Source organism: Tiliqua scincoides, chromosome 14, assembly GCF_035046505.1.
Source record: "Tiliqua scincoides isolate rTilSci1 chromosome 14, rTilSci1.hap2, whole genome shotgun sequence".
Taxonomy (NCBI): domain Eukaryota; kingdom Metazoa; phylum Chordata; class Lepidosauria; order Squamata; family Scincidae; genus Tiliqua; species Tiliqua scincoides.
This window is the reverse complement of record NC_089834.1, coordinates 7,433,556-7,505,122: the sequence shown is the minus strand read 5'-3', so window position 1 is coordinate 7,505,122 and position 71,567 is coordinate 7,433,556. Positions and strand designations below refer to the sequence as shown.

Genomic DNA, 71,567 nt, shown 5'->3' with positions numbered 1-71,567 from the left:
AAACAAGTCTTCCTAGGGACAATGCCTTTTTTCAGATTGCACAGCTAATTAACTTAGCCTTGCCAGGAGGTTGTTATCACCAGCTGGGAATTGGTGTAGAGCAGGGGTCTCCAAACCCTGGCCCGGGGGCCAGATGCGGCCTGCAGCGAGCCTCTACCCGGCCCGCGGCCAGCCTCTTGTACCCTGAAAGCCTCTGGGCCACTTGACTGAACATGACCAGAGCTGTGCTCTGATTGCATCTGGAGGGTGTTCTGAGGGCCGGAGAGGCTGAGAGAACGAGGCCACTCATTCATTTATTCTTTCATCTAAGTTCCATCTCTAATTTATATATTTAAATTTTTTTCCGGCCCTCAGCACTGCGCCAGATATTTCATGCGGCCCTCTGGCCAAAAAGTTTGGAGACCCCTGGTGTAGAGCTTACTTAGGATATATTTCCCCTTACCCTGAGTCCAGCCATCCCACAGAGCTTCCTAGATCAGCGCCAGCTATATAGCTGGCACAAATCAGAGAAGCCCTGTGTAGAGATGTCCGGCTGGGGAAGTGGGTTAGGATGTGGCATGAGTTGCTGCTGATCCCGTCCCCCTTATGGGCGTGATCCTTCCTGTTTCACCCTCCCCCACTCCAAAACAGCCCCTCCCCACCTCCAAAATGCCCTCCTGCCATGCTCCAGCACTGTTCAGTACAAACTTACCAGTGCTGGCTGGTGCAGGGTTTGGATACGGTGCGGGCCTTTGCACTGGCCAAGCTGACTCTCGAGTAGCTGCAAACACGCCTTCCGGCACATTTCCCACATTTCCCACACTCTGAGCCCGCACAGAGATAGTTGTGGTGGCTCAGCTCCAGGTTTGGATTGTGTCACTAGTTCCATGTTCAATGCTTAAGCGCTAATTTTGAATCCTAACTAATGTGGGCTGCTTTGTCAAAGGCTTGCAGATGAAAACAGGGTAGGGTGGAGATGCGAATTACAACTAAAACATGGACAAAATATTGGTTCTCTTCCCACTGCCCCCCCCCCACACACCTCCCTCTCCATGAATCTATAACAAATGACTCCAACAGGCTGAAACACAATGGAGAAAACCAACACGGGTGCAAATTATGTGCTATAAAAATGAGAGATGACTTTGGTTACCTAAATAACCATTTTTCCCCCAAATTCCAAAGCATCATTTGCTTCTTAAACTGCTTCCTGCTAGGTGCTCAGTAATTCCACTTTCTTGCATTACTGGGATCATTAATCTGGGTCCCCGATAACTCAACAGCGGCAGACGGATGAAAAACTGGCCAGATTTCCAAACCACGGACATCAAGAGCCATGTCTTCCAGCTTATTTAGGGAACTCTCTCCTGCCAACTGCTCGCTAGGATTACAACAAAGTCCCATAAGATCTGAGTTTCCTGATATTTTCAGCATGCGGTTATATCATGCATTTCCTTTCTCGTTTTGTAACAGGAACATAAAAACACGGCCGTAGGAAGATGGATTTCCAGCTGGACGCTGTGCTGCCATGCCCCTCTTAGCAAAGGGTGTAAATAAAATAGCATCGTTGAAAGAGGTTGACTGTATCAGATCAAGCAAGCATTCCATAGTTCCATTCCAGGAGTGAAAGGTTGGTTGGTTGGTTGGCAACCTTCAGTCTCGAAAGACTATGGTAGAAGCCTACAGCACCCGGTATTCCAAGGTGGTCTCCCATCCAAGTACTAACCAGGCCTGACCCTGCTTAGCTTCCGAGATCAGACAAGATCAGGAGATAGTGTTCAGTATAGGGAGATGGTTGGCAACCTTCAGTCTCGAAAGACTATGGTAGAAGCCTCCAGCACCCGGTATTCCCAGGCGGTCTCCCATCCAAGTACTTACCAGGCCTGACCCTGCTTAGCTTCCAAGATCAGACAAGATCGGGCATGTGCTGGGTAACAAGGACCATGGCAATATGCATGAAGTTTTTTGACTCACTGTGATGGCCTTTACCCAGTCAAGATGTTGAGCTTCACTCCCCCTGTAATCTGTGAAGAATAAGCATGGCTCTCCTTTTGAAACTATCTCAGTATTTCACAGACTGGGGGTTGGGACCATCACGACCTGATGGTTGGTGCATCCTGAAACTGACAAGCTGATTGACAGCTGATGAGGAAAATTTCTTGAACCCTAGGAAAATCGAAACTGAGCTGCACCTGCATGTGGCTAGAGATATTTTTAGAAAGCAGGAAAAGGAAGCGTATGGGGAGAGAGTAGAGTAGTAGCCTAGAGAGCAAAGATGTTGCAGGATGTTGCAAGTCGGGGTTTCTGCTGGATCTGAGTTCTTGATAAGGTGCAGATGACTGGTCTAGAGCATCTCATAGGAAGACTCCCTCTAGCTTCAACCCCAATTTCCTCTGCGCCTCCTAGAATTGAAAAAGAAGTGTGGAAAGAAGAGAACTGTGGGCTAGAGTGTGTCAAGTACTCTGTGGTCAAAGCACACACCACACTCCTGGAACCTCACCTTGGGAACCGTGAGGATTTCACAAGGAAGTTCTCAAGGGTGGACTTTCCAGCTGCTTTTAGTTGCAAGGAAAAACTCGGCTTCCATAGAACGCTGTCATCATGTATCTTCCTGTCTCTTCCCTACTGTACTTTTAATGGAAGACTTTTTGCCGGCGGGCGATAAAAATGCTCGGTGCCTGTCACGGATGTGAATGTTAACATCGTATTGGGTTACGCAGATTCGCCTACAAGGAATTGCCAAGAGACCTTAGCTTGGAACAGATTTTTTTTTTTCAAGTTTTTGCTCCAGGACGCTGGTTCTGGCAAGCGCCAATCTCCCTGTATCTACCCAGTTAACAATGCAAAGCACTCTGTTTGAACAAGACCAGTCTCCAGTTTCACTCCTCCCCGAGGGAAGATCTATTTTTCTCATCACACTCTGTTACTTTCTGACTGATGCAATCAAACCCTGGAACTCTGCCTTCTTCAGTGTCCCAGCAGCCCCTTGGGAACGAGGTTGCTTTTTGCACCAACAGTTGCACGAATGTGCCAGATCTTGCCTATCGGAAGCGAGCCTGGCAATGCCTGCGGGGTGCTTTGTGCCACTTTTCCGCAAAAATCAACAGGGCGGAAATCACAAAGCAGGGGCGGGAGGAAGCCCAGCAAAGAATGTGGGCTTGAACTCATTCCGAAAATGTATTGCCAATGAAGGTGGCAGGGACAGAAGACGGTCTCACTGGCTGTCGCTGCACTTTCCTGGGACTAAGGGCGCAATCCTCACCCACTTTCCAGCACTGGCACACGTCTGCCAGTGGGGCATGTGCCGCATCCTGCAATTGGGGGCAGTCATGGAGGCCTCTTCAAGGTAAGGGAATGTTTGTTCCCTTACCTTGGAGCTGGAAAGTGGGTTAGGATTGTGCCCTAAGTCCCACTAATACAACGGGATTTACTTCTGAGTAGACATGCCTAGGATTGTGCTGTGTGCATTGCATTTGCTGGAATGTGTGCCATTCCATCATTTCCATTGTTTCCAAATGGACAGAAAGCTGGTGTGGCATAGCGGCTATTGGCTAAGGGTCCAATCCTATCCAACTTTCCAGCACCGGTGAAGCTGCACTGCAACCCTGAAGTAAGGAAACAAATGTTCCCATACCTTGAGGAGGCCTCTGTGACTGCCACCCCAGTCCAGGAAGCAGTGCATACCCCATTGGCACAGCTGCACTGGCACTGGAAAATTGGATCGCATTTGGCCCCAAGAACCTGAACAGTGAATCAGCTGTTACCTGGTTAGAGTCTCCCCTTTGCCATCACCTCACTAGGTGGCAAATCTCTCCCTTTCAACCTCAGTCTTCCCCATCTGCAGAATGGGGAGAATAATACATAAGGATGGGAGAAAAAGCCAGAAAATCCAGAAAAGGCACTTTGCACATGCTCTGAAACCTCACGCTAATCCCTATTTACAACACATGCCTGGAGAGGCTCACAATTCAGAAAACTGACAGAATGCAGAGCAGCCATTTTCAACCACTGGTGTGCCGCGAATGGTCTGCAGGTGTGCCATGGGAGTTTGGGGGAGGGTCATTTATTAGTAGAGCCATTGGGGGATGTGAGCTCCCCACCAATAGCATGGTGAGCCTTACCAGTGGTCAAAAAACTGTTGGTGTGCCTTCAAGATTTTAGTGCCGACAGTGTGCTGCGAGGTGAAAAGGACTGAAAATCACTGCTATATAGAGGAAGGCAGGAGAAAACTGGGGAAGGATATGTGATTATTTCTTGTGCAGGTTGAATTGTAATTTTAATGGTACAGGGCAGAGGTGTCAAACATAAGGCCCAAGGGCAAGATATGGCCCCTGGAATCCGGCCCTCATGATAATTGTGCTCTCCCAGTATCGCCATCAGCTGCTGACCTGCAAAGTGAGGCTCTCCCAGTTCTTCAAATTACAATCATATTTGCATATTTCTGTTATTTGTGGCTAATGAGTTCCTAAGTGAATTTCTCACCAAGCGCTTATTTCTGGCCATCGCCTGCTTCAGGATATCACTTCCTGCTGAATGACATCTGGATCGCCGTTCTAAGGTGAAGGGGCAGCAAGGAAGAAAGAGTTTTTTGAGGGAACGGGAGATTTTTAGCCGCTGAGGTTGTGGAGGTGTAGGTCAGGAGCTGAATGGGATATAAGAGCAGAGAACAGATTGGGGCAAGTCCATGGAGACTGTTGCAGGTAAGCACTTTGGTCCTCAATATCCCCGGGGTGTCCATTCCAGGACTCCCCATGGATACCCATATCTGCAGATAATGGAATCCGTGAGGAGGGTGTCGAGGACTCCCAGATGTGCCTACTGGTTACATCCGGGAGGTACAGTTAGGCCCTCCTGACATGGATCAGGACCTGTGTTGTCCCAAATCTGTGGGTCCCAAACTCATGGATAAGGAGGGCCCACTGTACTATCCTAAGCAGAGGTCATGCCTTGGCTTAAATCCGTACACTGGCTTCTGGTCAGCTCCTGGATCCAACACACCACCACTCCTAGCTGACTCAATTATCTGTGTCCATTTGTAAGTGCAAAGAAGTTTGATTTACGGATTTCTATCCACCCTTCCCACCACAGATTGAGCTGCCCATCAAGACTTCCCTGATCCACTCTTCCTAAGTCAGGCTTGGCATTCGTCATTTTTCTCCCTTTGCCGCCTCCCCCCCAATGCAACGGAGCCCGCTCTGCCTGCCGTCATCCTGACATGTCTTGAGGGTTTCATGTCAAAGCCATCAGAGATGAGCTCATTTGCTTTTGTTCCCTCCAGAAGCCGAGTCCCATCTACGTCCCGGTAGGCTGAGCCGATGTTTTCTCAAGGTGTACATGAGATTAAAAGCTGTTCAGTCGGATGCCGAATACCACAACACCGCCAGAACCTTTTGTAGTGTACGTGTTTTCCATGGCAGGAATGAGTGACACAAATTGCATGGAAGGCGCTGAAGGGGGAGATTTCACTTGGCTCATCAGACCTCTGTGTTCGAGGATTAGGTGGAAGAATAGCTGACAATATTGACTCAGAGAGACACAATGGCGACACAATTAGCTCCCTGATGGTTGGTGGACAGAAAGACTCAGGGTTTTTGTACCTGTTTAAGTAATTGCATCAACGGCTTCTTTTTCTTTCTTTTTTTCAGTCACTGTCTCAGAATAAGCTTGGGCTTGACTTTGTTTTCTTCTCTCAGTGGTCTGAAATGCGCATTAAGAACATAAGGACATAATAAGAGCCCTACTCCATCAGGCCCCGGGCCCATCTAGTCTAGCTTCCTGTGTCTTATGGTAGATGAACACCATAAGATCGCTGCATCCTGTCGTTACTCACTTGCACTTGACATTCAGAGGCAGCCTACTTCGAAAACCAGGAGGTTGCACCATCATAGCTTATAACCTGTGATGGACTCCTCCCTCAATCGGTCCAATCCTCTTTTTGAGACACCTAAACCAGGTGCCATCACCACAGCCTGTGGCAAGGAGTTCCACAGATTAATGGCATGCTGATGCTGGAATTTCTCCTAGAAGTCCATTTGGGAGCAAGAGCCGGGACAAGCCCAAGGTCCATTTAGTCAGTAACTTGCTTCCCCCAGTTACTGACCAGAGACCACTTGGAAGCCCCCAGGCAGGAGATTCAACCCTCTCCAACCTGGAGGCCATTTATAGCTATTACGACCCGTAGCCATAGATAGGTTTATCCTCCATGAAACTGTCAAAATCATGTTTAAAGCTACCCATGATTGTGGCCATTGCCACTTCTTGTGGCAAGGAATTCCACAAGCTAATCATGCACTGTATGAAGACATCCTTCCTTTTGTCCATCCTAAATCTCCTACCAATCAGTTTCATTAGATGACTCTTGGTTCTAGTGTAGTGAGAGAAGGAGAAACCTACCTTCCTCTCTCCTCTTTCTCCATACCATGCATGATTTTTAAAAGTCTCAGGGCCAAATCCTATCCAATGTTCCTGGTGTAGCCATGCCAATGGGGTACGCACAACATCCTGTGGTGGGAGGTTACTCATGGAGACCACCACAAGGTAAGAGGACATTTGTTCCCTTGCCTCAGGGCTGCATTGCAGTTGTACCAGTGCTAGAAAGTTGGATAGGATTGGGCCAAATCCACAATTTGCTGTGGATTCTCATGGTACACTCTGCCCACTCTCAATGAAACTTTGGTGGTAAAGCTACCAATGCAATGACAGTTCAGTGCAGGGTGTTTGCCCCTGACCACCCTGGCCAACCACTTATCATTCCCCAGTTGTGTTCCATCCCATCCCCTCTCAGGCTGATAGCACTTATGTGGCAAGGAATTCCACAGGTTAGCTATGCTCCTATCACAACTTCCTCCGACTTCTGAAATGTTGCATTTGGGCATTCTACGGAACATAAGAAGAGCCCTGCTGGATCAGGCCAAAGACCCATCTCGTCCAGCTTCCTGTATCTCACAGAGGCCCACCAGATGCCTGAAGGAGCACACAACAAGAGACCTGCATCCTGGTGCCGTCCCTTGCATCTGGCATTCAGAGACAGCCTACTTCTAAAACCAAGAGGTGGTGTATAGCCACCATGGCTTGTAACCTGCGATAGACTTTTCCTCCATCAGTCTGTCCAATCCCCTTTGAAAGGCACCTAAGCCAGACCCAATCACCACATCCTGTGGCTTGGAGTTCCACAGTTCAATCACACGCTGGGTAAAGAAACGTTTCCTTTTGTCTGTTCTCACTCAATTTTAGTGGCTGTCCACTCTATCCACCCCATGCCTAATTTGAAAATACAGAAAGTTGCAAGATGGGAATGGAACAATTTCCAAAGAATCCTGGCCGACAGCGCAAGGCTGGAAACCAGCAGCGAGTCAAGAGGCGTTCTGGGTAATTTGAAGGTTGTTGCATCACTTCTGCTTCCAGACAGAAAGTGTGTTGAGAGCGTTCCAGGAACACAGCGAACAAAGAAAGTCTTTCTGCATGATCTAGACTTTTTCTCACCCCCCAATCCCAATTTTCACATCCAAAGAGGAATCAGGCCTAACCTTGACATCAAGCAGTCCGACATGCAATGCAAAGAGCCAGCTTTTGTGCCCCATTTCAGAGTTTCTCAAAGATCAAAGGGAGAATGTCTTTTGTATAAATAACATGGATAACTGCAAGTAGTATTGGCAACCTTCAATCTCGAAAGACTATGGTATCGCGCTCTGAAAGGTGGTTCTGGCACAGCGTCTAGTGTGGCTGAAAAGGCCAATCCGGGAGTGACAATCCCTTCCACACTGGGAGCAAGTGCAGTCTGTCCCTGGTCTGTCTCCCTGGCTATGGGCCTTCCTTCTTTGCCTCTGACTGTTGGCCAAGTGTCTCTTCAAACTGGGAAAGGCCATGCTGCACAGCCTGCCTCCAAGCGGGCCACTCAGAGGCCAGGGTTTCCCACTTGTTGAGGTCCACTCCTAAGGCCTTCAGATCCCTCTTGCAGATGTCCTTGTATCGCAGCTGTGGTCTACCTGTAGGGCGCTTTCCTTGCACGAGTTCTCCATAGAGGAGATCCTTTGGGATCCGGCCATCATCCATTCTCACGACATGACCGAGCCAACGCAGGCGTCTCTGTTTCAGCAGTGCATACATGCTAGGGATTCCAGCTCGTTCCAGGAATGTGTTGTTTGGGACTTTGTCCTGCCAGGTGATGCCGAGGATGCGTCGGAGGCAGCGCATGTGGAAAGCACTCAGTTTCCTCTCCTGTTGTGAGCGAAGAGTCCATGACTCGCTGCAGTACAGAAGTGTAGTCAGGACGCACTGAACTGCAAGTAGACTCTGGGGTGAAAGCGTCCCATTCGAAACACCGGCCCTGATCCAGGCACCATGCTGGGATCCAGTGACCAGGCCTTTTGCCACCCCCTTGTGTGTTTCTGAAGGGCATCGATAGGTGCCATCCAGCAGAGCATGAACCGCAAACCATCCATGATCATAAAATGGTTTAAGGGCAGGTTTAGGCCTACCTAAGCTTGGATACGTAATAGGACTTTGGTATCCACAGGGGATTTGTTCCCAAACCCCCATGTATACCGAAACCCGCAAATAAACTAATCCATGGGTCCTGGTGCACAAGACCATGTAATGGAAGATCAGAAGATCATCAGGTGGATGATGTGGTGTTGACAGCGATTCCCTGTTTTGACAGCTGGCTGACAGCTCTGGGAAGGGCAGGGCTGGCTCCACAGCTGTAATCAACCAAGGCCAATGGAGACCTGGATGGACACCTGAGCTTCATTTGGCCTTGATGGGACTTTGAATGGACTCATGGACTGAAGAGATGGCTCAGCTGAGCCTAACTTGGACTTAACAAGGTAGCTCACAGCTGAGCTGAGTTTGGACTTAACAAGGGGCTGCAGGATAAAAGGCAGCTTCAGAAGGAGCAAAGGGCTGACCAAGCAGGATGCTGACCCAGCCGGAAGCTGACCAAGAGGGCTACCTGACCCAGACCTACAGGAAGAGAGGACTGCCAGGACCCTGCTGGAGGAGACACGCTGCTGGAGAGGAGGAACTCTACTGCAGAAGACTGGACTGTGTTTTGGAGACAGGATTGGACTTGGACTGGAGGCTTCAGACGTTACCCCCGGAGTTAAGTGGAGTTTTGGGGAGGGAAAGCCTCTGGACAAGAGGACTTGCAGGGAGTGTCTGTGTTTGTAGCAATAAATTCTTGTTAATTGCTATAGATAAGAAGTTCTGTGTTTATTCCTTTGCACACCACAGCTGTTGTTCTTGGGAAAGGGGGGTTGTTAATTAGCCAAAAAGCGGGCATTAAAAGGGAGTTGGGATATTTAGACGGGACAAATTGCCGTGGTCGGCAGGAGTCGAGAAGTTGGCAGAACAGACCACCGGACGCAACCAGAGATGTTCTCTGGTCAACCTTTGCAGACCTCAGAACACTTCCGGACGGTGACCAGAAAGCATCTCCCATCATGTCTGGGAGCTCCATGGTTAGTTAAAATCACAAGTCCTGAATCTGCCTATAGGGAGGCAGAACCTGTATGTGATATTTTTTAGATTGTAGACAGAGGAGAGGTTTATAAAACTATGCATGGTGTCAAGTCAGTGGATAGACAGGTTTTTCTCTATCTTTTATATCATCATCAATATTTATATACAGGTGTCCCCCTATATCTGTCGATCCAGGGGCTGTTTCAATCGCTACCAAAGGAAAATGAATGCGTGCGAGGCTGCTATTTACATAGGGCTCCCCCATATCTGTGGTTTCCATATGGGGACACGCACAGAATCCCTGTTTGGGGGTGGTGGTGAACAACACCTGTATTGCATTTCAACAAAAAAAGTTCACAAAGCAGTTTACAGATTGTCAAATCCCTGTCCACAGGGATTGCGCATTGGTTGTGGGCTTCTTGGAGAACTGTGATTAGCCACTGTGGAAGCAGAACGTTGGGCTCTAATTGCCAGTAGCTCTCCAAGATCTGAGCTGATTGTTTATTTTGAAATGTACAACTTGAGCACTCCTTACAAGTGAAACTCAAGCACACCATAAACAACCCCTTCTGTACTTGTGTTTTGTCTACAGATTTCACAACTGCGATAAGATCTCCATTTTCCAAAGAATATTTTCCCTCTGTGTACTCGAGATATCTTTCCCCACTTATTCTGAGAATTAATCATAGTTCTGTCACTGCCTGATCTTGCCTTAACGAGGGAGGTTAATTTACACATCATCACAACATACCGTATCTCCCCAAACCCATCCTTCCTTTAGTAAGTTTCTAGGCTTTTTTTCGCTATTATTGTTTAGGTTTCCATTCGCCACCTCCCTTCTCAGGTTCTATTTTCTTCCTGCTTCCGAAATAATGTACCACCTGTGGGCAAAAAGTGTATCAACAGCCACATCCCTAATTGTTTTCAATCCTTCAGCCTCCCATACCTTGTATAGAACCTGACATGGCCACCAAAATATGCAGGGAACAGATAAACGTTCGCGTGACATTCCCAACCTCTTAATCTCAGGTAGCGATCTTTCCAAGCCCTGCTACTCCAGGTCCTTTTGGCTTGAGATGCTGGGAGTGGCACCTGGAACCTTCTGCATGCAAAATGTTGGTTCTGCCAGCCAGCCATGTTCCACCTTGTTATTAAAGTTCATCCTTTTGCAAAGGGATGGGGCTGCAGTGCATGGGAGAAAAGCACCTGCCCTGCACTCAAGAGGTCCCAGATCCAACCAGGGCGTGTCTTGGGTACAGCAGGTGTGGACACCTGCCCTGGGTGCCACTTGAAGGGGGAAGCATGCCAAAGAAGGGGGAGGACAGCCAGATCATGAGGCCACCACCTCATGTTTCAGTGACTTCTCAATTTGGCTGCCCCGTTCCTTCTGCTCAGCGGCACCCCCTTCAAGGGGGAGCCTCTACAGGAGAAGGAATGGAGGCGGCATCCAGGCCATGCTGCCAACACCTCCTCCAGGAGAACTGGACATCACTTCCGGGTTTTCTTGGACGAGGATTTAGCAGTGCCAGATTTGCGATCTGGCTGCCACCCCTGTTCCTTCGGTAGAGTTGTGTTTGTCTTGTCTTGAAGCATTTGATGGGCCGCTGTGAGATACAGGAAGCTGGACTAGATGGGGCTTTGGCCTGATCCATGGTGCTACGGCACACTGATGTGCCACAGGTGGTCCATAGGTGTGCCACAGGAGTTTGGGGAGGGTCATTTATCAGTAGGGCCAAATGGAGGATGTGAGCCCCCACACCAGCAGTGCAGTGTGCCTTGCCAGTTGTCCCAAAACCAATGGTGTGCCTTAGCCATTTTTGTGCCTTGTCAGTGTGCCATGATATGAAAAAGGTGAAAGATGGCTGCTCTAGTGAGTGAGTTTAGGATTGCGGCCTCATTGTAAGGCATGTACTATGGAAAGACAAGTGGGGTGAATTCTCAATTCTGGTGAGGACCAAGGATCTATGAAAAAGATGCCGGTCAGTCTCCAGCCAGAGATGTAGTGGTAGCAGTCACTGGTTGAGGTGGTTTTAAAAGGGAATTAGAGTAGTAGTAGTAGTAGTAGTAGTAGTAGTAGTAGTAGTAGAAAACCGATCAGCAGCTTTGGCTGTGCCAGCTAAATGGAACCACCAATGTTGGTAGTGGCTTCTACTGAGTCAGGCCATCCAGGTTCAGTACTATTGTCGCTGCAGACTGACAGCAGGGTTTCAGAGAGGAGGCATTGCTCACCCTACCTGGAGACGCAAGGGATTGAATCTGAGTCTCCCTGCACACGCAGCAGGTGGTCTATGGTCCATCTCAACAGCATCCATTGATTTAGATCAATCTGCAAGGAGAATGGACATAGCACTGTACCTATATAATCCATATATATATATATATATATATATATATATATATATATATATATATATATGGTCATCAGACAAGTGCCCTGGAGGAAAAATCCAGGAGGAAATTTTTCTGGAGGAAAAATCCATTAAATCCATTATGGGGTACAAGCCATGATGTGTATGCGCAACCTCCTGATTTTAGAAATGGGCTAGGTCAGAATGCCAGATGCAAGGGAGGGCACCAGGATGAGGTCTCTTGTTATCTGGTGTGCTCCCTGGGGCATTTGGTGGGCCGCTGTGAGATACAGGAAGCTGGACTAGATGGGCCTATGGCCTGATCCAGTGGGGCTGCTCTTATGTTCTTATGCCCTGTTGAGAGTTCCATTGCCAGGAGAAGCTAAGGAACAGGGCCTTCTCAGCTGTGGCACCACTTTTATGGAACCTATTGCCAGAACAGTTAAAACTGGCCCCTTCAGTAGAGAGCTTCCAGCAAACCTAAAAACATTTTTATTTTCGTTAGCTTATGGGGGTGGGTGGGTCATTCCTGGTTCTTTTTATCTGTCCTGTTGCTTTTCTTGTATATTTATATGTTTGCGGACTTAGTATTTTTAGTTTGTTGTGTGTTCTTTTTTTTACTTGCCACCACCTGCGGGCTTTGAAATTGTTATATCATTTGCTGTGCCTGCTTTAAAATTGTGTTTCAGTGTCTGAATTCCTTTGAATCTTGTATTTTATCTGTTTATCAAGTATTGTATAGACAAAAAAAAAACAAAAAGCAGCAAAATTTTTGGTTGAAAAGCAGCCAGTAAATAAATAAATAAATTTGAAATTCTAGTCATTTATTGACTATCCTTCACGCTTTTCAACAGGGCTGTGCTTCAAGGGAGTTCCCTTCTTGGCATGCCTTTTTCCAAGAAGCATTACCAGCGTTCATCTCTCATAAGTGGATGTTAGTCCTCATTAGCTGGGATAAACAGAATTATTTGAATCCTCACTGCCGTGCCTGACGGGGGATTCTCCTTTGCATTAAAGAAAAACAAAACTGTTCACACTACCCTTCTGTAGATAAACTCAGGTATCCCTGAAAAGTTTCTCAGTTGCAGAAACCAAGCATAGAATTTAACCACATGGGTCAAACCTGAATAGGAACACAGGAATACAGGAACACGGCTAGTATTATAATGCCTTTGTACAAATCTATGGTAAGGCCACACCTGGAGTATTGTGTCCAGTTCTGGTCGCTGCATCTCAAAAAAGACATAGTGGAAATGGAAAAGGTGCAAAAGAGAGCGACTAAGATGATTACTGGGCTGGGGCACCTTCCTTATGAGGAAAGGCTACGGCGTTTGGGCCTCTTCAGCCTAGAAAAGAGACGCCTGCGGGGGGACATGATTGAGACATACAAAATTATGCAGGGGATGGACAGAGTGGATAGGGAGATGCTCTTTACACTCTCACATAACACCAGAACCAGGGGACATCCACTCAAATTGAGTGTTGGGCGGGTTAGGACAGACAAAAGAAAATATTTCTTTACTCAGCGTGTGGTCGGTCTGTGGAACTCCTTGCCACAGGATGTGGTGCTGGCGTCAAGCCTAGACGCCTTTAAAAAGGGATTGGACAAGTTTCTGGAGGAAAAATCCATTACGGGGTACAAGCCATGATGTGTATGCGCAACCTCCTGATTTTAGAAATGGGTGATGTCAGAATGCCAGATGCAAGGGAGGGCACCAGGATGAGGTCTCTTGTTATCTGGTGTGCTCCCTGGGGCATTTGGTGGGCCGCTGTGAGATACAGGAAGCTGGACTAGATGGGCCTATGGCCTGATCCAGTGGGGCTGTTCTTATGTAGGATAGCTCATAGTTTTTCAGTGGGTTGTTATATTGAATGTCTCTGTTTAAGGCTACCCGGTTACTCGTCAGCCTGGGAAGGCAGCTCATCTGAGAGGAGGAAAACTCTGATCCCAAACCTCTACTGCCTTGTGGCTACATCCAGTTATGGAAAAGGCTTCAGGAGTCAACCTCCAGGCAAAAGCCGGAGTCCCTGCGGCAGTTCATGGCTGAACACAGTCATGCTCTGGCAACTCCTGCGACGCCGCTGGAACCAACCGTATTGGCTTCTGCCTTTCCATTGGACCATTTCAGCGATGTGGAGAGGGGGGATTTGCTGCATGGGAAACAGTCTGTCCTCCATACCTACTTTACCCAGGCTTCGCGCACTGGAGAAGACACTCTGTTCCAGAACACTATTCAGAGCACGATAATCTTCCAAGACTGAAGGATGCCAACAAGGTTTAAGGCTGCTGTGCATCCATTTCCAGAGCAAAACAAATGGTTGAAGTGTGATTGATCAGGTCAGCTGACAATCCTGAGTGTTGCTTTTGAGCTTCAGGATGAAATTCTGGGACAGTCAGGGTAGTTCAGCAGTGGAACAGATTGCCAAGGAAGGTGGTGGATTCTTCCTCACTGGAGATCTTCAAGCAGGGGCTCAGACAGACACCTTACCCTGCACATGCCTGATCTCGTCTGATCTCGCAAGCTAAGCAGGGTCAGGCCTGGTCAGTACTTGGATGGGAGACTGCCTGGGAATACCGGGTGCTGTAGGCTTATACCATAGTCTTTCGAGACTGAAGGTTGCCAACCAAGGAAGGCTTCCAGCTACAGGCAGGGGGTTGGACTAGATGACCTGGTGGGTCCCTTCCAACAATTATTCTGTGATCTTAATCAGAGTTCAAAGTCGAGTGTTATGCTGATCAGAAAGCGGGGAACATTTAATATTATTTCAAATTTCACCGCACAAAAATAATATTTAGAAAGCTTTTCCTAAAGACCTTCACGCAAGTTGATTGTGTATTTATATGGCTCCATCTAGCTGCATGGCAATTATTTAAAAGCAGTTCTCTGCCCTGAGAAACTTACAATCAAGATATTGACAGGAGGGAAAGGAGATGGAGGCAAAGACAAAACAGGGTTAGCTTATGCGATTCTTTCTGTTGTATGCACTTAGCCAAGGGTGCAATCCTTTCCCCACTTACATGGAAGTAATCCCCATGTATGAAGTATGACCATGTAAGAAGCATGATGTTTCTTCTGGATAAACATGTACAGACTTGCAGGGTATACCTTGGTAGAGAAGAGGACCAAAGCATAGGCTATGGCAATGGTTCTGAAATGTTTGGGCACACGGACCCACTTTTTAGAATGACAATCTGTCAGGATCCACTGGAAGCAATGCCATCAACTTGGCAGTGATATCATGGCTGAAATGACCTAAGCCAAACCTAAGCCACAATTAGCTAAAGGTCCCCTGACACAGTGTGCTTGTGCTGGTGTTTTGCTTAGCTCAGAATTCAAACATCCCAGCTCGGAAGTCAAAGCAGAAGGCAGACTTGGATCCTTTTCCACTTACACAGCACTCCCCCCTTTCCAGCCTCCCATCTATTTGGGGCAAGGCACCCTGCCTCTCCCCCACCGGAAATCTGCCCTGCCCAGCACCTCTGTACCCTGTATTTTCAGCTCTGTATTTTCAGAGCTAGGTGCTATGCACCCATCTGAAACTGGCTCAAGACCCACAGACTGGGTCTCAACCCACAGATTGGGCTATAGCATGGAAATGCCAATAGACCAAGTCTGCATTTTAAAACCAGAGATTTGTTACATTTCCATAAGGTTTTTCTTTGTGCATTGCTAACAATCTTTTGTTTGGGGGGTGGTGGTGGTGGAAGGATATGGATTAGTCCCCATTTCCCTTTTGCATCGCATTGTTTTTCCAGCCGAGATTAAATCCCACCAGAGAGTTAAAAATGCTAGTTCCTTCCCATTGAAATCAGAGGCATAGGGGAAGGCTTAGCTTTGCCTCAGTTGTTCCCTGGTGTGAAAGCTGGCACAGCTACTCTTGAGTAGGAAGCCAGAGTCCCTTCCAATGCCAGGTACACAATGCCTATCTGACAAATGTTCTCAAGGGAAACTTGAAGGGACAAACCCTGACTTGTATCCCTTCCTTGAGGCAAAGAGGCAAAGAAGGAAGGCCCATAGCCAGGGAGTCAGACCAGGGACAGACTGCACTTGCTCCCAGTGTGGAAGGGATTGTCACTCCTGAATCGGCCTTTTCAGCCACACTAGACGCTGTTCCAGAACCACCATTCAGAGCGCGATACCAGAGTCTTTCGAGACTGACGGTTGCCAACAACATGCCCGAGAGAATCCAGGAAGGATTGTTAAGTCCAGTGGTGCAGCCCCAGTTTGTATCAGTCCCCAGTATATCCAAGTACAAAGATCCCAACCAAGACAGCAGAATAGAAAATGGCATTCCACACTTCATCATTTAAGCTGACAGCATTAAAGAAAAAAGCCATCACAAATACAGTATGAAGAACTAGAGCCACTAAGAGATAGTGGTCTTTATTTTTTTCATGAGGTTGTCTCAAATATAAACAGGATCATTTGTGTGTTGAGTAAGGACCCAGCAAACATCAGGCTTGTCTATTCCAACGTGTGGTTTGATACACAAGCCGCCATAAGCTGGCATCGGGGAGGGGGGGGTCAAGCTGGCCTGACTGCATTTCTCTGGTTTTCCATCTTTTGCGCACACTGAGAAGAATCACAGTCATCCATCAGGCCAGATAAGGCAGCGTTTGGCTAGCTGATTTGGTTACCAACAGGCCATCCCTGGAGAACACGAGGCAGAATTCATCAGCAGAGGGGCAAATCTGTTTCGTTTCCACGTATCCGGCTCTCATCATCGGTTCCAGCCCCTCTGTGCAGATCGAGTTTTACATGGATACAAAGAAGTAGAAAAAAACACACAAAAACAACTTATCAGCAGTGACAACTAGAGCTGTGCCAGCATTCAACTTGCACAATCGTTTTCCATGGAGTTTTCTAAGAGTCTCCCTGCAGATTCAAAAACAATAGAAATAAATACTTGCAACAAACATACAGGCATCAAACTAATGGGTCTGGAATGATGGGGGTGTGGCTTAACTTCACAGCCAGGGTTGGTGCCAGGCCTGTGACAAAACCACTCTAGGTTCACCACGTCCCCCATGGTGTGCTGGGTCTCCGCCTCCACCAATGGCCAGTTGACAGCAACGGAGAGCATTTCGCGGCAGCTGTGTTGGCCGTTGCCATGTATTTATTAAAACACCATGAGCTACCCTATTGCTGCATCAGTCACACGTCAATGAGCCAAGAACACTGTTTTCTTTTTTTAAAAGACAGCAGCCAGTGAGGTGCCAGTGAAGCACTCCAGGCGACTGCCATCACTTAAGTTTTCCACTGGGTTTGATGCTGGGGAGTGCCTCGGGGCAGAGCTGTGGGCTTTCAGGGAGTCCTGGGCCCCTGATCCATGCCTGAGTTGGCCAACCCTCGGTAAAGCGGAACTCACGAACTCAGTTTCCGCAGTTTCAGTTATCCACAGTTTACTGTGGTCTGAAAATATTAAATGGAAAATTCCAGAAATAAACTACAGCGGGTCCTTGATATCCACTGATATCCATGGATCATCCATGGATTCTGAACCTGCAGATTCGGGCCCATCAGGACCCCCCAAACCCGACCGGAGCTGTACTCCAGTTAGGTCCGGAGGGTGATCCGGGATAACCTGTTCTAGGTTACAAAAAAAATGCTTCTTCCAGTTTCTCAGGGAAACCTGGATATTTCAATGTCCCTATAAGGCAGGGGTGCTCACACTTTTTTGGCTCGAGAGCTACTTTGAAACCCAGCAAGGCCCGGAGATCTACCAGAGTTTTTTTTTACAATAATCGCGCCATCATAACATATAACATTTATGTGTACAATGTATGTTGGTGTACCTTGAGCCCCACTGAGTATAACAGGACTTACTCCTGAGTAGACATGCCTAGGATTAGGCTGTGAGGCTGCAATCATAGCCACACTTACCTGGGAGTAAGCCCCATTTAGTACAATGGGCCTTACTCCTGGTGTTTCCTCCCAGAAGCACCTGAAGAGGGGGTTGGCACTCCGCGATCTACTCATTTTGCCTCGCGATCTACCAGTAGATCGCGATCCACCTATTGAGCACCCCTGCTATGAGGCATTGTGTCAGATGCCTTATGTCATTATGTCACGCATAATGCGCACTTAATGTCATAAGGCATTATGTCAGAATGCCAGATGCAAGGGAGGGCACCAGGATGAGGTCTCTTGTTGTCGGGTGTGCTCCCTGGGGCATTTGATGGGCCGCTGTGAGATACAGGAAGTTGGACTAGATGGGCCTATGGCCTGATCCAGTGGGGCTGTTCTTATGCTCTCATGTGAGGCCCAGGGAAGCCCAGGCCTCAGATCACTCGTTCTGGTTTGGAGAGTTTGGGGTGCCCAAACCCATGGATTTGAACATCCAAAATTGCACACTGTTCTGAGTAACATGGTGAAACCTTCCCACCCCGTTGCACTCATGATTCATCTCTTTGTCCTCCGTACCTGGCCCGCTTTACTCATGTCCAATTAGCCTCTAGTGTTCTCATGGTACACCTTATCACTATGTCATTGTGAAAATAACTTTATCATTAGGTATCTATGCCAATGAAAAATAATTTATATATAGGGTTTGCTACTATCTGCGGTTCCAGGCATCTGTGGTAGGTCTTGGAACATATCACCCGCAGATATGGGGGGAGGGGACTGCTGTAATAATATAGCAGCAATGCAGTCTTCTTACAAAAGAAGGAATCGGCCAACAGTGGGGCTAACACTTCCTCCCAGCTTTGCTTCTACATTTGTAAGTGACATTCATTTTATCTTCATTTAATTTTTTCCCCCCTTTTCACTGTACTGGGTGAGCTGGAGAAGGCATACCTTAAACAGGAAATCGCACACCTACGTTTGTGTTTGCCTTGCCCCAGAGTAGAAGCTTGCAAGTGATCTAACTAAATGGTAGGGAAAATGTTTAACAATTCACCCAAAGTGAATGCATGTGCGTGTGCATGTGTGTGAGTGAGAGAGATCAGTAAGCTTGATGGTGAACGGATAGCAAAGTCAGTTTCTTTAATCTGAGATCCCCTGCCCACTCTCTGACAATCCTGTAGTGACCTTCTCTGATCTTACATATTAGGAGGACCAAGAACTAATTTTTATATGTAAAAAGACCCTTCTGTCTTACAGGAAAGTAACAATTAAGTGGTACTTCTTATCAAACTGCTGGCACTAATTGCCTTATCAAAAAGAGACCTGGGAGGATCTCGTCTGATGCTTTGATTTTCTACTTATGACCCATCCAATTGTTTGGATATTTTTTGGTTTTGCTAAAAATCAGGCTTCCCATGAGCCAGCATCTCCCCCTTCAGGATAAAAAGGAAATAAGAGCAGCTCATGGCTAAGACAACATTTGCCACAACTAGGAAGATAGATCTCATTTCCGGATCCCAAAGGATCTCCTCTATGGAGAACTTGTGCAAGGAAAGCGCCCTACAGGTAGACCACAGCTGCGATAAAAGGACATCTGCAAGAGGGATCTGAAGGCCTTAGGAGTGGACCTCAACAGGTGGGAAACCCTGGCCTCTGAGCAGCCCGCTTGGAGGCAGGCTGTGCAGCATGGCCTTTCCCAGTTTGAAGAGGCACTTGGCCAACAGGCTGAGGCAAAGAGGCAAAGAAGGAAGGCCCATAGCCAGGGAGACAGGCCAGGGACAGACTGCACTTGCTCCCGGTGTGGAAGGGATTGTCACTCCCGGATCGGCCTTTTCAGCCACACTAGACACTGTTCCAGAACCACCATTCAGAGCGCGATACCAGAGTCTTTCGAGACTGAAGGTTGCCAGCTAGTGCCTCTTTGACAATGAATGCAACAAACCAAGGATGCTGACTTCACCCTAACCCACCTTGAGGCTCTGATCACAGTCTCAACTTTTCATACTTTTGCTCAACTCTTCCTTTCCCATCTCCTTTTATAAGCAAGAAAACAATTCTCTATAATCTTTTCTTTTTTTTTTTAAACTGTGCCATGTAGAAGTTCTAATTTTACAGAAGGCAGCCCTTCAACTTGCATCAAGTTTAGAGGTACTGAGTTGAATCTCAGATTTTCAGGTCTAGTAATAAGAAGCAGGTACATCTAAAGGTCAGCACAGCCATCAGTTCTCTTGCCTTTTAGCAATTCCAGAAATTGCTGTTCTGGCCATTGGAAATCTTACAGCATTAGAAAACATCCTGCCATGAGTTTCACCGCCAAAAAGCATGAATGCTCTATGAATCTGAAAGGCCTAGTTATCTCCAAGTTGAAATATAGCGAGAGCTGAACAAGAAAGGGCAAATCAACCTGTGGTTGTGGGTTCCGGATGCTCTCACTCTCTCCTTGCTCTAGACGGCTTCTGCCAAGTGCTCTTTCATTGGTTATCCAGGGACGGCACCTAACCTCAGCAGCCGGTAACTGTTGGGTCCAAGCCTGACCGCTTGGTGATGTGCAGCTTGGCAACTTCCTCAGCGCAAGTTGGGTGAACGCCAATGGTTTTCAGCATTTGCAAATAGGTAGCTCCGCATCTACAAAAGAAGGACACACAACCAACAACGGGAGAAGAACAGGAGGTCTGGTCTAGAGGGTAGAGCCTCCGTTAGCCTGAAGATAACATCAGAAGGTCGCCAGTTCGAGGACACTGGCAGCTCCCTGAACGACGAGACCTTGAAGCAGCTGACAAGCTGAGCCGAGTTATTCCATCTGCTCTGAGAGAAGAAGCCTCTTGGCTGCCCTCCATGTGAGAGATGGAGCTGCTGTCAGCCTGCGTGGGAGGCACTGGAGGCCAGAAGTGAGATCAGACCCGGAAGATCCATCTGAAATGTTGTTGGTTCTTGAAAGAGAGAACCTCTTGTCAAAATCCCCTTGAGGGATTTAGGAATGCCTGCCTATGTAAACCGCCTTGAATAAAGTCAGAGGAGTAATCCGATGACCAGAAAGGCGGTATATAAATACCTAGTCATTATTATTAGGAACATGGATAACAAATCCCCTTTTAAAAAAGAAAAAGAAAAGAGGGACTCCTTTTGCCACAATCAGCACTGGGAATGCAATCCTGCCTGGTTCCATGTTTACCATTTTCTCTGGAATTCTCATAGTGAGAAACCACCGAAGTGCTGTGGTTTAGACATTAACTTTCATTCTTTTTATTTTATTTATTTTCCCCATTTTTTTATACCACCCTTCCTCCAAGAAACTCAGGATGGTGTGCATGGCTCCTTGTCTCCTTTTTTTTTTTTTTTTTGGTCCCACAACAACCCTGTGAGGTAGGTGAGACAGAGAAAGAGTGACTGGCCCAAGGTCACCCAGGAAGCTTCACAGCTGAGCAGGGATTTGAACCTGGATCTTCCACACCTTAAATCCAACTCCAAAAACATAACCATCAAAATTCTGGCTTGGCGTCATTTCTCTTTAACGTACAATTATGGCATCTGCCTGTCCAGCGTGGATTAGCAAAACCCCATTAGGCCTTCTCGCAAGTACTTTAATCCACTGTTTTCTGATCACTCTGCCGTGGCCTGATTCTTCAATGAGCCCTGCTCTAGATTAAGTTGAAGTAGTGCATTTTACGGATCCAAGTCTGAAGTATAGAACTATCACCCACCAGCTGTTCCCAAACAGTGTCCCACCAGCACCAGTGGACGTTCAGAAGTTCTTTTATTCAGCTTCACAACTTCAGCTGTAATTTCTCAGGTCCCACTCTCTCCCCCATCCCCCCCGGGCAAGGCAGAATACCGATCAAGTTTCAAGTACTTCCATTACAGTGGGTATATTTTGGAAACAACATCAGAAAAGGCGACATTTTGAAAGAAAGCAAAACAGCCAGAAAATTCTACTGCTAGCAATTAATGGACTGCAAAACACATGTAAGAAATATGCGCCACACTTAACAACCAAGTGATTTCAGAGGCGCCCCCCCCAACCTCTGGTCCCCACCATCTTAATCCAGCCTGTTTTTCATTTGGCTCAATTCCGTACCACAAGACGTGCAACAATTGGGTAATGGCATGTGCAGTAAACTTCCCCGCCCTACTTTTTTAGGAGTTGAGCATGTCAGGAGCTTGCTCTGCCCCCGCTGAAAATGGGAAGGGATTAAGAACCGGCGTCCTTAATCTCCATGCTGTTTTAAATATCAGAATTGAAAGAAGGATCCCCTATCATCACATCGCGGCTCAACTTCACTTTTAAGGCCCTACACACCAACCACTAGAGGGCAGCAGTGGCCAAGAAAAAAAAAAACACAACACTGGACACAATTTAGGGAATTCAATCTGCACCAGGGTTGCAACACGTCTGCATAAGCCATTTTTGTCCAGTGTTGCATATTACACAACAGGGATCAAATGTGCAGAAATGGGTTCATCAATATGAATTCTCCATTCAGTGGTGGTTTAAATACGAAATAGCCTCTCAGAGGCACCTTCCACACCTCTTCAACGAGTGGCAAAACTTTTGTCAAATAGCCATGATACTAACCAATCTTATGCATGTCTACTCAGAAGTAAGTCCTATTGATTTCAATAGGATTTACTCCCAGGTAAGTGCGCCTTAGCATTCATTTAGTGCTTGACGGGGCTGCAAAGAGCTTCACAAATATATTATCCTGATGCAGTCCATACAACAACTCTGTAAGGTGGGTATTATTATGCCTATAGCATAGATGGGGAAGAAAGAGAGAGTGTCTTGCCAAAGGCCATTGAGTGAAACTCAAAGTGGGGAAGTCTTTATTCATAGCTCAGGCTCTTAAACCACTATACCACAGGAGAGCTCCATTTTAAAATTAAGCGGTGATTTTCAATGTTTTTCATCTTGTAGCACACTGACGAAAGACTACGGTCTTCTTTATGGTCTTCATCTCTTGTGATGTCACTTACAGTTTCTGGGAGATTTGTCCAAGATTCTGTGGCTCTGTTTCTAGGGCAACTGTCTGTAGTAATTAATTGTCCCTCTCCCAAAGTCGGCAAACGAAGAGGGACTCACAAAGTATAATACAGGCAGTTGCCCTAGAAACAGAGTTGCAGAACTTGGATAGGTTTTCAGTGATTTTCCACACTGTGCTACAAACTAGGGCCTCTGAGAGGAATTTTATCAGGGGGTACAAAGTTTCCCAAAGGGGTGGGGGAGAGAAACAGAATGGGGAAGGTGGCAATGGGGTGGGCAGAACAGGGACGAAACAGGGAGGGGGGAAGGTGGTGAGTCAGAATAGTCTTTGGAGTCCAGGTCTACTGGACTTCCCAAGTCCCATAAGAACGTAAGAACATAAGAACAGCCCCACTGGATCAGGCCATAGGCCCATCTAGTCCAGCTTCCTGGATCTCACAGCGGCCCACCAAATGCCCCAGGGAGCACACCAGATAACAAGAGGCCTGCATCCTGGTGCCCTCCCTTGCATCTGGCACTCTGACATAACCCATTTCTAAAATCAGGAGGTTGCGCATACACATCATGGCTTGTAAATCATGGATTTTTCCTCCAGAAACTTGTCCAATCCCCTTTTAAAGGCGTCCAGGCTAGACGCCATCACCACATCCTGTGGCAAGGAGTTCCACAGACCGACCACACGCTGAATAAAGAAATATTTTCTTTTGTCTGTTCCCAAGACAACCTGCCCGCTTGGCATCAGCAGCTAAACACATTAATACGGAAAACCAAACACTCCGAAGTCTCTCTAAAATCTTTTAAATATAGAAAAGCATTCCAGAAAATTAGCATAATCATATTTACGCTCACACTAGAAGGACACACTAGTGTCAGGACTAGTGTCCTATGTGTACCAAAATGGTATTCACCAGCAGCAGTAGCCCTGCAGCCATGTCCCCGAACTCCCATACACTCCTTCATGGCAAGCAGATCCACAAGCTGTCCTGTAGCAGACCAGTTTCCTCCCAGATCTGATACTGTGTTAAGGAGTGTCATGTATGCATTCCTCAGTTGGCGCATATGGCTTGTAGCAGCAGCCACTACCACACCCACAGGAGCACCCCGAACATCCCACATGGGCAGCGAATCCAGGTGAGATCAGAAAATGTAAGAACCCAGGAAATTTCTGGACCCCCTCTTTTGGGTCCTGGGTCCTCTTTTTGACCCTGAGCCCAGGTACAAATTCCCCCTTGATCCCCTTCTCGTGGGCCCTGCTCCAATATCCCACAGCACACCCGTTTGACAGCCCACATATTTGCTTAGCACTCTTTTCAAAGTGAGCAGCCATCGACACGTCTTGTAGCAGAGAGTTCCACAGATGTAAATGATGCACTGGGCAAAGCAGAGGTTCTCTTTTGCCTGAGCCCACATGGTCATTTTTGCTCCCAAGGGACGTTTCTCGCTTCCTTCATTCACAGAACTGAAGAGGGAGCTGCGACCGGACTGAAGTCCTTAACAGATCCTTACTGTTAAGTGAAAAATCAGTGCCGACTAGAAAAGAATGACAACCTGAGCTTTCCTCGGAAGCTTTGATCTTTGCTTCTGTATAAAAAGTGAGGCCTCCCTATGAAACATAATCAAAACAAGCTTTTTGTGCCCCCCCTGTCCCTTTTTTAAAAAGGACGGCTTCTGAATGCTTCAAAGATCATTTGTTATCGAGAGGGCAAAAAGCTTGGAGACTTCTCCCTTTAATGCACTTTGAAGAGTCAACAGCTGGATGGTGAATTTGATTTTGCAGAGGGGGGGGAGAACGGCGACTACAACTGTTTGCCAAGAAACATATTTCATAAACATAAATGCAAAAGGCTGGTATGTCTGTTGCTAAGCCAGTGCTTATTAATAAAGAATGGTCATATTTTTACTAAAAATATAGGAAACAAGAGATAAAAGAAAACGTTTTGAGGGTTGCCAAACCTAAGCCGCTATCTTTCATAATCTTGCAGCGACTTAAAAGAGCAGGCTTTGGGAGACTCATGCGGGATGGTGGTCGTGGAGGGGGTTGCAACATTCTTTACAACTTACTTGACTCCAAGGGCAAATCCTTGAATAACTTCCCCGGCATTTGGACCAATGAAATGGAGACCGAGAATCCGTTGCTCTTTCTCGCGCAAACATACCATCTGAAAGCAATACATTGGAAGGGGGAAAATAATTAGAGGAATACAATGAGAGGGAGGGCAATCGCCTGGATTAAATTAGGGTGATGCAGAACACATTCCACAAGGCACCCTGCCTGCAACGGGCCCTGGCACCCAGGGCTGTGGGTTTGCCAGGACTGTGAACACATTAGGTGTGTCCTGCGCATTGCAGCTTTCAGGCGTACAGGTATACGCAGCTTAACAAAGGGGATATGTTCTGCAAACCCCTTAGTTAGGCGCATCTACCCTGGCCTGGACGACCACTAATGGCAGCCCCAGGATGCCTTGAGGTTGCCCTGTTGCACCCCGGAATGTCTTACGGGATAGGAAGAAGGCGGCTAGCTGGCTAAAATGCACAAGGAAAGTGCACAAAGTGCCAATTTGCCAGTTGAGCCAGCAAGGAAGGAGGGAAGGAAGCTAGGCCAGTGAGTTTGGTGGGACTACTGTCGTACACTGGGTTCTGGGTATCCACAGTCCTGCTCTAGGACCCCCTGCAGATACTGAATTCCATGGATAATCAAATCAGGGGGAAGGGTGCAGGCAAACCATAAGTGCCTCCCAGTGGTGTCCAGGAGGACTTCTGAGGCCCTCTAGCCACGGGTTCGACATCCACGGATATTCAAATCACGAATACTGAGCCCACAGATAAAGAGGCCCCCCTGAGTATGTCGTTAGTCATTCACCAGAACATCGCTACACGGCGCATACCTGTATTTGAGTACCTGAGTACGAACGGGTTTCTGCAATTAAAGGGGCTATGAGCCAATGTTTAAACAGTGGTGTGTTTGTACATTCAACATTTTGAATTCCTTTAAAGCCCTAAATGGCTTAGGATCCGAGTACTTAAGGGATCACTTTCTCCTGCTTGAACATGCCCAGTCTTTAAGGTCATTGTTAGAAGGTCCGCCCAAGTTATCTCCCAGTCACCTTCTGAGAGAAGAGGAAGTAAGATGACTGGAAATGGAGATTTTACTGTTGTGACACACACACACACACACACACACACACAATATCTGTGGAACTTCTTCCCCAAAGAAACCCACAGAGCACCATCCTTATATTCATTGTGACAACAGGCTACAGTGTTTTTCATTTAACCAGGACTGCATGCACTGAGCAGGGAGTAGAAGAACGTTCCTTCCATCTCTAACATTCTCCTGTTACATAAGAACATAAGAACAGCCCCACTGGAGCAGGCCATAGGCCCATCTAGTCCAGCTTCCTGTATCTCACAGCGGCCCACCAAATGCCCCAGGGAGCACACCAGATAACAAGAAGACCTGCAAGGCATTCTGGGAATTGTAGTTAAGAACACAAGAACAGCCCCACTGGAGCAGGCCATAGGCCCATCTAGTCCAGCTTCCTGCATCTCACAGCGGCCCACCAAATGCCCCAGGGAGCACACCGGATAACAAGAGACCTCATCCTGGTGCCCTCCCTTGCATCTGGCCTTCTGACATAACCCATTTCTAAAATCAGGAGGTTGCGCATACACATCATGGCTTGTAACCCGTAATGGATTTTTCCTCCAATCTTGTACTGGAATTTAACCTGCTTCTATGTCTTTCGTTTAAATGTTTATAATTAAGTTTGTTTTTAAACTATCATTTTGCCAGGTGCTCGAATGGAACAGCGGCATAGATTTCTTAAAGATAAATTAATTACTAGCTTTGAAGGTGCAAAAGTTCTGGATGAATGAAGCCGCTGGCGAACTGGAAATGGACAGAGGTGGGAGGAAACGGTGATAGTGAAATAAAAACACATAAGGCTGCTTTCGGCACTCTCGTGTTTGTAAAAAAATAAAAAACACAAAACCATTTTATTTGGTTTTTATCTATTATTTAATGGAGGGATGAATGGTGGCTGCATCTGTTGACACGATACCACCTCTTTCACTTAACTAGTACACTTTTAAAGTGATTATAATTTATAATGCAAATTTTGAATAAAAACACATAACACTGCTTTCTACACTTCTCATTTTTGGGAAACACTGAAGTCCCGTCCCCCCACACACACACAGTTTTTTCCCCACCTCTAGAAATCAGTCTCTCAATCACCCTTCTCCCCTGCCCCAACACACACATTACCTGTGTTTCCCCCTCATTTCTAACAGAAAAGGTTAGCAACTGACGGCCCTTGGGCCAAATCCGGATCATATGAAGCCCAACTATTACTGAGTCAGACTATTTTTCAATCTAATCTACTGCAGAATTGTTCCCAAACTGCGAGCCACGGCTCCTCGAGGAGTCGTGCAAACCGGCTAGGGGAGCCATGGAATCCTCGCAAAAACCCTGCTGTCCTATACAGTGTATAAGATTATAGCCCTAAAGGGGAGTTGCAGCCAGTGGCTCAGTAGGACAGCCACCAGTTGAAAATATTTGGGAATCTTTGCATTATTGTCTTTTCTGACCAGCAGTGACAATTCAAAGTCTTAGGAAGGGAAAGGCCTTTCTCAGCCTGGCTGCGTAAGATACTTTTTCAGCTGGAAATCCCACTGCAGAGAAACTGTGCGCTCTACGCAAGAGCAATAATTTGTTTGAGAGTACGAGGTCTGCCCACCCCGCAACTCCCCACAACAGAGACAAATGAGTGTAAACCACATGTCCCAATGGGACTTTAAAGCACTGGAGTCCTGCAGGGGCAGGACCGAAGCTCTGGCCAATCACCCTGTACTCTTGCTCTGTCAAGGTTGGGATAGGCTGTCTAAAGGTTGGGATCCGTTAGCCAACCCAAAAGATAACAGCTTCGTTCCTCTTTGATCAAAAGTCAGCCATTAAAAACACTAGACTTACTTTTGTGTAACACTGAGGTGCACTTCTGTCTGCCACAGTGAACTCCAAGGGCTTATAAAAAGCGTGATATACCTGATGGAAAGAGACAACAAACAAGAACAGTGTCCTTCAATCTATGGGTGGGTCATGAAACCTCATTTGGGGGCTTGCAGCAACATTTCAAGGCCTATGTGGGAGAGGGCTTGGATTCAAGCCAATCAAGGTCCTGCCTTATCAAAACTGAGTTCTTGATCTAATCCTGCACAGCCTCTTCTTGATGTCTTGCCCCGCAACTCCTAAGGCGGGCCCTGTTCAGGCTGCTACTTCAGGGTTGTTGTGAAGACACAAGAGATAGGTGGAAACAGGGTGGGTGGGGTATGTGTGGGCTGGGAGAGGTCCCGGGAGAGGGGCAGGATCAGTGGTGGATCCCCAGTCTCATACTTTATTTGGGGGGGGGGAGCCCTGTGGCACAAAAAAGGATGAAGACCACTGATTTAGGTTAACAGTAAGAACATAAGAACATAAGAAGAGCCCCACTGGATCAGGCCATAGGCCCATCTAGTCCAGCTTCCTGGATCTCACAGCGGCCCACCAAATGCCCCAGGGAGCACACCAGACAACAAGAGACCTGCAAGGCTTTCTGGGAATTGTAGTTAAGAACATAAGAAGAGCCCCACTGGATCAGGCCATAGGCCCATCTAGTCCAGCTTCCTGTATCTCACAGCGGCCCACCAAATGCCCCAGGGAGCACACCAGACAACAAGAAGACCTGCAAGGCCTCCTGGGAATTGTAGTTTAAGAACATAAGAACCACCCCACTGGATCAGGCCATAGGCCCATCTAGTCCAGCTTCCTGTATCTCACAGCGGCCCGCCAAATGCCCCAGGGAGCACACCAGACAACAAGAGACCTGCAAGGCTTTCTGGGAATTGTAGTTAAGAACATAAGAAGAGCCCCACTGGATCAGGCCATAGGCCCATCTAGTCCAGCTTCCTGTATCTCACAGCGGCCCACCAAATGCCCCAGGGAGCACACCAGACAACAAGAGACCTGCAAGGCTTTCTGGGAATTGTAGTTAAGAACATAAGAAGAGCCCCACTGGATCAGGCCATAGGCCCATCTAGTCCAGCTTCCTGTATCTCACAGCGGCCCACCAAATGCCCCAGGGAGCACACCAGACAACAAGAAGACCTGCAAGGCCTCCTGGGAATTGTAGTTTAAGAACATAAGAACCACCCCACTGGATCAGGCCATAGGCCCATCTAGTCCAGCTTCCTGTATCTCACAGCGGCCCACCAAATGCCCCAGGGAGCACACCAGATAAAATCCTATACATGCTGCTTCTGGGGAGGGAAACAGGAACCGCCACCCAACTGGAGAGGAGCCTTACTGTATTTGTGTTTGCCCCGGGTTCTCCAGCAGCCCAATACCTACCATGCCTGGTTCCACTCGAATTTCTCTACACAAGAGGAAGCCACTTCAAGGACTGACCTTTTGCAGACAAGAACAGAGCCATCTGGCTCCTCCTGTCTGCTATGGTCATGCCCATTAGGATGGTAGCTCACCTCTACGTTATCTGGGCCAAAACGGCTTATGGCTTCTTCTTCCGACAAACCGACACAGCTATATTCCAAAGGAGTGAAAACCGTAGTGGGCACCTAAATAGAATTAGGGCAACGCTGTTAACACTTGAGTTGCGAAATCAAGGCAGTCTCCCATCCCAACCCCTCCAACAACTTGGTCTTCAGGATCACTGGTCATCAGTATTAACTTTTTTCTCAAAGAACCAAGGTTATTACATAGCAATCTAGCCAAGGCACCCTATGTGAGCTATAAGCACAGCTGTAGCAGTATAAAAGACACCCCAGAGAATGAGGCCTCCAAGTAAGGTTTGCACAGCATGTTATTAATGTGTGGAACTCATTGCCACAAGTTGGGGCCGTAGCCAATCCCTTGGATGACTTTAAAGGAGACTGGACAAATCCACAGATCTATCAATGGTCAGTTTCAGTGTCATACTTTTAAGCACTGGGACCCACTTTTAAAAACGACAATCTAACATGAACAACAACTGAGATGTAGAAAGAAATGTTATTCTAATTACTATTACTAATTAGAAATAATCTTATTACTAGATTATTATTAATAATCAGGTTCCTGTGCCCCTGAGGCAGCTAGAGACCTTACATATAGAATGTGCGCATAGAATTTGCTAGACTCTCCATAGAAATGAAGTTCAAGGATTGTTCCCCCAAACCTTTACAGTCATTCTTTATACCACAGGTTAGCATTCCAGCTAATGATTTTCTTCTGCAAACCAGGCAAGAATGCTTGAAAATTTAGTTTCAAAAATTTTATGTGGCCCACATGCCTGATCTTGTCTAATCTCGGAAGCTAAGTAGGGTCAGGCCTGGTTAGTACTTGGATGGGAGACCGCCTGGGAATACCGGGTGCTGTAGGCTTATACCATAGTCTTTCGATACTGAAGGTTGCCAACCATGTGGCCCACCAAAAATGGACTTGCGACCACTGGTAGGTTGGGAAACACTGGTCTATGTGCTTCCTCCAGATTTGGTGGCAGTACACCTCAGAGCACCAGGTGCAAGGGAAACTTTGGTGGGCCTCTTTGGGATGCTGAATGAGAAGGCCTTGGGCCTGACAAGATGGCCTTGGGCCTAAGGTCTCCCCATGTTGCGACCACCAAGCTATGGAAGGGGAAAGGGTGCAGCAGCACAAGCCATATGGACAAATCTGGATCCCCAACCCAGATTGTACACTGGGTTAGGGAACGAATTCTGACCCCATCATACTCCTGATGATGTTACTGGAAGCACAAATGGCTTCTGAACTGGGCACGCGGCCACCCAATCAACCGTTCTTAGAGCTGGGAATCAAACAACAGCCCTGCCCCCTACTCAGAAGGCAGCAGAAACAGCTTATGGCTGTTGGTTGACAACCTTCAGTCTCGAAAGACTATGGTATAAGCCTACAGCATCCGGTATTCCCAGGCGGTCTCCCATCCAAGTACTAACCAGGCCTGACCCTGCTTAGCTTCTGAGATCAGACAAGATCGGGAGACAGTGTTCAGTATAGGGAGATGGTTGGCAACCTTCAGTCTCGAAAGACTATGGTGTAAGCCTACAGCCCCTGGTATTCCCAGGCGGTCACCCATCCAAGTACTAACCAGGCCTGACCCTGCTTAGCTTCCGAGACCAGACAAGATCGAGAGAAAGTGTTCAGTATAGGGAGATGGTTGGCAACCTTCAGTCTCGAAAGACTATGATAGAAGCCTACAGCACCCGGTATTCCCAGGCGGTCTCCCATGCAAGTACTAACCAGGCCTGACCCTGTTTAGCTTCCAAGATCAGAAAAGATCAGGCATGTGCAAGGTAACAGTTGTTGGCAGAATAAAGAAACCAGGAAGGACTTTGTGTCATCTGAACCCCTGCTGCTCTGGTGCTGCGATGGTGAATCGAGACACACAAGCTAAAAAGCAGTGCTGTAGCTAAGGGAAAGAGAGAGAGAGAGAGAGAGAGCGAGAGCGAGCGAGAGCAATTGCCTCCGGTACCACACGTTGGGGGTTGTAAGGGAGGTGCCTTTTGGAGACCTTCTGAGGCCCAAGGAGGCCATGGGCAGCCTCCTTAAGCTTTGGAAGCCTGCCAGAGGCTTTAGAAAGGCACTTTTGTTTTTACTGAAAATTGGATGTGCCTTTCTAAGGCCTCCGGCAGGCCTTCCAATGCCTCAGACCACCCCCTGGACGTCCCTGGGGGGTGTTCTGGGCATCTACCCCCCAGGGGTGTTAACATCTGGCCCTCTGGGAGGGTGTTAAATTTTTTTGCCCCTGGATGCCAGATCCTTAGCTACACCACTGGCTAGGAGGTGTCATTGTTGAACATCCAACCCAAGGAGAACATGGTGCTGTTCTATCACAAAAATTTTCTTGTTTCATCGTATTTTTATTCCATATTTTATGCTAGCCCCCTTGGGCTCTCTCTAGCAGAAAGGCGTGATTTTAAAAAAAAAAACCAAATTAAAAAAAAAAGTAATAAAATTGGGCTCAGAATGAACCCAGCTAATTCCAGTCTTTGGAGAAGGCAGCCTAGTTTGCCAAGCTTGTTTCTGAGACCAACCCAGGTATGTTTGCACTTCATTAATCTTCCAAAGTGAAAAGAAGTTTGAAGCTAGCCAAGTATACATGCAATCAGGCCAGTCCACATTCCTCCACCCATCCACCTTGCTGAATTAGATGCAAGGTTTATATCCATCTATACACACGACGTCTGTCATGCAAAGTTGTTGGCGATCTGCAGTTTTTGCAGAGAGTTGTTTGAAAGGATTTTTGGAGGGGAGGGGGAAACACTACTCACATTGTCATAATCCATTAGTTCTGTAGATTGCCCGAACAAGCGCTGAGCCAGCAGTTTCCCTGCGGCTATTGCTGTAGGAGTGAGTTCTGGGCGACCCTAGGAAGAGAGAACGGGAGGTCTGAATTGACTTGAGAAAAATGACACCTCTTTGAGACAGAGAGTAATAAGAAGTGGTAACTTGGGAATCCCAGCCTGGCAGTTAAGCAGTAGGGTGAATAAGGACTTGTCTGGAAAAGAACAACACGTATAGTGAGCCCACATTATCCGCATGTTCGGTACCCGTGGATTTGACTCGACATGGGTGCTGACACCACATCTGGAATTTCTCAGAGAGCCTCTTAGAGGCATCCAGAAAGCATTTCCTCCCAACGGACATAGAAATCAGTATCTGCGGAGGGTCTGGGAATGGATCCCTGGCAGATACTGAGGGCCCACCATATATACCGGTTGAGCACCCCTAATCCAGAAATCCCAAATGCTCCAACAATGCTGAAACATTCTGAGCACTGACATGACACCACAATAGATCTTTCCCTGCCTTTGTAGAACACTCTAAATCCCCAGGCAGGCAGGAATCAAGGGATAAAAGGCTGTACTTTCAAAAAATCCAATGTACTGATAGGAAACAAAAGGTGGCTCCAGTAAGCCTGGTTAGAGGAGGAAGTTCCAGAAACTAAACTATGGCTTCCCGCCTCCGGATGAATTTGAAACTGGAAGCACCAGAGAGAGAACCAAGCAACTTTTTACTTTTCCTGTGTTGACCTGCACAGTCCTGAGCTCGGACTTCACCTGACTCTGGAAAAAGCTTGGAAAAAACTGCCGCCACCCCTACAGAGGCTTCAGCCCCTCGTGGTGTGACCAGTCTCCATAACCAGTACCTTCACAAAAAGTCCCAGAACTCCACCGGTCCCGCTGCTCCAGGTTCAACGCCACTAACTCACCAGCAACAATATATGTTGCATATAGTTATATCCATAAGAACATAAGAACCACCCCACTGGATCAGGCCATAGGCCCATCTAGTCCAGCTTCCTGTATCTCACAACGGCCCACCAAATGCCCCAGGGAGCACACCAGAACAAGAAGACCTGCAAGGCATTCTGGGAATTGTAGTTAAGAACATAAGAACCACCCCACTGGATCAGGCCATAGGCCCATCTAGTCCAGCTTCCTGTATCTCACAGCGGCCCACCAAATGCCCCAGGGAGCACACCAGATAACAACAGACCTCATTCTGGTGCCCTCCCTTGCATCTGGCATTCTGACATAGCCCATTTCTAAAATCAGGAGGTGGCACATGTACATCATGGCTTGTAACCCATAATGGATTTTTCCTCCAGAAACTTGTCCAATCCCCTTTTAAAGGCGTCCACGCCAGTCGCCATCACCACATCCTGTGGCAAGGAGTTCCACAGACCAACCACAGGCTGAGTAAAGAAATATTTTCTTTCGACTGTTCTAACTCTCCCAACACTCAGTTTTAGTAGACGTCCCCTGGTTCTGGTGTTAAGTGAGAGTGTAAAGAGCATCTCTCTATCCACTCTGTCCATCCCCTGCATAATTTTGTATGTCTCAATCATGTCCCCCCCTCAGGCACCTCCAAAATCTAAAAAACCCAAAACACTTCCAGTCCCAAGCATTTCAAATAAGGGATACCCAACCTGTACAGTGGGCCCTCAGTACCCACGGGAGATACATTCCTAGACGCCCTCAACGATTATCTGATTTCTGTGGATAATCAAATCCACGGGGAGGTCCTGTGACACCCTCTAGCCACGGGCTCAACCCCTGTGGATAGTAAAATCCATGGATGCCAAACCCATGGATAAGGAGGGTCCACTCTATTTAAATTATATTGATAGCCCACCCTTCCCCTCCAAGGTGCCACAGGATAGCCATACAAAAAGACTGCAAGGTAGGTTATGTGGACCAAGAATGAATGGCTTGAGTTTCATGGCTGACTGGAGACCCTGGTCTCTCCAGCCCCAGACCAACAGTACAGACCACAGGCTGTGCAAAAAAGCCTTGAACTAACTACAGATCAACAATGGGAGAATAAGCTGGTGGTCAGACCATTAATGAGGCTGATAAATCACTGGCTTTCCATACAGAAGGTCCTTGGATAAGCAGATTTGGGATCCGAAAAAGATTAAAGACCACCAGTTCAAACTCTCCCATTTGTAATTTTCCGGAACCAGCCTTCTAACTTTCAAGGGCTTTAGATATCATTTTGCCAAGCTGAAAGCGCCAATTTCCCCCCCCCCCCACCGCCCACATGTTTGCCTGAAAACGTGGCTGCCAATCATTTCTGTGGCAGGAAATATTTTGGCATTCCAGAACCAAACAAGAGATCGGAGAAAGAGATAACATTGCAAAAGCCTCTGGCACGCATTCCACGAAACCCCGACTAATTGCTAAAACATTCCCGCAGATCAAAGCACAATTTTTTTTTCAGAACACAATGAATTTAAGGCTCCCCCCCCCACCCTGTATCAACAGCTGACACAAACAATCACTTCGCACCAGTGTGAGAGACTCTATCCTATTTAATTGCCTTTGACAGTAGTGTAGCTATGGGGGGGTGGTGTGCAGGTGCTACAACACATTGTGTAAAGCGGCCCCTCCCGTTTGCTGCTGGAACCATCCCGGGCAGTGACGGCAATGAGCGGGCACTCAACAAACAAACCGTGTCTCTTGCGCGTTGCCATGGCTGCCTGGAATGCTTCCCACCGTGTGTGGAAGGTGCCACTTATACAGTGTGTCGAGGTGCCTGATGTATTTACCGGGACGTCCCCCCAACGCTACGTCAATGGCCGTTGATCAGAACTGTGTCAGATTCTCAGCTTTTGATACACGTAAACTTTGGGCGCGATCCCAACCAACCTCCCAGCACTGACATAGCTGTGCCAATGTGGCGTGCACTGAATTCTGCAATGGGGAGGCAGTCAAGGGGGCCTCCTCAAGGCAAGGGCATGTTTGTTACCTTACTTTGGGGCTGCACTGCAGCTAAGTCAGTGCTGGAAAGTTGGTTAGGATTGAGCCGTGTCTCTCTCCCATGAGAACTGTTAAGAGTTGGACTTAAGCAGGGAGTTGCATGTCATGTTTTTCTTAGAGGGTATGGGAACGAAGCGGTTTTATGGTCCCAGCGGCAGCCAAATTCGGTTCTGTTAAATCTTTGGTTATGTCAGAACTTGTGGAAATGGTGGTCCAATTGAGGGATGGCTGGGTAGACTGTAGGACAGCGATGTTCAACTGCTGTGCTATGGCACATCAATGTGATGCGGAAATTAGGAGCATAGTGGTTGAAAATTGCTGAAAAGCTCTTCTGGGTTCTGTGGCTCTGTTTCTAGCAACAGTCCGTTCTTCTTCCTCTGCTGGTGGAGGAAGAGGAGAAGAATTAATTACTACAGACAGTTGCTGTAGAAACAGAGCCACAGAACCCAGAAGAGTTCTCCCGGAAGCTAGAAGCGACATCAGACGAGGAGAAGACCATAGAGGTCAATGTGGTGTGCGAGAAGGTAAAACACTGAAAATCACTGCTCTAGGACATTATGTCAGAATTATGTGTCAGGCAAGGGAAAGAAGGCAGCTCAAAAAGTAGAGATGGTCTGTGATGACCTGGAATGGGAAAGCATAATCTTACCACTTTATCTGCAAGGTGGATGTTGTATTGAAACAGAATGCAAAAGATATTTATGGAATTAAGGGCGCAATCCTAACCCCTTATGTCAGTGCATTCCAGTACTGGCATAGCAGTGCCAATGGGACGTGTGCTGCATCCTGCAGTTGGGTGTCACTCATGGAGGCCTCCTCAAGTAAGGGAATGTTTGTTCCCTTACCTCAGAGCTGCATTGCCCTTATGTCAGTGCTGGAAAGCAATGACATAAGCGGTTAGGATTGTGCCCTAATTTGAATTTCTTACTCGTGACTGTTGTGGACATTAAAAACAGAGGGCGGGGAAAAAGGAGGCCTGGGAAAATCTGCATGGGTCACCAAAATGAATTCTGAAAATCAGTTCTGATTTTTAAAAAATGAAATTGTCTCCTCCTCTACCCTGCACGTGCCTGATCTCGGAAGCTAAGCAGAGTCAGGCCTGGTTAGTACTTGGATGGGAGACCGCCTGGGAATACCGGGTGCTGTAGGCTTCTACCATAGTCTTTCGAGACTGAAGGTTGCCAACCATCTCCCTATACTGAACACTATCTCCCAATCTTGTCTGATCTCGGAAGCTAAGCAGGGTCAGGCCTGGTTAGTACTTGGATGGGAGACCGCCTGGGAATACCGGGTGCTGTAGGCCTCTACCATAGTCTTTCAAGACTGAAGGTTGCCAACCAGTCCACCCCACAGGCAGTGCCACCAAAGAGCCATGTTTTCACTAAGCAGCAAAAACTAAACACAGTGGAAGAAGCCAAACAGGCCTCTCTAGGAAATTAAAGCACAGATGTCACAGCTGAGAAGACACTGCTTGTCATATTCCTGGATGGTGGTTGGGGGTAGGGGGACATGGAGAAGAAATTTTAGTGTTGAACTCAGCACATGGAGGGGTGCAGAGCAGAGCAGGAGGCCTTCTGGGTGTTTGTCAGCTTACAGAACCTAGGTTTTTAAGAGTTCTGCTTCTCCATTTCTTAAATACTATTTGGCACCCTCAAATCGGGTAAAGAGGCACCTTTGAAAGCAGGGACTTACTTACCCTTATATTGGGCAGGGACAGAGTAACTATCATTATTTCTCCCAGCACAGCAGCTGGTACAGATACCCCCCTCCCTATTAGAGATGGCAACTCCTTTTTGCGACAGGGTAGTACCCTTCTGTTCCTTTTCCAACACAACTGGAAGGTTGTGTGCAGAAGAGAGCAACTAAAATGATTAGTGGGTTGCTGCACTTTCCCTACGAGTAAAGCGTTTGGAGGCCTTCAGTCTAAATAGAAGCCACCTGAGTGGAGACATGATTGAGACATAAAATTATGCAGGGGATGGACAGAGGGATGTTCTTTTCCCTCTCATCCGCCCCAGGGGACATCCGCTAAAATTAAGCAGCTGGACAGTTACAACAGATGAAAGAGAATATTTCTTTACCTGGCACGTCGTTCATCTGTGAAACTCCTCGCCGCAGGATGCGGTGATGGCACCTGGCCTTGAAAAGGGGATTGCACAGATTTACGGAGGAAAGGTTCATCACAGGATACAAGCTATGATGAGAATATGCAGCCGCCTGTTTTTAAGAGGTGGCCTATCCCTAAATGCCAGGGAGCGGCAACAGGATGTAGGTATCTTGCTGTTACGTGCTCTCTGAAGCCTCTGGTGGGCCACTGTGAGATACAGTAAGCTAGACTAGATAGGCCTTTGACTGATCCAGCAAGGCTCTTCCTAAGTGATTCTGCAACCCCTTTTGCTGAAAAGTGGGATCAACATTATTTCAGGGTCCAGTTCATTGGGGGAGAAACTGTACTGCACACAAGGACAGAGAGAGAGAGAGAGAGACTGACTCCTCTCTCAATCACTAACTACAGGGCTGCCATAAGATGTCACCAAAGACAGGGATGTTAGAAAGAACTGAACAAAAGTTGTGAATTGGACATGTTCAGTGTGCCATTCGGATTATTATGGAATTTGCATTCTAGGATCTGAAGGGGTAGAATGGAGAAGAATCAGCGTCAAGGGGTCAACAGCTTGATTCTGGATTCGAATCACCAAAAAGCACTCTGAAGTTATGTGCCTGTAAAGCTGGCCTTCTACAGGTAGTAAAAATTCCGTTTCGAAAACCAATATTGGGCAGATAACCAGGTGTTACTGCCAGTGGCCATCACACAATGTGTTTCCCGATAAGCGTTGGTAGTCTCCAACACAGAAGTGTCATGTGCACGAAGGAAATTGCCTTTCTGGCTGGTCAGCTTCAGCCCCAGGGGTCTAGAGAGTGGGGAAAAAAATAAAAAAAAGAGTCCCAATATATGCTACAACCTGACAATCGACGGGTCCTGGTTATTAATCACGAACACAGTAAGGTTTCCTGCTATTGTTGAGGAGTTTATGCAGACGGCTACCTCTGTTATGTCTCCAATGGCATAGATGTGAGGAACCGAAGTGGCTTCGCCAGCATCCACTACGATTTTTCCCGTCGTGGCGTTTGTTTTCACCCCAGGAATTTCCAGCTTCAGAGTTCGGGTGTCAGGAGCCCGGCCTTGAAAAAAAAGAGACTTTGGTTTAGGAAGACAGCCCTTCAACTCTGTCAATGTCGTTTTAAACATCGCTTTATTAAAAAGCTTTGATTTCTCCCCTCCCCAATTATCACCATTTCTCCTACACTATCACTGGAAAACAGAAAAAAGGAGAGAGAGAAAAGGAAAATGCAGGACTGAATAGTTGAGTGACCCATGGCCCCACCACACTCGAGGCACTGAATCACCACAACTCCCCCGTTGACAGCCCCTTGTGCACATCTTTCTTCTTTTCTCCTCTTATGGCCTGCCACTGATCCCCCTCCCCATTTAACAGAGCTTGGGGAGCGGAAGCACCTAGAGGAAAGTAGAGTGGTGGCCTAGAGTGTCTCCAAGGAGAGCCATGAGAGCCCGACATTTGTCCAGAAGAAGGCCACTTAAGTCTAGCCAGCAGGCTGTGGCTATGCAAGATTTCTAACACCTTCCACTACCTCCTGCCTCACCAAGCCTCACCTTGGACAACAGGCCCAAGTGAGTGGGGTTCTGAAGCATTTCCACATCCTTAATCACAAATGAATATTGTGGTAGTAGGGTGTTTGTGTCCTGGACAATCGCGTCCTGGTCAAATGCGTGCCAGACATTGGCATCCCTGGACATTCACATCCATTTTTTTTTTAACAACCCGGCCATTTGCATTCAGCTGGGCAACAAACCCCATGCTATATAACCTATAAGCCTCTTATTCCAGCCCTAACCCTACCTTTGAGTTTTAAAAATGAAAGAGGACATTTAATATAAATGTACATATACTGGGACACAAATGTCCGGGACACAAAAAGCTTGGATGCAAACATCCCACATCGGGATGCATTTGATTGGGATACAGTTGTCCGAGACGCAATGGTCCTGTCACCGAAACTTGCGCATTGCAGAACCCAGCATTGCCGTGCGAGGAGAAAGAAAACATCTCACGTACAGGGAAATTTGGAGCAGAAATTTGAATGAGGAAGACTTTCTTCCTGTTATTTAAATTTGTATCCACTTTTGAAGATCACCTAGGAAAGGAAATAAAGGCAAGCATTCTCTTTGGTTGGAGGGGGGAGAGGAGGATGACTATACCACGTTTGATGTGAACTTGAGAGCCGCAAAATGTGTTTGCGTTCTAAAAACAAAAATGGGGGAAACACACGCACACTCTTATGGCCTTTGATGTTAATGTAAGCAATTATTAAACAAAAAGGAAAACCCAGCTTCTCAATGGAGATCTAATTATAAATAAACATATGATTCACCCTTTTTATACATCTGTGGAAAAAAAGCCAGGTCCCCCCCCCCACTGCCCTTTAAAACAATGTCACATCTGAATGCCTCCATAAGGACCTTCTGTGGATTAATTTCAGCTGGCGAAACTGACACTTCCTGTGGGAGCACTGACTGAAGCTGTCCGCACTCGGGCTATCTGTCTGTCTTCCCTTCGGCGGTCCCTATGGGATGCTGATCCGTTGTTCCTTTCTCTGCCCTCGGGTCCTCCGGCTCTGATGCTATCAGGCCCCAAAAATAATAAACCACCCAGACCTTATCTTGGCTCGGATGTGAAACAACTTCCTACTGTTGTATTTCTTGGTGCATTGAGAATTACAGACTGGAAGGCTGGCAAACGGGCAGCGAACGGGGGGCTTTTCTAGTTTCCCCACTTTCCGGTCCAGGCAGAGCCAACACACAAAGTTAGCACGCAACAGCAGACTTAATTTTTTTTTTTAAAGGAAGAAAATAGACACACAGCTCTCCCCTCCTCCCAGACAACCTGTCAATAGATATGCTTTAAAAGCTTGTAACTCCAAAAACAACAGCTGAGATTATCAAACCCTGCAGGGTAACACTTAACCTTTCAGTTTCAACCCCACTGAACATCTGCGGCGCTGGGTATTAAGCATGAAAGCACCCAGTGAGATGCACTTAGCCAACACATGTGAAATTTCATCCAGTCCCCCACGTGTGTGCCCCAAGTGGAATTCCGAAAGCAGGAACAAAATATTAAACTTAATGTTGAATTTTTATTGGCCATTTGCCATAATGGCTCTGATTCCCAAACTAAGAATCCATTCAAGACTCTCCATTAAGACCAAATGGGACTGAAATCTTTTGGTTCATGACCTTCTCCAGGCTGTCGAGAGGTTCGGATAGCTCCAAATCCAGGTTTGGAAAATCCCAATGCATTCCTACCTGTAAACTTGATACTTGCTTTCCTTACATGCTTAGAGCCTTAAAGTAGGATATGAGAAGATGAATATGAGGCATACTTAAAAGGTAGGGGTATCTCCTGTGGGAATTCCAGAAGAGCCACCAACGCATGCTGGGAGGCTTTGGATGTTCTAAAGAACCCCTGCCAACTGGGCAAAGTGGCACCCTCTTATATTTAGTAGGGGGCAGAGGTTGTCCCTCTTCACCCCAGCACGACATCTTTTCCAGTCAGTAGCATATCTAGAAGGGGGGTGGGATGCCCCAGCACCATCACAGGAGAGGGTGAACAAGCTGACCAGCCAAGATGGCAGCCACCACCTCTTAAGAAGCCACTCAGATTGGCCGCTTCTCCATGTCCTCCCTACAGGCCTCCCTTCTGATGGAGCAGTAGCAGAGAGGATGCCAGAAGCAGCGGCCTCATTAGGCCGAGTGGCTTCTTCTGTCCCCTTCCTCCCAGCACACCCCAGGAGGAGGAGGCGGGGCCTTGCAATCTCACTGCGGCCCCATTTCGGCTTCCCCTTGGGCAACCAGCCTCCCAAGGAGAAGCCAGAACAAGGCGACAGTGAGGTGCAAAGTCTGCTTTGCATCTTCACAAAGCCCCTGGGTGCAACCTGGAAGTAAATGGCAATGACGTGGTTCCACATCAGCGCTCCTGGGAAGGGGGTGACATCAAGAGCCACCTGCCCCGGGTGTCAGACAGAGCCGGTACACCACTGTTTCCAGCGACTCTTGCTGGTGTCTCTTCTGCATAAGAGTGCAAGGCCTTTGGGGACAAGGAACCATTTCTTGATCTTGATCTATGTAAACCATGTTGTGAATTACTCCTGTTGAGAAGCAGTATATAAGTATTCTTAATAAAGAAGTATTCTTAATAATAGTATTCTTAATTCTTAATAAGAAGTATTCTTAATAATAAAGAAGCACTATCAATGTGAAATCCAGAGAAGGAATGTGCAACCTTCCACGAGTGAAGGCTGGTGGAACATCCCCGCCCCAAGACCTGCTCAAACCCCTTTTCAACCTATTGCTGTAAAGGGGGAATCTGGAAAGCCTTGATAATCTCACTCAATTCTCTTTAGTTCCAGGCCAATATTGTAGGTCCTTTTTATCCGTGGATTTGGAACCTGGATTTGAGGACCCACACAGAACCTTGGAGGTTGCGTCAAGAAGGTCTTCTGAGTCGCAGGGAAACTGCAGCCTCCCCACATCTCAGAATGCCTGCAGAAGCCTTTGCAGGCATGTCCAGTTTCCTCCAAAACTTAAAGCGTCTGCCAGAAAACTCTGGCAGGCGTTCCGAGTCACGGGGAAGCCACATGCAGTCTCCCCAAAACTCAGAAGACCTGGATGCAACCTCCTGGGTCCTCTGTCCTGCGCTTGGGAGGTCCTCTGTGGGCCCTCAAATGCTGGTTTGGAACCCGCGATGGATCAAATCCATGGAACGGAAACCCTGCAGATGCGAAGGACCGACCTATAGGTGCCCAGCCATAAAAATTAACCATGTTTTTGGTAGAGATAAGGATGTGCTGACGCATGCATGCAAAACGATAAAGAGGGGGGCAGAAACCTGGCACTGCCGCAGGCCAGGAGTGGCAGAACTGGTCCTGCTCTGCACCCGATCAAACTGTAACACACACACACTCCCACAACAGCCGCCTCCCGAGATTCCTAAACTCACATTAGTTTCTTCCGCCTAGTTCAAAAGGTTAAGAACTTGACAGCCAGCCAGATCTCTGGAGACAATCCTCAAGCCTCTTCCTCTCCAGTAGGGGAACGCAGCAGGGTTATACCCAACTGAGTTGAGAGGCGATACTTCAACATATGGGATTTATCAAAACAAAGCTCCAGAGCAAGGAAAAAACAACAACACAACTTTATTTTCTCGGGTAATCCAAATTGATGCCGTTCCTGAGCTGGTAGGGGAAAACAACATTTGTGGGCGTTTAACCCTTTCTTAGTTTTCACATACCAACATACCTTGGGCTCATTGGCTATGTCGGGAAAGCCAGACAAAGCCAAGGGCTTGGTGCCTGAGAACACCTCCTAGATGCAACTAGAAGTTGCAGGCGTGAACCAGAAATCACTTCCGGTCACTTCTTTAAAGGCGTTCTAAGGTGCAGAAAGGCTAATGGAATAGGCAATAGAGCCAGCACAACCTCAAAATAAGGTGTTGTGGTGTTGCGATCCTGCCTCCCTGCCCCCTTTATCCAGGACTCCAGCATCCACAGATTTTAGTAGGAGGGTAATGATTCCAATCCCCCACGGATACCGAAGGCCCGCTATAGTTGGAGAACAGGTTGGAAAGCCCTGTCCCAGACCGGTTTGCGGGATCATTAGTCTGTGGAACTCCTTGCCAGAGGATGTGGTGATGGCATCTGGCCTGGATGCCTTTAAAAGGGGATTGGACACATTTCTGCAGGAAGAGTCCATAACAGGTAACAAGCCGTGATGGGTACGTGCAATTTTAGAAGCAGGCTACCTCAGAATGCCAGATGCAAGGGAGGGCACCAGGACGCTGGTCTCTTGTTGTGTGCTCCCTGGGACATCTGGTAGGTCACTGTGAGATACAGGAGGCTGGACTACATGGGCTTTTAGCCTGATCCAGCCAGGTTTTTCTTAGGTTCTTAGAAGGCCCCTCTGCCTTTTAACAGTCAGCTCAAAACTCTGCAGTGTCAGCAGAGTATCCATCTCTGTCGCTGGTTCTGGGAGGCAGGCCTTTGTCAAATATTTGCAAGCGGTTTTTGTGTCCCCATTGGGAGACCTCCTGGTAAGAGAGTAAGCCTCCAAGACTAGGAAAGAGAAGCTGGGATGTAATTTTTTTTAAAAAAGCCCAACAACCCAAACACAACAAAACCTACCACCAAGTTTCGAGCAAGATCCCCCCCTTGGGAAACATTAAATCCACAAAGCCAGTCAAAACGCTGAGGAATATGAGCAGCTGGGACTCTTCTTGTAAGAAATCAGTCCTTGAGTAAAAGAAAGTGTCCTCATCACTCGCTTTTCCCACTATCAAGTCAGCTATGTCAGAATTGGCTATGTCAGAATGCCAGATGCGAGGGAGGGCACCAGGATGCAGGTCTCTTGTTATCTGGTGTGCTCCCTGGGGCATTTGATGGGCCACTGTGAGATACAGGAAGCTGGACTAGATGGGCCTATGGCCTGATCCAGTGGGGCTGTTCTTATAGCTACATAAGAACAGCCCCACTGGATCAGGCCATAGGCCCATTAGCTTCTGCTTGGCCAAAAGACCTGCACTGATTCTCTCTCACACACACATTATATTCTCTGCATAACAGAGGGCGAGTCCTAACCAACTTTCCAGCACAGAGGTAAGGGCAATGCAACTCCAAAGTAAGGGAACAAACATTCCCTTACCTTGAGGAGGCCTCCGTGACTGCCCCCCAACTTCAGGATGCAGCACATGCCCCACTGGCACAGCTATGCCAGTGCTGGAAAGTTGGTTACGATTGCACCGACACTGTTGCAGCTGAAAGACGCAAAGGTTGACCTGGTCAGTGCATTTGTATGCAGAATGCATGTTTCCCATATAGCAGGGGTGGCCAAACTGCGGATACCTTGTGCGGCTCGTGGAATTATATTGGCTGGGCTCCTCCCTGAATCACACTTCATATAAGAGCTAAATAAGAAGTTTACATGCTTTAGAATTAGTTACTGGGAATATACTGAGAATCCACTGGATTAAAATGGTTGGTTGGCAACCATCAGTCTCGAAAGACTATGGTATAAGCCTACAGCATCCGGTATTCCCAGGCGGTCTCCCATCCAAGTACTAACCAGGCCTGACCCTGCTTAGCTTCCGAGATCAGACGAGATCGGGCATGTGCAGGGTAACATAAACTTAACGTTCAGGGTGAGCAAATAGATTTAAGACTTTTAATGCTTCTTAAATATTGTGGCTCTCAAACATCTCTCTTGCAGTCCTCAAACACTGGAAGTTTGTTGTACGTGGCTCTTACGTTAAGCAAGTTTGACCAGCCCTGATATCGAGTCTCCAGAATCTCTTGATTTTTGCCAGATACTAGACCTCATGGTGATGAAAATCATTTTTGGAAAATGAGCAGAGCCATTATCTGCAAGCAGTCACTCAAATATCACAGTTAAAACAAACGCTTCCATCATTCTTGACCTCACAGTTGTTAATATACACTGTATGAAGGATATACGCAAAGGCAGGGGTGCTCACACTTTTTTGGCTCGAGAGCTACTTTGAAACCCAGCAAGGCCCGGAGATCTACCAGAGTTTTTTTACAATCATAACATTCATCATAACATATAACATTTATGTGTACAATGTATGTTGGTGTACCTTGCATAACCGCATGAGCCAATATTGCACAACACAACATAATTAACTATAAACATTTTTTGTAATTACTTGAGTTTACTTTGATGACTTGCACTGAAGTGAATCAGCCAAGGATGCATAGTCCGGACAGTAGCTGCTGACAGCCAGCCTCAAGCACACTTCCAAATGTTCATCAGTCATGGTGGACCGGTACTTGGACTTAATGATCTTCATGTAGGAAAAGGCTGACTCACATAAATAAGTGGAGCCCTTCCTGCCTCAGGTGCTCTTATATCCCTGAGGGCCCTATTGCCTTCAAGTGGCTGCAGCTGTGCCACACACTCTGCTGGATGCCCAGGCCTTACCCTTAAAGGGGCCACTGCTGACACCACATCTACCTCCTTACCAGATCTTCCTCGATTCCAATACAAGTGAGGGGGGGGCCCATCTCTATACAGACCAGTGCAAAAACAGGGGAAAGGTGCGGGGGAGGGAAGATCTCTATATAGACATCACAGCAAGACCAGTGCAAAACCCCTTGCACACAGAACCAACAGATGGAAGTTGGGGGGGGGGGCAGATCTCCATACATACCAGTGCAAAAGCAGGGGAAAGGTGTGGGGGAGGGAAGATCTCTGTATAGACATCACAGCAAGACCAGTGCAAAACCCCTTGCACACAGAACCAACAGATGGAAGTTGGGGGGGGGCAGATCTCCATACATACCAGTGCAAAAACAGGGGAAAGGTAAGTCAGCCCCAGTAGAGTCAACGGGGCTCACTCCCAGGGATGCGTGGACGGGAGAGAAGCCTGCCAGCGGCTCCTCTCCAGGTCTACTCACCAGTCAGCCCCAGTAGAGTCAACGGGGCTCACTCCCAGGGATGCGTCACTCCCAGGGAGCTCACTCCCAGGACGGGGCTCACTCCCAGGGATGCGTGGACGGGAGAGAAGCCTGCGATCGACTCATTTCGCCTCGCGCTCGACCGGTAGATCGCGATCGACGTATTGGGCACCCCTGCGCAAAGGCATAACGCACTGCCCTGGTGCCCAGGGCGGTGACATCACACATCAAGATGTCACGTGACATCATGACATACTTCTGGGTTTTCCCCAGAGGAGGGAGCACTAGCTGTGGTGGTTTCCCACCCCTGTTCCTTCTCCTGGGGAAGCTCTCTTTTGAAGGAGAAGAAATTGGGTACCAAGCTGCCAGCACCTCCTCTGTAACTAAAGCAAAGACTAAGAGCAGTCATGTGCCCTCCCCCTTGGCATAGCACCTGGGGCAAGTGCCCCTCAAGCTCCACCCTTGTCATGCCCCTGGATATACCCAAACAGGTTACAACACACACATTGAGACTGCTGTGCAATGTGGCCAGTGATGTGAGAGATGGGACATGCACATGACCTGAAAGCGACTTCTGGGCTGTCTGCCATTTTAGGCTAAAACTTTGGCAGGCCTGTGACCCACCAGAAATCAGGTTGTGACCCACAGTTTAGGAGGTGCTGTACTAGTGACATTTCTCATGGAGCTTCCACAACCCCCACACATGCTTTTTAAAGCCAGTTAGGTTCCCCCAGTTTTCAAAACCCTTTTCTCTTCACTCGCAGAAAGACAGGAAATGGCATCCTCCAAATTCTCTCTGTGCAATTTGAACTCTTGGCATTGCCCAGAAATGGTGCGCATTGAAATACCAAGGTCTGCGCCATTCAGGCGGATTCAGGCGGTAATGAGTTAACTCCGTAGGAGCTGAATCCTAAGGAGCTCGCCAAGCTGTCCTTTCTCAGTCAGCCTTTGTGATTGGCAAGCCTGCAGACAGGAAATCCTCAACACAACCAAGTTTCCCAGTCTATTATAGCAGACACCTGGTGTGGGTGTGTTGGTGCAGAATGAAAACAAGGAATCCTACACTGGCTGCACATCAATTAGCCGGCTTCGACTGTTAACTGGCTTAATCCTTAATCCTAGAGGGTGGAGTGCCACAGCAAGCACCACAGAGAAAAGGCTTCAGAATGGGCTGCCCAGACAGGGAGGGGGAAAAGGAGCTTTGTTTCCCTAAAACAACTTGAATGAACTTCCAGAGGGCTACCAGGCTAGTTTATGGCAGTAAAAACCACAGAGATTCTTGCAGCAGACTTTTTCCCCCCCAAGCATAAGCCTCCATTCATCAGAAGTGTCTGATGAAGTGGACGACACTCTCTGCAAGCCGATAAGCTGGGCTGGTTTTTGCAGCTGCGACAAAACACATTTTATAATGGGCAATTCATGGGGAATATCTTCTGGGATCTCAAAAACCGCACCAGAGCTTGGTGCGGTGGTTGCGGTGTTGGGCTTAGACCTGGAAGATCCTGGTTCAAATCCCCACTCAGCCCTGAAGCTTCCTGGGTGATCTCAGGCCAGTCATTTTCTCTCAACCTCACCTACCACACAGAGTTGCTGTGAAGACACGAGGAGGGAAGAAATCAAGTCTACCTCCCCTGAGTTCCTTGGAGGAAAGGCGATATAAAAAAACGTGAATAAATTTATCATGGCACAAACGTTCTGCAGACTGAAGGCCTGGCAATGTCACAGCACAAGGGTTCCTGCCATGAGAAATATGGTTGTCTCTTGTTTTTAAGTGCCACGCGAATTTTTTTTCTTTGCTTTGTTTAGATTAGGTAATGCAGCAAACCCTCTGGCATTTCTTAATTAGGAGGCTGACTGCAAGGCTTTACGAACAGCACGGTCATCTCACTTGCGTCAACGCATTTATTTATTTCACATTTTTACACCACCCTTCCTCCAAGGAGCTCAGGGCCGTGTGCACAGTTCCTCCCATCATTTTTCTCTCACAACAACAACCCTGTAAGGTAAGGGAGGTTAAGATACAGTGATTGGCCCAAGGTCACCCAGGAAGGTTCAGGGCTGAGTAGGGATTTGAACCTGGATCTTTCAGATCTAAACCCAGCTCTTGAACCTCCACACCATCCTGGCAGGTAGTGAGACAGGAAGCGAACCAAATGCATAGATGAGTTCTTTCTCTCTCACCTGGTGGCTCTCCAGATCTATACCTCATCATCTGGGAATGCTAATTTTTGTAACAAGCACCTTCCATTATCAACTTCCGTTCCACATCTTCCATTCCTAGCACTGAAGCCAAGTATACCCCCCCCCCAAATCATTCACTATACAGCTCCTTAGATCAAGGGTAGGAATCATTCCAGAAGTTTGCGGCTAATCAGATATCTAGAAAATGAACGACGTTCAACAACACACCATAAATCAAACTGTTTTTCATTTGGTGATATTGATCAGAGGTGTCAATTGATGCTATTGACAAGCAGATGAAAAGATTCCTTTCTGTCTAGTTTTCATTTTCTCATTGGAATTTTTACACCACCTCTGGCGGGAGTATTTGAGGTTATGTGAGGGAGCATGAAAAAAAATGCAATTTCCTATCTCCCACGCAGGTATTGCGAAGTGGTATCGCTGAGGCGGAAGCAACTGTACCGAGCAACAAACTTTAGGGGGGCAATAATCTGAGCTTGACACTAGTTGCCAAAAATGTGATAAACCTTGGTATGTATGAATAATGTTATATATCATTGGAAAGGTAATTTAATGCTGATTGCATTGAAACCAACCATGCTGGAATATTGATAGTCTATCAAAAGTTGGCCAATTAAACAGAAAACTTTTTATTTATTCACTTAATAAATTAAGTTTGATTTAGTCATGGAGAGAGGACTACAAAATCTTCATTGCCCCAGGTAGCAGACGCCTAGCTATACCACTGCCTTACTTTTCACGTTTTTAAAAGTCTGGGTGCGACGTCACATCCGGGGAATCATTTTGCACTCGGTACCAGGCTACACTTTCATTAGCTACACCACTGGGTATAACCCAAGGTAGATTGTCATATGATTTGCAGATTATGCTGTTTATACTATCTAAGATTAGTCTAACACACACACACACACACACACACACACACACACACACAGTGGCATCATTAGGAGAGTGCAGGGGATGTGAACTACTCTGGGTGACACTCTTGAGGGTGTGTGTGTGTGTGTGTGTGTGTGTGTGAGTGAGAGAGAGAGAGAGAGAGAGAGAAACACCAGTACTGGCCAAAATTTTGGAAACCTTTTGGAAAATTTGTATTTATGAATACCACCATCATGTTATATATCATTGGAAAGGTACTTTCATGCAGAATATAATGAAAGAAACCTCTGTATCTTATCTGTATCTTATCAAACATTATGACCAGTTAACCAGAAAAAGAACACAACTGCCTTATGTCACAAAAAGTGGATTTCCTTCACTCAAAACTGAACAATGAGACTGACTGTTCCAAGAGCCAATGATATGTTAACACAGCGGGAACCAATCAGGTGTTAGGTCTCATTTCCATGTATCAGAGTTAATACTAGAACACCTATTCAGTTGTGTGAGTGTCATCAAATTGGCCACTGGGTTTTTGTGGGTTACCGATTTGCTGGGTAACCTCTACTGTTCTATATTTAAATAAAGTGAAGGGGGAGAGGGTGTTGATACCAACCCTAGTGACGCCACTACATTTAGGCTGTGCATAGGATATTGTCATTTATTCTGTATGGTCTGGTATAGAAGGTGGTCCATCACAGGGGTGACACTTGCACCAGGTGATGCAAACACACCCACCACCTTCTTGGAAACTGTGCCAAAACTACACAAGTCCCTTTTCTTAACAGAGCCACCAAACATCAGCCCTAGAGATAAGAGAATGCCTCTTGCTCTGTTACTTTACTGTTTCTCTCGTGTGCTTCAGCCCTCATGCCCTTCCAACTATTTCTCCAGAAACTATGAGAATCTCATGATTCATTCAAACAACCAGTCCCACTTCTTCCTCAAAAGGTGCCACGTGTGCTCTGATGAATCAAGAGCCTTCCCTCCTGATGCACACACACTTCTATCCAGAGGTATGGAATAAAAACACATAACATCGCTTTCTGCACTTTTCCTGTGAAAAAAACAACATTTAAGAACACCTCTATCTATACCACTTTACCTTCACAAGAAAAAGCCCTGCTGGATCAGGCCCAAGGCCCATTGTCTAGAGTCCTGTCTCCCACAATGGGCCGATGGTTGCTTCTGGGAAATCCATTAGCACAGGGGTGCCCAAACCCCGGCCCTGAGGCCACTTGCGGCCCTCGAAGACTCCCAATGCGGCCCTCAGGGAGCCCCCAGTCTCCAATGAGCCTCTGGCCCTCCGGAGATTTGTTGGAGCCCACACTGGCCCGACGCAACTGCTCTCAGGGTGAGGGCAACTGTTAGACCTTTTGCATGAGCTGTGGAATGAGGACTCCCTCCTTTTATAGGCCTTGAGCTATTGCAAGACCTTCATTCATTCATATAAGTTCATCTTTAATATATTCATTTATGTAAATCTATGTAAATTTATTCAAATTTCAAATGTAAATTAATTCTTTTTTTCCCCAGCCCCCGACACAGTGTCAGAGGGATGACGTGGCCCTCCTGCCAAAAACTTTGGACACCTCTGCAACAGCAGGAGAGAAAGGCATACCCCCCTCTCCCACTGTAACTTCCCTGCAACTGGAATTCAGAGGCAGACAGTCCCCAGATCTGAAAACAGCACAAAGCCATCATGACTAGTAGCCATCGATAGATCTGTCTTCTATTATTTTGTCTGTTCTCCATTAAAGCTACTGGTCATCACCACATCTTGGGGCAATGAGTTCCTCAGACCAGCCATGTGCTTCATGCACAAGAGCCACCTTTTGTCCATCTCAAGTCTCTTGCCAAGCTGTTTCATCAGATGGTTTCGTCTCTCATTACTTAACCCTTCATGATTAACTGTTGAACATATAAACACATTTAATTGAAAAGCATAACGTTTGGGAGGGGATGAGACAGGAAGGATAACCGAGTCTCATGCCCATCAAGACAGCCCAGCTAAACCCCTGAACCCTCTGCCCCTATATGGTAGCAGTGGTGTTGCAAGTGGTACAAGTGATCCCATCCACAAGCGTGTGCATCCCCCAGTAGTGTCAGACACTGACGGGCAGCAACTCTCCAGGATTCCAGGCAGGAGTCTTTCCCTAGTCTTACTTGCTGCCAGGTATCAAACCCAGGACCTTCTACATGCAAAGCATTTGCTCTGCTGCAGGGCTGCATCTCAGTTTGGCCTAACTGCACACAAACCACCTCCCGACAGGTGACATCAAGTGACGCAACAGGCCTGTACAAACTAATCCAAGTTTAAGAAGAAAGCTAAGTTCAAGAAAAAAAAAAAAGTTTAAGAGTTATCTCCTAGCCTATTTTTTTACCTACTGCCCACATCACTGTGTCAAATTCATCCATTCCTTCTTTGCCGGAATCCGTGGATTTCCACGTCACTCGCAGCTTGCCGTTGTCTTTCTTCTTCACTTTTGTCGGGCTGCATTTCTTGAGAAACCGCGTCCCGTGAGCTTCCATGTAATCTGTCACCAGGGTGGCCATTTGCTAAAAAGATAAGCACAAAAATAATATTTTAAAAAAAGGTTTATAGAAAGGTTTTTAAAAATTTTTAAATAGGTTTATGGGATCATAAACATACACACGTTCAGATTTCAATCAAATATCACAAATACTTCTGCTAAGAAGCAAAGAATCCCCTTTAAAAGGGGATTGGACAAGTTTCTGGAGGAAAAATCCATTATGGGTTACTAGCCATGATGTGTATGTGCAGCCTCCTGATTTTAGAAATGGGCTATGTCAGAATGCCAGAGGCAAGGGAGGGCACCAGGATGAGGTCTCTTGTTGTCTGGTGTGCTCCCTGGGGCATTTGGTGGGCCGCTGTGAGATCCAGGAAGCTGGACTAGATGGGCCTATGGCCTGATCCAGTGGGGCTGTTCTTATGTAGAGTTGGAAGGGGTCAAATAGGTCGTTAGTCCAACCCCCTGCCTTAGGCAGGAAATCCTCTCAGAGTAGGACCACGTGACTAAACTCATATTTCATTTTTATCCCACCCTTCCTTTGAGATGCTCATGCTGTTTTAAATAGATTCCTCCTCCCCTTTTATTCACACAGCACCCCTGCAAGGTAGGCGAGACTGAAAAATGGCAACTGCCTCAAGGTGGCTGAAACTAGTCCCCAGGGATTCTTCTGTATAAAGAGAGCCAGACTCAGGAGCTGGACCGAGCCTGGAAGATCCAAATCCAAATCCCTGTCAGCAAGGAAGCTTCCTGGGTGACCTTGGGCCAGTCACTCGCCCTCTCAGCCTCACCTACCTCACAGGGTTGTCGTGAGGGCAAAAGGAGGGGAGGAATCATGTACACCACCCTGAGCTCCTCAAAGGGCGGTACAAAAAAATAATGGAAAAATCAATAAATAAAACAAGCAAGTCGTGATTTTCCAATGCAGGTATCACCATACTTCACAGTAGGAGGTTCTTGGTTCAGGTGCCCCAGTGACCACGTGGCACTGCCTTTACCCTGGCGGAAGTGGCGATGGCTGGGACGCCCAGCCCTTCAGAAAAGGCACAGTTTGGGAAGAAGGGTACAGAGCAAAGCCTCAAGTGTTGGGCAAGCAGCTCTCTGCTTAACAGAGCTTGGAAAAAAGAAGGTTACAGTAGCTGTGAGTATCTAAAGCTCGTTGTATGTCAAGAATCAATGGCATACTAGAGCATCCGGCACCCAGGGCCCATAAATTTTTAACACCCCCATACCATCCCTGGGCCTCCGAAAGGCACCCCTTGACACCCTTAAGGCATGATGTGACAGTGAATCTCCCCATCAGCTACATTGCTACTGAGAACCCCTAAATGCCAGCAAAAAGGATGGCCTCCTAAACACCTCCTGAACTCCTCCCCAAACATGAAGGGTCTTCTGTCCCTCCCCAATATACTTGTCACCTGTCTTGCCATGTAGGTGATGCAGCAAGGAATCCCAAAGGGTTCCTTTGCAACAGGAGACGGGAGACAGGAGGCCCCACCCATTGCCTGAGCAGATGCCACATCGCTGTCAAGTGGCAAACAGTCCCACTGACAGGTTTATTCAAAAGATGCCACAGTGGTTGATGGTTACAAGTCAAACTGTCGTACGTGAAAAAGCAAAGGATTGAGCTGACTAGTCATCTGAAAGGAGAGATCACAGGATACGCCCACGTCGGAACAACTTAAAACACTGGGGTTTTTTTGGCTCATATAGCACAATCCATGTTCATGCGGGTAGTACGGAAGTCAGCCGAACACATGGCACTGTGTTCATCTGGGACTCAGTTGGCATCCTTCAGTCTCAGAAGACTATGGTGTCACGCTCTGAATGGTGGTTCTGGAACAGAGTGTCCTCTCCAGTGCGCGAAGCCTGGGTAAAGTAGGTATGGAGGATAGGCTGTTACCCATTGCAGCAAATCCCCCCTCTCCACGTCGCTGAAATGGTCCAATGGAAAATGGGCCGTAGGTAAATGGGACTCCCAGGTAAATGGGACTAGGTGTGCGGCTGTAGCTGCTAAGCAACACCAGCTCTATGTGTGCCAAATCAGAGAGCACTAGGGAGCACCCCTTGAGCAAAGAACCAGTGAGAAAACAGCAGGAAGTACCTGGTCAAATCCGCGAAGAGGAATGCTCCTGATCATGACAGTTGTGTCCAAGCCAAGGCCGGTGAGGAAGCCAGCGCACTCAAGGGAAACATCTGGTCAACTTATGGTTAAAGGTAAACGGCTTCACTTTATGTTGTAGAAACAAGCTAATGATAACCACAAGAATGAAATGCAGACCAGAAATGTGCAAAACTGTTTTCCTGAGGAATTCTTAAAAATGCGCATGCACAGGAAGCCATAGGTTCATGTCATTTTCTACGTAAACAGCTCCGAAAACAAACCTAGATTGATGAGTGGAATAGCCATCGTTGTCCAGAGACTCTCCCACTTCTGTTAATCCAAAAAGGCATGTTTCTAGTCCTGTGGAAGGTAATCCTGAAAATATGAAGAGCTCTCACTTGTCAGGGTGGGTGGGCGCCAAGCAGGCTTTTCTGTGGTCAGAGGACAGTGATTACCCTGAAACTCCTTGGTCCTCCTCATAGCTAGAAGAAGGTTGAGAAATCAAGAAGCAAAACCATCCTCTGCAGACAGAATTTGACTTTTTGTGGCACAAGAGAATTTTATCTATACTGCGAGGATGCCGTGTTGCACAGGCTTGACATACTAGCTCTTGGTTCAATGATGAAGGGTCCAATCCTATCCAGTTTTCCAGTGCTGGTGCAGTTGTGCCAATGGGGTGTGTGCTGCATCCTGTGGTGGATGGGCAATCACTGGGCCCTTCTCAAGATATGGGAACACCTGTTCCCTTACTACAGGGCTGCACTGTGGCTGCATCGGAGCTGGAAAACTGGATAGAATTGGGCCCTTAATCAAGACCAAGAGCTAGGATAGATCTTCAGCTTCTCTTAGCCAAACAACTCAAAAGCTGACAAATTTTGAGAATCATGAACTCTGGAGACCACATCGCTGAGAGCTAAACACAAGAATCATGCAGTTCAGGTCCGCCTGGCCTATACCACTTTAAAAGTGGTACAGTCCCTACAGTTTAAACATGGGGGTTTTGTGTAGTACAGTGGGTCCTCCTTTTCCATGGGTTCAGCACCACAGAATTGACTTAGAGCAGGTGTCAGACTTGAGCTGGAGGACCTCACTTGATCTCCTTTCGGTCATGTCTGGGAGGTGCTCCAGCTTTCCTTCCACATCTGGGGGTACGTTGGTACGTTCTAGTCACATGTGGGAGGTTTTCAGAGGTGCGGGAAGACAGCATGTGGCCTCCATGCACCTCAGAAGGTCTTCCAGAGGCTTCTAAGAGACACTTTTGGTTTTGGGTGAAAACTAGAAGTGCTTTTCCAATGCTTCTGTTCAGAGACATGGGGAGACCAGGCACAGTCGCTGTGCAATTCAGAAGGACTCCTGGAGGCTTTTGGGGGGGACTTCCAGTTATATCAAAAACTGGAAGAGTCTCTCAGAAGCCTTCAAGAGGCTTTCCGAGGTCAGCAGAGGCTGTGTGGGGCCTTCCCGTGTATCAGAACACCTCTGGACATGACAGGAAGACACTTCTGGTTGCGTTCAGAGGTCCTCTGATCCCCCCCCCCCCAGATTTAAGTATCTGTGGATTTTGGTACTTGCAGAGATCTAGAATCGAGTCCCCCACGGATACCAAGGACTGACCGTAGTAGGTTTCCCTTCCCAATATCAGAGAAAAATTCCATGCCCCAAAGAGGGCTAAGCTGAACCCTGCAGCCTGAGACACTGCTCACGTAGTTGGACATTGTAACCACCGACTTGAGCGAAAGTGGCTGGAAGGCAGTGCTTCAAATCTTGAGCCTTCACATGGAAAAAAAAGAGAAGCAGGTTAATAAATCATTCTGTTTCCAAAGGATACAACTAGCTCCAACCACCAACCTGTTCAGGAGGAGGGTGGGGGAAAGAAAAGGACACTGGAATGAGACTGTGGATATTGTCACAGCCAAAACAAAAAAACCTATTTTCTGAAACTTGGGAGTATGATTACAGGTAAACTTCAAGCTTATAGAGACATCTCACACTCTCTTGACAGCACCCTTTCACGTTGGGGTACAGATGGAGGAAAAAAAGCAAGGGTTCTTTAAAAAAAAAAAGACACAGGAGTTTAAAGACTGACTGACAGGAGTTTAAAGACTGACACTTTCCTGGGAGTAAGCCGCATTGACTCTAAATAGGACTTACTTCTGAGTAGATATGCATAGGATTGGGCTGAGAGAAGCCTATCTGAAAAAGCAGAACTTGGATCACACACCCCTCCACCAAAATAAAAACCTCCAATCATGCAGCATTTCTCAAGCTGTGGGTCAGGACTCACTAGGTGGGTCCCCATTCATTTCAATATTTATTTTATTTTTAATATACAAGAATTGATGCTACCGTGGTATTTGGTACTGCATTTGGGGAAATGTTACAGAGCTGTACTTTTAACAAGTTACTGTGTATATGCTTTTAACAATGACAGTCAATGAAATAAGTGTGGATAGGATTGCAGCCTTTGGGGTGTTTGGATAACTTAGATTAGCAGTTTGGAGGGTTAGCTTTGGGAGATTAGCTTTGGAGGGTTAGCAGAGCTCTCCTTTATTTTAAATACATTTTAAAATTCATACTTATTGTAAATTTTTAATTTACTTGATCAATTTGATTTTTGTTGTACAGGGTGGCGGTAAAAATTTTCCTGCTCGATGATGCCACTTTTGGCCATGACATCACTTCCACGCTTAATTACAATTTCCGATGAGTCCATTTCCATTTCTAAGAGATTTCCATTCTAAAAAGATTTCTGAGAGATTTCCATTCTAAAAAGTGGGTCCCGGTACCAAAGGTTTGAAAATCACTGCCTTTATGCAAAGCACTCTTTTAGGGCCATGTCAAACGCTCACCCATTTTTGTGTGCTTGATAAAGAAAGAAACCATTATGATGTCATTTTGTTTTCAGCATCCTATATAGCAGTGTTTCTCAAATTGTAGGTTGGGACCCACTAGGTGGGTTGTGAGCCAATTTCAGGTGAGTCCCCATTCATTTCAATATTTTATTTTTAATATATTAGACTTGATGCCGCCATGGTGTGTGACTACATTTAGGGAAATATTACAGTGCTAGCTACTGTTTATATTCTTTGAACAATAATAGTAAATGGGACTTACTCCTGGGTAAGTGTGGGTAGGATTGCAGCCTAGGATTCCTAAAAATTTTCCTGCTTGATGATGTCACTTCTGGTCATGACATCACTTCCGGTGGGTCCTGACAGACTGTCATTCTAAAAAAGTGGGTCCCGATGCTAAATGTGTGAGAACCACTGCTAAATAGGATGCAACTATAAAACTTATAGCTCAATCCTAGGCACACCTACTCAGTAGTAAGTCCCATTGTGTTCCGCAATTAATTGGCTCTGCCTTTTCTGTTGATTAAATAACAGATTGCAATCAATCCAACCATTTGGATTGGGGAAGGGGTTTCCACCTTTCACAAAGGGCTGCCCAGCCCCCATTTCACCCCCAAAGGAATTAGTTTACTTTTTTATAAATGACAGAGGGGAAGCAGGACAGTGGAAAGAGCTTTTTATGAAAACTCAGCTAATTTCTGAAAGGAAGCACCCAGCTAGCCTGACAGCAGCAAACAGAGAAATTCAAGCAGGGGTGATGGGGAGGGGGAACTCTTTAGTAGGGCTAATTTGTGGACTGAATCTTCTCATTTTAAGTCAGAGGGAGAAAGAGAGATGGAAAGAATGCACAAATATTGTACATTAAGACGACAGCTCCTCACCAGGGCAAACCAAGATGTGGGTGGCCCAGCAAAGAGGCAATCGTTGGCCCTTTCAGAAAAAGGATCAAGACAATGTTAGAGAGGATCATGGCAATGTCAGCACTAATCCCTCAAGGTACTAATAATATAATTCCAGCTCAAAACATGGGCTCTTCAAACAGTGTGGCAGGAGCCCCCCCTCCGCAAAAGCAATCAGTGCTCCGCTTCGCCGTGAGGGGTGGGGTGACAGGAATGCGCCTGGGGTTATTGTCTGAAGCCACAGCTCATGGATCTTGTCAAAACAGGGGAGGCTTGCAACTGTCCAGCCCTCGTAAGTACAACTCGGTTCTCACAATATGGGGAGTTCAAGGGGATCAGACGAAGATTTGGCTGCATAAGATGAAGACAGCCTGACAGGCAGAGCACTGGCTTCCTCCACCATTCTGGAGACCACAGGGTCATGCATTTGGTTCCCTTCCACACAACTAAGAGACAGTTTAGAATATAAGGAAAGCCACGCTGGATCAGGCCAAAGGCCCATCGAGTCCAGCTTCTTGTATCTCGCAGTGGCCCACCAGTTGCCTCAGGGAGCACACAAAACCACAAGATCCTGTTGTGTATTCTGTTGCCACTTGCTTGCATCTGACATTCAGAATCAGCCTACTTCTAAAGCCAGGAGATTGCACATACCTCTCATGGCTTGCAACCTGCGATGGATGTTTCCATCAAAATATCCAATTCCCTTTACAAGGCATCTAGGACTTCAGGTGCTATCACCACATCCTGTGGCAAGGAGTTCCACAGACTAATTACATGCTGGGTAAAGAACTGTTTCTTTTTATTGTTCTAACTCTCCTGGCATTCAATTTTAGTGGGCGTAACCTTGTTCTGGTGCTGTATAAGAGAGAAAATAACATCTCTTTGTTCACTCTATCCATCACCTGCATAATTTTGTAGGTCTCAAAATGTTCCCCCTCAGGTGCCTTTTTTTCTAGACCAGATCCGATACTGGCCATGGAAACTTCAAGAGGGAGCAGGCTGAACCGAGACAGTTCCACAGTCACAGAAGATGAAAATCTGCAGGAATTTCTGGAAGTGGTCTCTGTGCCAGTTCCTAGCAATATAGGGGCTGTGGTTCTGCGGCATACAATGCCGTTGTACAAATCTATGGTAAGGCCACACCTGGAGTATTGTGTCCAGTTCTGGTCGCCGCAACCCAAAAAAGACATAGTGGAAATGGAAAAGGTGCAAAAGAGAGCGACTAAGATGATTACGGGGCTGGGGCACCTTCCTTATGAGGAAATGCTACAGCGTTTGGGCCTCTTCAGCCTAGAAAAGAGACGCCTGAGGGGGGACATGATTGAGACATACAAAATTATGCAGGGGATGGACAGAGTGGATAGGGAGATGCTCTTTACACTCTCACATAACACCAGAACCAGGGGACATCCACTCAGATTGAGTGTTGGGAGGGTTAGCACAGACAAAAGAAAATATTTCTTTACTCAGCGTGTGGTTGGTCTGTGGAACTCTTTGCCACAGGATGTGGTGATGGCAACTGGCCTGGATGCCTTTAAAAGGGGATTGGACAAGTTTCTGGAGGAAAAATCCATTACAGGGTACAAGCCATGATGTGTATGCGCAACCGCCTGATTTTAGAAATGGGTTATGTCAGAATGCCAGATGCAAGGGAGGGCACCAGGATGAGGTCTCTTGTTATCTGGTGTGCTGCCTGGGGCATTTGGTGGGCCGCTGTGAGATCCAGGAAGCTGGACTAGATGGGCCTATGGCCTGATCCAGTGGGGCTGTTCTTATGTTCTTAACTACAATTCCCAGAATGCCTTGCAGGTCTTCTTGTTATCTGGTGTGCTCCTTAGGGCATTTGGTGGGCCGCTGTGAGATACAGGAAGCTGGACTAGATGGGCCTATGGCCTGATCCAGTGGGGCTGTTCTTATGTTCTTATCCTCCCCACCCAAAAACTTAGTTTTCTATGTGCAAAATCATGGAGGTGTGTACATGAAGTCTGTGCAGAGAAAAGCAATGGGAGAAGGCAGGTCTCTTCGGGTTCATCATCAGATTCTTGAGACCATCATAGGCAGAAACATTCACCAATGAGAAAATTTGGGTCAGCCTGAGTTCTCTCATATTTAGGAAGGGGAGAGAAGCTAGGGCCAGATTTAAGTCAATTGTACCAATTGCTCCCAGTGATGCCCCCACTTCTAAGAGGGTCCCATTTGGGGGTAAACTACTCTTAGATCCATTAACTCACAGTCATTTTTAAAGAGCACGTTGGGATTGCTCTCTATTCTACCATAGAGAAGTAAAGGCTCTAATAAATGTTTTTTATATCTTGAAGATTCTACAGACCCTGGCAGTAGAAATGTTTCTGATTTGGCCCCACAACTCCGAAGGCCGGTCTTGAGACCAATTATCCCCAATTCCCCCCAGCAAAGCATCTTTTCCCATGGTTGTCTGAAGGTCCCTCACTCATGGGCAATGTTTTAAAAGTGAAAGTCTTTGTAGCATATGGCAGTGGTGTCGCTGGCGGGGGGGTGCAGTCCGCACAGGCTGACGCACACGGGGGGGGGGTGTGACACCACTATTGGCCAAAAATTTTTAAATCTTCGTATTTTCAAATAATGCCAACATGTTAGGTACCATTTCATGTAGAATGCAATGAAACAAACCACGTCGAAAAATATGTATTCTAACAAAAGTTATAGCCAAAAAACCAGTGGGGGTGGGGCGATAGTGCATCACCGCGCCTACTTCCTGGGGTGTTGCCCAACCCACTGTATGGGAGGAGGTCCATCTTGGGGGTGACACACTGGCCTCCCGCACAGGGTTTTGCAAACCCTAGTGACGCCATTGGCATAGGGAAGCATTATTTTGGTGATTATTTCGGGTCTGGGGTATCTGAGGGACCGCCTCCTTCCCTACAATCCTGCCCGTGCTCTTAGATCATCTGGGGGGGGCCCTTTTGACTGTGCCGCCACCAAGAGAGGTGAGAGGGGCGGTGGCCAGAAAGAGGGACTTCTCGGTGGTGGCCCCCGAACTGTGGAATACCCTCCCCTTAGAACTGAGAACTGCTCCCTCGTTGCTAACGTTTCGGCGTGGACTGAAGACCTTTTTATTTCAAAAAGCTTTTAATTGTTGACAGGCTGGCTGGCATTTTTGCTTTTATATGAAAACCCACGGGGTTTGTTTGTTTGTTTTTAGACTTTTTAAAATTGTTGTTAATGATTGTTTTTAATGTTATATTTTTTAAAATGTTGTAAGCCGCCTTGTGTGCCCATTGAGCAAAAAGGCGGGGTATAAATTAATAAAATAATAATAATAATAATAATAATAATAATAATAATAATAATAATAATAATGTAAACCAGTTAGTGACCTTGTTTGGTGAAAACTGAAATAAATAGGGTAGAGCTTGGTTATTTGAGGGGGGGGGCTTTCTTTTTTTGGTTTGAGTCTTCTACCACTAAAACCTGTAAGTTTTAACTGTTGAATACACATAACCAGCAAGCACTTGCTCAGGAAGGTGCCAGGCTATTCTGCACCCTAGGCAAGACTAACTAATTGCACCCTCCATTTTTTAAAATAAGACATTATAATTATATAGCACTACTGTGACATTTCTCTTAAAAAAAATTGTCAGTTGCATTTTTTTTTTTTTTACAAAGCTTGGGGAAAAAACTAATCTGTATAAAACAGCGCCTCTCGAAAGGTCAGGACTGTGCCTCTTTGAGGTCTGTGCCCTAGGCAGCTGCCCAGTTGGCTTCATGAAAGCACCACCCCTTCGCTACCCAACGTAGTTTGCCGACAGATGCAAAATAGAGGCAACCATCTTGGCAGAGCAGGAAACGGGCAGAGGGAGAACCCATACCAAAACATTAAAAAAGCATTAAAAGGAATCATGGGAAGGTTTACACGGGAAATCCACTTGACAGAAACAAATGCCTCGAGAAGGTGTGCGTCCACTCCCGCCCCTGTCTGCCGCAAGCCGGGCTGATAAAGTACAGAAATGCTACTGTAGCCCCTCAAGCTTATTTTGACTACAGCTTAGGAATGCAACATATAAACACAAGACTCCCACATTACACTGTTACAACTTGCATTAACAGCGAATGGACAAAAGCCACATTTGCACAGAAAATATCTCACCGGGACAAATCTCGTGTTTAGCTTTTGGCCTTTCTTTTGTTTAAACACACACACACACCACACAATTTCCTCACATAAATCATGGGTGTAGAAATTCAAGAGGTGACTGATATATTGCAAACAACTGCAGATTTAACTTCCCTTTAAACTGTACCAAAGACACCCTCAACCTCCCCGTTTATCTTTAGAATGATAGATGGAACAGATACTCATGTTTAATGTTCCACAAAAGGCCAAACATGGGATGGCGCCCCTTTTAGCCTTGGCGTGTCACTTTTGATTGACACACAAGATGGTCCCGTCTTTGGTCTCTTCACCCCCACCTCCTCTCTCAGCCCACTGCCTGAATCGGGGGGGGGGGCAGAATTTGCACCCAGGACTGGCCTAAGCTCATTCCAAAAGTGGGTGCATTGTGGTAATTCTGGAAGGAGGTAGGGGTTAAATTCACCTGCGATTGTGGGTCTCCACCCCGCAGTTGCTGGCTGCCAGTCTCCCCCCACCCCATCACTTGGAACAATCCCACATGATCACATAGTGGAATCCCAAAGGACGTTCTGGGACATCCCAGGTTCAATCCCTGGCAGCATCTCTGAATAGGGCTGGGAAAGACCTCGCTTTGAAGCCCTGGGGAGTCACTGGCAGCCTGTGCAGGCAAAACCGAACCAAATTGACCAATGCCCGACTCAGTCGTCAGAAGCTTCATATTTTCACAAAGACTTGTCAAACACACAATAATTCTCAAGCGTCTCCACGTTTAGATCAGTGGCTGACCAGGCACCAAGTCCAGGCAGTTTTCATCTGAACTTCAGCAGCTTTAAGCCATTTCTAACGAGGCCAGCAGCACAATCCAATGCAAAGTTTACTCGGAAGAAAGTGCCATTGCACTCAGTGGAGACTGCTCTTAGGAACTGCTCCATTGCACTCAGGACTTAGGACTGCTCCATTGCACTCAGTGGAGACTGCATAGGATTGTGGCCTAAGCCGTCTTTTCAACATCAAAAGCAGCTGGGCTGTACTTTTTCCTTCCAAGCTGGGCATAAGACTCAAGGATTATCCAATGAGAGGCAGAGCACTCTGTAATTCTAAGGTCTTGCTGCCCTCTCATGGTTTAATCTAGAAACTGAGGAACAGAAATCATAGATACTTAGGAAGCTAACATAAGAAAAGCCCTGCTGGATCAGGCCAAAGGCCCATCTAGTCCAGCTTCCTGCATCTCACAGTGGCCCACCAGATACCTCACAGAGCACCCAAGAAAACAAGATTCCTGCATCCTGTATCTGGCCTTCAGAGATAGCCTACTTCTAGAACCAGGAGCTTGCATTTACCCATCACAGCTTGTAACCTACGATGGACCTTTCCTCCATCAATCTGTCCAATCCCCTTTTAAAGGCATCTAGGCCTTCAGGTGCCATCACCACATCCTGTGGCAAAGAGTTCCAAAGTTTAATAACATGCTGGGTAAAGAAATATTTTTTCTAAGCTGCCTTCTACTAAGTCATTCGCCCATTCGGTTCAGTCTCAACAACCCAGACAGATAGCAGCTCTGCAGGGTCTTCGCCAGCCCTACCTGGAGACAAGGATAAAAACCGGGACCTTCTGCAAGAAAAGCAACTGCAATTCAGATGCAGTTCCTCCACGTCTCTAGTATGGAAAAATATTTGTGTAGCTTTAGAAATCATTATTATTAATTCAGATCCATCAATGCACAGAGAAAACGACTGAGTTCCATACCCAAAAAAAGCTTCTTGCCCCAAGGAGTTCCCAATATCGAAGTCCTCTATGGAGAACTCATGCAAGGAAAGCGCCCTACAGGTAGACCACAGCTGCGATACAAGGACATCTGCAAGAGGGATCTGAAGGCCTTAGGAGTGGACATCAACAAGTGGGAAACCCTGGCCTCTGAGCGGCCTGCTTGGAGGCAGGCTGTGCAACATGGCCTTTCCTAATTTGAAGAGACACTTGGCCAACAGTCTGAGGCAAGGAGGCAAAGGAGGAAGGACTATAGTCAGGGAGACAGACCAGGGACAGACTGCACTTGCTTCCGGTGTGGAAGGGATTGTCACTCCCGGATTGGCCTTTTCAGCCACGCTAGACGCTGTGCCAGAACCACCTTTCAGAGTGCAATACCATAGTCTTTCGAGACTGAAGGTTGCCAATACCATTCTTATATACACCTACATGTTATTTTGATGGTGCTACATAAAGAAAAGTCTTAGCATAATGACAACCAAATAAGAATTTATTTTTTTTTTAAAGGAAGCTGCAATCCTGGCATTAAATTTCACTAAACACAATGGGAGTAACTTCTGAGTAGACATGCAAAGGATTGTGCTGTGAAAATAGCAACCACCCCAAGAGGGGATGATAAACACACAAAAGAAAATGGATAGGGGGAAGAAAAAAAAAGATAGAAGAACATACGTTTTCCCGGGAGACCTTCTCATCCAGAAGATATCATCACTTGTGATTCCATACTCCAAAGCCCCCGAAATCTTTTTATACAGGAAGAAAAGCGTAATGATTACAAATTAATCATCAAATAGTTTTTTACCTTAAAATCATCATGTGTGAAGGATTTAATTGGACTCCACAACCATGAACTTACATTTGCAGGGTATTTAGGCCTCCCACCAGTGGCAAGGACTATATTTTCAGCCGTGAGTAATATCTAGGAATTTAAAAAAATGCAAAGAAATCAGGAACCAAGATGCAAAGAAAGTGCTTTAGACAAGCCTGCCTCTTTAACATAAGTTCATCTCCAGCAGGAGCGTTTTGTTGCAATTGCAGACCAATGGAAGACAATCATTTAGAACCTTGGAGAGCACCAAGATTGTGGGAAGTGCCTTCACATTGATGCTGGGCTGGCTTCCTAAGGCAGTCCCATCTTGGAAGCTCTGGGAGGAGAATTCACTCTAGGAAGCTGCTTTAGCACCACCCTGAAAGCTCTTTCGTATCACTGTCACACAGGGATGGTTTAAGCCCTCAGTACACTTGAGGCAAGGCAAGCGTCACAGCAGAGCGTCCCAGGAGCACCCCACCATTTAGCTCCCCTAAGGCAGCTGCCTCACCCGGCCTCATGTGTGGGCCAGCCATGATGTTCCACAAGTTACCAGAGGTATATAATGGGCCTTCCTTATCACAGATTCAGCACCCACAGATTTGACCAACTGCAGTTGCCTCTCTGAGCCTCAGAATACCACCTAGATGTGACTACTGGTTCTGCGGCCCACTCCACGGGCCTCAGAAAACCTCCTAGATGTGACCCGAAGTTGCGAATGTGAACCTGAAGTTGTTTCCAACAGCATCCGGGAGGTGTTCCGAGGCCCAGTAAGGCCACGGGCTGCGGGCTGGAACAAATTTGAGAGCGCTGGGTACAACCCTCAGGTAAGTGAGTGCAATGCCAGATTCGAGCACCTGCAGATTTTGGTATCACCGGGGGGGGGGGGAGCGAAGAGACTGGAACCAACCTCCATGGATACTGACAGATGATGGTATTTTGGACAAAATTAACCAGGCAAATCTTCTGCCTCTAAAATTCCCCATGGGAGGGGATTGCCTCGCTTTGCGCCATGCCAAAGCCAGCTGTAGGGTGGTATCTTTTAAGGCAGACATTGGTTTTGCCAAATACCAAGCTTCATCACCACCACCAAGGGTTAGCAGCCAAACGGCATCCACATTCTGGAACCAGATTTCTGTTCCAAGACCCAGCTAAGCAACTGACCTCTTTGCCTCCTTTGGCCACTCCCCGAACGGTGTGCGCATCCACAAAACTGCCCTTCAGATTGAAGTATTTCACTTTTCTGTTGGCAAGTGGAAAACAACATAATCACACACCCCTACTGAATACCCCACAAAACCACCCTTGTGCCTCATTACTCCAGAGGTCAGTCCCACTGAGTTCAATGCAATAAAAGTAAATACAGATGTCCCCCTGAAGCTTCCTGCTTCCGGAACATTCCGAATGCGTCCCCCTAGCACGCAGGCTGCCTGTCTGCTTGTTGTGTTCCTGTCCTAGCCTCTTGTAAAAGCAAGAAACATGCCTGCTTGCAAATGAAAAAAGGAAGATAATGGGTGCCAAGGGGCCACAGAGAACCATGGATAACCGAATCTGCAGATACCAAGTCGGAAGACACAGAGAGGTTCCTGTATGCCCAGGATTGTAGACTTTAGTACACCACTGCGATGAACTGCAAAAAAAAAATCACCCATGCTATAGCCCTAAAAAAGGACTGCTGTTAGTGCGATGGGATGCCCATGCGGGGATTAAAATTGGAGAAAAGCCTACCTTTGCCTAGGTGAGAAAGAAGATGAAAAAGAATTGCATTTACTTGTCCTGCAGCTGCACTCGGTGTCCCCAGTTCAAGGATTTCACGTGGTTTTGAACCGCTTTCGCCAACACGGACCTGGGAAAAAAGAAGAGCCCCAAGTCTCAAAACCATTCTTACCCAGCTCACAGAAGACCAATGAGGCCTTTGGTCCTGTGGACTGGCAGTGGCTCTCCGGAGTGCTCAAGGAACCTGTTGTTGCAGTTATACATGGGGGGTCGTGGAACGGATTCCCCGTGGATACCCAGGACCGACTGAATACGTTCAGTGTTAACAGAGAGCACAATGCAGAACAGAGCTACATCTTACCAGTCATGGTACACAGGATGGGATATATTCCAGCCGTAACGCTGGGCATCCTTGAGGGAACTCCCCAGAAGGGCTGCTTGGTGCATCAGTTTCTTAGGAATGCAGCCAACATTCACACAGGTGCCGCCAAGTCCCCATTTGGTTCCTGCGGAACACACAGAAACGGATAACATTGACCCACGATACAACCACCATATGCATTTCTGCTCAGAAGCAAGTCCCATTGCATTCGATGGGACTTACTCCCAGGAAAGCATGTCTAGGGCGACAGCTTTCATCTGTTGACCTCTGACTCCATTCTGCTTCCCTTCCTCTGTTGTCTCTCCCATGTCAATAAATGGATTGTAACCTCCTTGGGGCAGAGATCTGTCCTCTCATTCTTTACACAGGAAGCTTCTGTACACTGAATTAGCCTATTGGTTCACACGGCTCGCTACATTGACCCACTTTCTAGAGTTTCAGACACTGCCATTTGAATGTTAACGACATGATTCTGCAAAATGCACACGAAAGTCTTTCAGTTTGTCGGCAGGGTGGGCAGACCAAAGAACGGAGAAGATACACATTCCAAAGTCCAGAAGGACAAAAAGTTCCAGCAAGAAACTGTTTGCTGTTAGAATAAATTTGCTGTACCTCTCGGAGAAGGGTCCACGTAATCAAGAACAGCCACCTTCTTTCCAAACTGGGAAGCTTTAAAAAAAACAAAAACAAGACCACAAATTTATTTCAGGGTAAAAAATAAAATCAACTTATATTCACCAATACGACTATCAAAAACATTGGCAGGAATTGCAACCATGCCACAACTGTTATTTCATAGTTCTTGCCCACCTGTACGTTCCTGAGTGCAATTCAAAGAACTGAGGATGACCCCACCACCACTCCAATGATCCAAGATCTCTGAAATGCATGTATACCACCATAATATCTAGTTGATCCCTAGCCAGTGCAAATACTCCAATGTCCTTGGCAGCTTATGTAAGACATGTTGTTGTTGGCAACCTTCAGTCTCAAAAGACTATGGTATCGCGCTCTGAAAGGTGGTTCTGGAACAGCGTCTAGTGTGGCTGAAAAGGCCAATTCGGGAGTGACAATCCCTTCCACACTGGGAGCAAGTGCAGTCTGTCCCTGGTCTGTCTCCCTGGCTATGGGCCTTCCTTCTTTGCCTCTTAGCCTCAGACTGTTGGCAAAGTGTCTCTTCAAACTGGGAAAGACCATGCTGCACTGCCTGCCTCCAAGCAGGCCGCTCAGAGGCCAGGGTTTCCCACTTGTTGAGGTCCACTCCTGAGGCCTTCAGATCCCTCTTGCAGATGTCCTTGTATCGCAGTTGTGGTCTACCTGTAGGGCGCTTTCCTTGCACGAGTTCTCCATAGAGGAGATCCTTTGGGATCCGGCCATCGTCCATTCTCACGACATGACCGAGACATAAGCCCCTCCAAACTACACCCCTGTCAGAGGTCCACGAAATGCAAATCTACCACCATCACATCTAGCTGACCCCAAGTCAATTGCAAGTATTCTGGTTTCCATGGCTTTCAACTGATCCCCAAAGTATGTAGATGAAACCTTGTTCCATATAAATTGGTCCTATAAGGACAAATCTCCTGATGGTTGGTGGAGCTCTATTGACGGTTTACAGAGGGACTCCTTTCTGAAGAATCAAGGACACTTCAATAGTAGCTAAAGCATGATGGCCAAGAGGATGCTGCTGCTGCTGCTACAGTTATTACGTTTTATTGATTGGCACTAACCTTCCTTGGCACAAGCCAGGCCACCAGATCCTCCTCCAATGACCAGGAGATCATACTCACTTTTCCCTACAAGGAAAAAGGATTGAGTATGAAATTATGAAGGGGATACATAGGGGGATGTTCTTTTCCCTCTTACACAACACCAGAACCAGGGGACATCCACTAGAATTGAGTGTTGGAAGAATTAGAACAGGCAAAAGGAAATATTTATTTACCCAGCATGTAATTACCTGTGGAACACCTTGCCTTAGGATGCGGTGATGGCATCTGGCATAGATGCCTTGAAAAGGGGATTGGACACATTTCCGGAGAATCTTTTTGGTGACAGAATCAGAGAGCAGAGATGGAAGCAAAACATTAAAAAGCCCCCTACATCTTCCTGTCTAGCACGAAGGTGTCAACATCCTGTCCACTTCCTTCCCTTTCCTCTTCACATCACTCTCTGCACTGCATAACTGAAGGCAAATATTGGTTGCGTACATCTTTTCCTCACTCTTCCAGGCAGGAGAGTGAATCCCTCCATCTCTTCCTTCAACATCTTGGCAAGAGGGCAAAAGGTAAGCAAGACTTGCCCAGGCCTAAATATTGCCAGGTTATGAGGTCAGGGACATTATTTAAGGTGTGATTGTGATTGATTTCATTGGATAGATTTCATTAGTCTGGAGAAATGAGATTTCATTAGCCTGGATACAATAATGCTCTTCAAAGACCTGAATGGAGCTTGTAACCACAGCTATAGGTTACCTAGTTGCCCAGGGATTTTCAACCTTTTTCATCTCATGGCACACTGAGAAGGTGCTAAAATTGTCAAGGCACACCATCAGATTTTTGACAGTTAACAAGCCACACCATACTGCCATTCAGGGGCTCACATCCCCCAATGGTCCAACTTATATATGACCCTCCCCCACACTTTGTGGACTTTTGGTGGCATGCAAATGTGCCACAGAACAGTAATTGAAAATCACATGAAGCCAGTTGCTGTCATACCAAAAGAGGATCACACCTTCATCTCCTGCTTGTGGCCATCCCAGAGGCAGCTGTTGGGTCACTGCAGCGAAAGAGCATGTTGCGCTAGATGGGCCCGTGGTCCTGAACTGGCAGAGCTCTTCTAAATGATCACCTACATTCTTAGTGTGCAAGAGAACCTTCTTTGGAAGCCAATCCTGCACATGTTTACTCAGAAGTCAGTCCAGTCTGTATGATGTGGTTTCATCAAGTATTACCTTGCATTGCATATAATGCTTTGAGATCAATGAGACTTCCTCCAGATGGCACAAGTGTGCCAATGGTGCCAAAGGGATTTAATGGAGTAAGCTCCATTAAATGCAAACTTGGACTTGCTTCTGAGTAAACATGTATAGTGACCTGGCCGTGAAAGACACAAATAACTAGAATTGTGGTTTTTAAGGTATTGCCAGTGACATTCTTGTACCTGCCACAAAATAATACCACAGATACCATCTGGAAGTTATGAAATAACTTCAATAACCTGCAATAACTGTCACCCAATATTTAAAATGGTGTTGTGTAGAGACTACCAGACTGAACTACAAATCAGGATTTCTGGAGTTCAAATTTTGCCCCTACCATGAACTCATCAGTGGCCTTGGGCAAGTTTTTGCAACTCAACCTCAGTCTTCCCTATCTGCAATATGGGCATAAACCTTTATAGAGTTGCCATAAGGAGTACGTCAAGATACTGCACATGAGACGCTATTCCAGGGGTGGGCAAACTTTCAACTTTAGGGATCCTGGACCTTTAACAATTGTATAGAAGTAGGAATTTCAGCAGGTACAGCTTGTCACGACAGGGGAGGGGGATGTTGTCTGAATTTAAAATCTTCAGGAATAGCTCCAGCCAGCATTGGCAATCTGACAATCTGGTGTCTTTCTAGAGCAAGACTTCAACAGGCAAGGCTTTTCCCGCCTGGCAACTCCGGTTGAAGTTATTGCCAGAGATGGTTTTTATTTTCCCTGTGTTGGAGATTCCTGGATCTCCATGTTTAAAAACCCCCAAGTTGCTTTCAGCGGCCACTTGGAGTTTGATGCAGACTCCTGGACACCCCAGGCCAGTCCTGGAGGGCTGGCAACTCTCTGCACAGGTGGAGTGCTTTACCTGTGGAATGCCTGCCTAACTATTGTGCATGCCAGGGGTTTGGGGGGGATTGCTTTCAGTGGCCACCAGGAGTTGGATGCAGACTCCTGGACCCCCCAGGCCAGTCCTGGAGGGCTGGCACCCCTGTGCACAGGTGGGGTGCTGCACCTGTGGAATGCCTGCCTAACAGAGCCTCTTAAAGGCACAGCAGCCCAGCCAGGGCCGTTTACTGAGTTCCCCCCCCCAATCCAGCCTTGCACAGAGGGGAGCAAGAGAGACCAGGCCACCCCCAAGCCCCCCACCCCAGGGAACCCCCATACCTGACATGCAGCGCCTTGTACGGCAGAGCCAGGGCTCCCACTGGAGGCGTGAACGTCCCCTCCAGAGAGCAGCCATGTTGTACGGCAAGGGGCTACGGAAGCCGACGAGGTAAATATTAGGACCCCGAACACGCCGCCTCCTCTGCAGCCACTCCAGCTGTACGGAGGGCAGGGCTGTCTAAGCAAGTGCCTGATGGCTGCTCAGCAGCCAGAGAGCAAAGCTGCCCCAAGGAGTCTGAGCTTCTCCTCCCTGGATGGTTGAGTGAGAGGGAGGGGCTCTGGAGGATGCCAGGGGGAGGGCACAGCCCAGGGGGCGGGGCTGAGGGAGGAGGGGGGAAAGGTTGCCACTGTGTTTCTCTGCTAGGCTGCCGGCCCCTCTGGCAGGCAGCTATCCAACAGGTGCAGCTTAATGGGGGGAAGGAGAAGGTGCACAGTGCCGGAGAAGCAGAACCTTAGTGATGTGTGCCAGGGCTGCTGTGGTGAACTTATTGGGAGCCCTTCTGTTCTTGCTCTGTTCGGTGATGATCTTACTCTGCTTTTGCGTAGCAATAATTAGGCATAAGTTGTACGGATCTCAGCAGACTCTTACCAGGGTGTCCTTCCTGCATCTTTTCCCATGGACAATGATGAAAAGAACACCCCTTTGAGAACCCTTCTTATTGTGCATGTCATCTGTTTTTCTACAGACACCTGCTGGACCAGATGGCTAAAAATATTTCAAGGCATGGCATATTTCCAGATGTTTGGGGCCAACAGGAGAGCTGTGTCCATCACTGCCTGTTTGTCAGCCTCCAAGGGGCATCTATTGGCCACAAATGGCTGGTTAGGTGGAAGCGGATTGGAATCATGTTAGCAAATGGCAACAATCATGTGCTTGTGGGACTTTCAATAGGGTTTTTCCAAGTGTCTCTAACTCAAGGTGCCCTGTTTTGGCGCTTTGGTTCTTCTTAGCCTGGACCGGTGATTCCCAAACTTACCAGGGGTCACGGCGTTCCTACAGTCACTTCTTCCTGGCTCAGTCAGGAAGATCTCAGATCTCACAAGATTTGGGCGTCGCCATCTTCGATCTTGTGAGATTTTGCAAGATGGGGGCACCCGGGAGTGCCGGTAGCATGGGTGCCCAGAGACATTCTGCAGCACCTCTGTGAGTGCGCTGTGGTGCCCTAAGCACACAGTTTGGGAACCAATGACCTGGGCAATCATTCAACCCCTGGTGATCCTTATTAGGCCATTTATCTAACACGGATCAGGGCAGTGGTAAAATCACCAGTGGCTGCCTCCCTTCTTGTTGCAGGACCACAAGAAGCAGTATGTGGGTGTGTGCAGTATGTGCCGTCCTACTCAACCAAGTGCACCGGAAATCGGTGAAGAAGGGCTTTCATTTCACCCTCATGGTGGCCGGTGAGGATTCGCTTTTTGGCTTTGCTGCAACTTCCTCTACATGGAGTTGGCCTGGCCCTGATTTTGACTGAGGTGGGCATCTCAGTGGGGGGCACCTGCCACCCACCCACCTCTGCTCCTTCTCCTCCTTGGATTTCAAAAGAGGCGAATGGAACAGAATTAACACACACAAACAAATGTTGGCAACCTTCAGTCTCGAAAGACTATGGTATCGCGCTCTGAATGGTGGTTCTGGAACAGCTTCTAGTGTGGCTGAAAAGGCCAATTCGGGAGTGACAATCCCTTCCACACCGGAAGCAAGTG

The 71,567-nt window shown here is 47.2% G+C and overlaps 1 protein-coding gene and 3 pseudogenes across 7 annotated transcripts; 1 reads left to right on the top strand and 3 right to left on the bottom strand.

Moving 5' to 3' along the window:
* Positions 1-1,808: 1,808 nt before the first annotated feature.
* On the bottom strand, positions 1,809-1,927 carry LOC136634837 (5S ribosomal RNA; annotated as a pseudogene).
* Positions 1,928-14,258: 12,331 nt separating this feature from the next.
* On the top strand, positions 14,259-14,377 carry LOC136634949 (5S ribosomal RNA; annotated as a pseudogene).
* A 1,761-nt stretch (positions 14,378-16,138) lies between these two features.
* On the bottom strand, positions 16,139-70,097 carry TXNRD2 (thioredoxin reductase 2). Of its 7 annotated transcripts, none has more exons than XM_066609581.1 (18): positions 69,864-70,091; positions 67,446-67,511; positions 66,328-66,384; positions 65,695-65,839; positions 65,389-65,463; positions 64,782-64,860; positions 63,666-63,728; positions 63,482-63,552; positions 55,012-55,031; positions 53,187-53,278; positions 50,936-51,110; positions 37,972-38,108; positions 31,932-32,027; positions 29,130-29,222; positions 27,586-27,657; positions 24,675-24,772; positions 20,040-20,260; positions 16,139-16,526 (listed from the first exon to the last, which is right to left on the bottom strand). In XM_066609581.1, the coding sequence occupies exons 1-17, from the start codon at positions 69,937-69,939 to the stop codon at positions 20,137-20,139; spliced, it is 1,539 nt and encodes a 512-aa protein (XP_066465678.1). In that variant the 5' UTR covers positions 69,940-70,091; the 3' UTR covers positions 16,139-16,526; positions 20,040-20,136. The 7 variants fall into 7 exon arrangements, with proteins under 7 accessions (XP_066465678.1, XP_066465680.1, XP_066465681.1 ...); XM_066609582.1 differs by lacking the exon at positions 16,139-16,526 and adding an exon at positions 16,580-16,663; XM_066609583.1 differs by lacking the exon at positions 20,040-20,260 and having other exon boundaries at positions 16,139-16,663; positions 69,864-70,094.
* On the bottom strand, positions 44,070-44,182 carry LOC136634589 (5S ribosomal RNA; annotated as a pseudogene).
* Positions 70,098-71,567: the final 1,470 nt, after the last annotated feature.

What these genes read in the sequence shown, in the direction of transcription:
- TXNRD2 (XM_066609581.1), bottom strand. Translation starts at nt 69,939, where the DNA reads ATGGCTGCTCTCTGGAGGGGACGTTCACGCCTCCAGTGGGAGCCCTGG. An exon ending in CATCCTGTGTACCATGACTG is followed by an intron (nt 65,464 to 65,694) that starts GTAAGATGTAGC and finishes CTTTTTTCCCAG; the next exon opens with GTCCGTGTTGGCGAAAGCGG. An exon ending in TGGCCAAAGGAGGCAAAGAG is followed by an intron (nt 63,729 to 64,781) that starts GTCAGTTGCTTA and finishes TTAAATTCCTAG; the next exon opens with ATATTACTCACGGCTGAAAA.